Below are 69,054 nucleotides of genomic sequence, written 5' to 3'. Positions count from 1 at the left end.
GTTGCAGGTTCAAGACCAGCCTGGGCTACAAAGCGAGCTCAAGGCCAACCTGAACTGCATAGTGAGACCCTGTCTCAAAAAGACCAAAAAAAAAAAAAAAAAAGATTTCTTCTCTGGCCAGATAGAAAAGGCCTCTCAGGGCCGGGGATACAGCTGAGCACACAGCACCTGCCTGACAAGCACAAGGTCCTGAGTTCAATTCCCATACCAAAAAAGAAAAAAAACACTTGTGGAGTCCCTGGTCTCAAGGAAAGAGGCAGGGTGATGCTGAGCAATAACTTAGGAGTCTGGACTCTGCGGCTGGAAGCCGGAGGGTCTCGGCCTCTGCCCCGCCCCCCTTCCTCTTCCTGCAGGAGTTCAGTTCAGCGTCGACCTGCCCAGCAAGAAGGTCTGCATCGACTCTGAGCACAGCGTGGACACCCTGCTGGCGACCCTGAATAAGACGGGCAAGACCGTTTCCTACGTGGGCCCCAAGTAGCCCCTGGGGACGGGCTGACGCTTACGGCGGGGTGAGGCTCCCACCTCCCAGCGGGGACGCGGGGGGGTCTCTCATCTGAGAGGTGGGGCGCCCGAGCTGTTCCCAGTTTTAGGGTATTTGTGTGGGTTTCACCGGTTGAGCATCCCAAGTGGGAAAAGCCAAAATCAGAACACTCCGAGGTTGTTGCCAAGCGGGGTTCAAACTCAGGACCCCCCTGCCTCAGCCTCAGCGGGGGTTACAGGCCTGTGCCACCGCGCCTGGCTAGAACGTTCTTGTGTGTGTGCGGGTCACATGCTCACAATTTTTCCTATCTGAAGCATTTTGGAATTCAGATCTTCAGTACAGGGATACTTACCCTAACGCCAGGCCTTTAGGTCTTGAGTGGGGTGAGGGATCACCCCGGTTTATTTCAGCCTACTGTCCACCTTCTTCGGAGTGGTCTAAAATACCGTATTATGGCCTAATGGAAGGCGGAAGTTCAGGGGATCCTCACAGCCCCCCGGAGTCCCCTTCGGGACAGGGCCTGCGTTTAGATGCCTGACCCCGAGGGGAAGGCCTTGCTCTGGTGAAGGGCCCGCCCTTCCCCTCCCCGCAGCGGCGCCGCCTGCACCCCGTGCGCGGACCAGCGAGTGGTGCACTCTAACCCTCCGCTCCGCCCGGGCCGCGGTCGCGCTCTGAGCCAGGCCCTGCCCGGACCGGTGCGAAAAGCACAGCCCCTCCGGCCCTTCCCGGGAAGCAGGCGGGAAGTAGCGCGGGCGGCCTCTCTGCGGGGAGGCAGGGCAGACCTCGCCCCGGTGCTGGGTGCCTGGTGCCCGCCGGGCTTAGCCGGAGGCGCCGGGCTGGGGCGCCGCGCACGCTTGTGCCCCCCCCCCTTATGATCGTCCTCCCCGAGGTGCGGCTCCGCCCCCCAAGGTCGCGAGCGCGGGAGGGCAGCAGTGGCGGAGCGGGCAGAGGCGGGGCGGGAGGGGCCTTTGTCCCCCCCGAAGGTGGGCGCCGTGCCGCGCGCCCCTGGTGACCGCGCGCGGAGCTGGGGTGTCGGATGCCGTTTTCCGGATTGCGGTCCTGGTACGCGGCCCGGGCAGGCGCCGTGGACTGCGAACTCCTGCCTGGGCGTGCGTGCCCTTTCTTGCGTCCTGAGGGCAGCACCCAGGGCCTCGCGAGTGCTCCCGCTCGGAGCTCGGCTCCGGCCTTGCCGTTTTACTACAAGGTAGGGTCTTGCGGCTGGGCCGGCGGCGCGCGCCTGGAACCCAGCTGCTCGGGCGGCCTAGGCAGGTTTGAGCCCAGCCCGGCCGACTCCGAGAGACCTTGTCCCGAAATCACAGAGGGCTTCGGGTGGAGCTGGGGGTGAAGGCCGTGCGTGCAGCCCCGAGTACCGCTAAGAGTAGAAAGCCTCGCTGCCTTGCGCCGCTGGCCGTGAAGCTGGGATCGCGGTCCGCACCCCCAGCCGCGGCTGCGGGAACCGTGTTTAACAAGACAGTACCTGCTGTTTGTAAAGCATGTGTGCTTGATGTGTTGCTTTCTCATCTTTTTAAAAAGTTAAGTCGACACGTGACGTCCTTTACCATTTAAAGTGCCCGGGAGTGGCGTGGGGCGCGTCCCAGTGCCGGCTATCCAGCTTCATCCCTTTCTCATCCTGGAAAAACACCCCCTGGCCACCGCCTCCCCCTGCCCCCTGCAACCCCTAATCTGCCTTCTGCCACTCGGGATTTGTCTAGTCTGGTATTTTATGTAAAAGGAATTATGCCACGTGTGACTTTTGTGTGTCTGACTTCTTTCACTCAGCTTTCACCAAGATTCACCCTATTTGTATTTGTATATTTTTTTTCTTTTTGTCTTTTTGAGACAGGTTCTCGCTATGCACTTTAGGCTGGCCTTGAGCTCACTTTGCAGCCCAGGCTGGTCTCGAACTTGCAGTGGTCCTCCTGCCTCAGCCTCCCGAGTGCTGGGATTACAGGTGTGCCGCCACGCGCAGCGGTATAACATCTGTTTTAAGAGGCTCCCTGCTGGTGGATTTGGAGCCAGGTTTGGGAACCGCAGAGTCAGAGAGCTTACTGGTCATGAAATCACATTGATGATGGGCTGGCTGTCGAGAGATTATTTGCTCATGATTCTGCTACACCTTTGCGTCTTAAACTGAAACAGCGCGGCGGGGGAGGGGCGGTGGGCCCGCGCATGCGGCAGCACCCGGAGCGCCCCCCGAATCGGCCTCTGCAAGGCTTTGCTTAGCGAGGAGGCTGGGCTCTGACCCCGCCCCCGAAGCCTCGTGTGTTGCCCTGCAATGCTGCCGTGTGCACAGCAGGGGGCGCGCCGGTCCCATGTAACTTCTCTTTGTCTCCCCCAGCTGGCTTCCACACAGACCTGGGACCCGGCCTGCCGCTCGGCGCTGGAGCCTGCCTCTTCCCAGCGTCCCTGCAATGACGTCGAGCTGCCTTTGTTGGAGAAGTTGTCCTTGCGTGGCCCGGCGCTGCCTGCCCCCTGATGCTGCGCCTCTTACATCGGAGCTTCCCACTCGGGGCAGGCGGCCTGCAGATTAGGTCTTGGCCGTATGATCCCCCTGGGCAGCACTTTCCCTCATTAAAAGCCAAGCTGTTGGGCCCGATCAGTGCCATCCTTGCCTTTCTTGGACTCCATAGTTTGAAAACCTAGTTCACCAACTGAATGGCGCGTAAAAGCTATCAATGTGAAAGCAGTTGGTATAATGGCAAGAGGCGTAGAGAGGCTGCCGGCTGCAGCACCTCGCAGATGAGCCCTTTACCCTCTCCCTGGCCACAGGCGTAAGGTGGGAAAGCAGCTGCAGCGGCCGATCGACATGGGGATTCAATTAGGTGGTTATATAAGACTGGCCCTCAGGAGGCTGAGGCAGGAGGATGGAGGCCAGCCAGGGCTACATAATGAGTTCAAGGCCAGCCTGAAATACACAGTGGGACCCTTCCTCCAAAAACCAAAACAAAATTGGAAAACTACTTTTGCATATTTAATTAATTGAGTACCTATGAAAATGGTGATTAGAATTCTAGTCAATCAAAGGATTAGTGCCTTACAAAGCTATTTTTTGTGTCGATACAATTTGACTTTTAGTTCGTATAGCTTATTTGGGGGAGGAGGGTTTTGAGACTGGCTGGCCTGAAACTCAGAGCAGTTGCACGTGTACACCACTGCTCTCAATAAACTGTCACCTTACATACACTTCGAAAAATTACTGAGAATCTTGGAGAGGTCCTGGTTCTGTGGGTTATACCATATTAGATATAACAGCAAGTTTTTGTTTCAGGGTTTTTTGTTTTTTGGGGTTTTTTTTTTTTTTTTTTTTTTTTTTGGTCTTTTTGAGACAGGGTCTTGCCATTCAGTTCAGGCTGGCCTTGAGCTCACTTTGTAGCCCAGGCTGGTCTCGAATTTGCAGTGATCCTCCTGCCTCAGCCTCCCGAGTGCTGGGATCACAGGCGTGCACCACCGCGCCCCACTAAGAATTTGTTAAAGCTCTGACAATCCGATCCGAACGGAGCACACGGCCTCACACCACCGGGACCGGAGGCCAGCTCACCGCGGTCCTGCAGACCTGGGGGCCTCGCTGCAGTTCTTGGGCGGGGGAGCCCTAGGGCATCGCTTCTGCCTGGGACACTCACTGCTGTCACCGCAGGGCGCCGGGCCCGGGGTCTCGTCCCGGAGCTGTCTCCCCCGGCAGCTGCTCGGTCCCGGCCGCTGGAGGAAGCGGCGCTCCGGACCCCGAGGCTCCTTCACGTGTGTGCCATGGGCCTGGCTGCCTGGCGCCCTGGGCCCCTCCGGGCGGCGCTCCCCGCCCTGCCCCGCTCCGCTCCGCGCTTCCAGGCCACGTTGGGCGGATGCCTTCCCCTCCGCCCACAGCCGCTGCGCGGGCCCCAGCTGCCTCGGCGTTGGCTGCGGCTCGCAACCGGCGCGTGCGCGGCTCCTTCCCGGCGTCAGCGCACGGGCACACGCGCGGGGCAGGCGCGCCTGGACGCCAGGGAGAGCCGTGTGCGAGTGGCGCGTCTGTCCTGTATCAGCTCGCCCATCGCGGACGCTGGGGGTCGGGACAGCCCTGGCTGCGCAGCCCGAAGGTGACCCCAGCAGCTGCCCGGAACCGCGGGAGCCTGTGCCGGAGTCCCTCCACCCGCAAGTGCGCTGGACGCCGGACCCAGAGCCTTCTCCCCGAGCTATTCCCCAGCCATTCGTGTGTGTGTGTGTGTGTGTGTGTGTGTGTGTGTGTGTGTGTGTGTGTGTGTGTATTTGGGGGTTTTTGAGACAGGGTCTTGCAATGTAGTTTTGGACTGATCTTGAACTCTGTATACGTCCTCCTGCCTCAGCCTCCTGAGTGCTGGGATTGCAGGTATGCCCCACCATACCTGTTTTTGTGTTTTTTTTTGTTTTTGTTTTTTTTTTTATTTTCCGGTACCAGGAATCGAACTCACGACCTTGCGCTTGCCAGGCAGGCGCTGTGCCGCTGAGGTAAATCCCCAGCCCCCTGGTTTGGTTTTTTAAGCAGCATTTTTGAGGTATAATTTCCTTCAAAACACTACATGTATTTAGAGTGCATAATTTAAGATACAAAGAGTACTCAACACATATACACTGGTGAAACCAGCACCGCAATTAAGATACAGTAATGACCTGTTGATCACCTCCAAATGTTCTCTTGTGCCAGACCGCAGCGGTGTGCAAGTGAAACCCCAGCTGTGAAGAGGCCAGCCTGGGGAACTTGGTAAGCCCTTGTCCCAGAAAATAAAACAGGCTGGAGATGTAGCTCAGTGGTAAAGCGCCCGCTAGTGTGCCTGCGGCCCTGGACCGTACCCCACCGCTCACACAGCCGAGAAAGAGAGAGAGACAGGGAGAAAAGTTTCCTAGAGCTCCCTGGCAGTCTTCCCTCTTCTCTCCAGCCCAGCTAACCACTGATCCCCTTTTCTGTAGCTGTAGCCTCAGTATGTGCTCACGTTTTGCCTAGCTTTTTTTTTTTTTCTTTTTTTGCCACACTGGCGATTGGACACAGGGCCCGGGTATGCTACACCCACAGCTCCAGCATAAATATTTTGAGATTCATCCATGTTGTTGTAGACACCAGTAGTTCATTTTATTTTTTTCCCTGAGCGCTAAGTATTTCATGGTGTGGCTGTACCAGCAAGTGCTGGTCACTCCTTACTGGCTGGACATTTGAGTTGTTCCCAGGTTTGGGGTTTTTTTTGGTCTTTTTGAGACAGGGTCTCACTATGCAGTTCAGGCTGGCCTTGAACTCACTTATATAGTCCAGGCTGGCCTTGAACTCACAGTAATCCTCCTGCCTCAGCCTCTTGAGTGCTGGGATTACAGGCAGGCGCCACTACAGCTGTGTTTTTTTGTTTTGTATTGTTTAATTGGTTGGTTTGGTTTGATTTTTTTTGTGTGTGTCTTTTTGAGACAAGGTCTCACCATGCTGTTCAGGCTGGTCCTGAGCTCACTTTGTAGCCCAGTCTGGTCTCGAACTTGCAACGATCCTCCTGCCTTAGCCTTCTGAGTGCTGGGATTACAGGTGTGCGCCACCACGCCTGGCTAGTTTGATTTTTTGAGACAGGGTCTTGCTGTGTAGTTCAGGCTGGACTTGGACTCACTATGCAGCCCAGGCTGGCCTCGAACTCACATGGACCCTCCTGCCTCAGCCTCCTGAGTACTGGCATTACAGGCGTGCACCATCATGCCTGGCCGTTTAAACTGCTGCCTGGTACTCGTGAGTTCCTCAGAGTCCTGAGAGCCTCAGAGCCTCAGGGCACAGGGAGAGTAGGCCACACTCTCCCAACCCAGTATGTTCAAACCCACAGCAAAGCCGCCTCGCTCGGTGTTAAACTCTGAACCCCTTCACACTGGACGCAGATTCCTCCCCGACTCGGGGTGACTGTCGCTGTGGAAGAGTTGCTGTTTCTTTGGCAAAACTCAGTTTCCACATCTGCAACATGGGGGCCATAACAGTACCTACTGTGACGATCATGAGCCTTAAACAAGGTCACCATGTGTCTAACACTTGCAGTGACAATCCCAGCTTTTTGTCTGAGCAGAAATTCCACAATTATACCCTGGGAAGTCTGAGCGACCTCAGGGCTAGATCTTTGCAACTCCAGGAGCCAATAAAGAGTCAAAAACGGAAGCTGGAGGGAAGCACCAGGCCGGCCCATCCCTCGCTCTCCTATAATCAGTGCCGGCCTCTTTCAACCCCCTCCGCGATTTCCTGGGAGTGTCCGTCAGAGCCACGTTTAGATTTCCATGTCTTTAGGGCCTGCGGTTTCTTAGTGGATAAAGATGAGTTCCCTCGTCCACTGCCCGGGAGGGGCAGGTCTGCAGCCCCGGCTCATCTCCTGAGGAAACCAGACCCAGAGCCTGCGGCAGGAGGACGCCTTCCACTGGATGCCCGGGTGCCTGTCCTTTTGGAACCCGAGACCCGCAGCTTTTTTTAGGGATATAGCTAGGATGCAGAGGCTTGAAGCAGGCTGTACCTGAGGACACAGTGTCAAGCCGGGCATGGTGGTGCAAGCCTGTAGTCCCAGTACAGCGATACCTCGGTTCATGAACTTAATTTGTTCCACGGTTCTGGAAAAGGTGGCCACGTTCGTGTTCTGTGGGAAAGCGGGCCTCGGTCCTGCTCGTCACCCGATGCCGAGTTCACAGAAGCAGCTCATTGCCAAACACTTCTGTGAGTGAGCCACGTCGCTCACAAACAAAACTGCTTGTCAGCCGAGGTACCACTGTACTTGGACAGGCTGAGGCAGGAAGATTCCAAGTCTGTGCCCAGTCTGGGCAACCTAGGGACTCAGCAAGACCCTGTGTTGATTTTTAAAAGGTAAGGGGGCACCAGGCAGGCGTGGTGGTGCACACTTGTAATCCCAGCACTCGGGGAGGCTGAGGCAGGAGGATCGTTGCGCTTTTGAGACCAGCCTGAACTGCACAGTGAGACCCTGTCTCAAAAAGACAATAAATAAATAAATAAATAAATAAATAAATAATAAATAAATAAATAAATAAATAAAGGCGGTGGGGGCCGGCGGTGTAGCTCAGTACACTGCTCATGCGTCGTCCCTGGCCTTGCGTGTGCCTGCAGCTACCTCTAGGGACACTGGTCTAGTCCTTTCCCGCCAGAGCCGTCAGCAGCAGCAGTCCTTCCTTCCCCGCGCCCTTCTCTGGCCCAGCAGGAACGCCCCAAGTGACAGAGCTCTGGGCTAGCAGCACCTGCTCGCTGGCCTCTTTTGGATGCCCTGTCTCGGAGGCGGGAGCACACGCGCGGCGCTGGGCCCCTCTGATCCCAAACCGGCTCCCGGGGTCCCAGCTAGCAGCGAGAGCGCCGGCCGTCGCGCGGAGGCGGGGCCTGGCTGGCGTCCTCAGTCCTCCTGACCCGGAATATGGCTCCCAGATGGCATCTGGCCCCCAGGTGGCGACAGAAAGCACCCAGCGTGACAGGTCCTGGCGGGGGCTGGCTCCTGGCTGCTGCTCGGAGCCCGGATCCCACCGCTGCGGAAGAGGACCCGGCTTGGAACAGCCCCGGGCGCGGTCGTGTGGGGACGTGGCTCCTTCTCATTTGAACGGAAGCTACGGCTCCCTGTCTGCTCCCAGTAATTAGAGGCTGGAGAAGCCGGAAGGGGCAAGGGGGAGAGGCTGGGCGCGAGGTCTGGCCGGCAGCTTGGGGTCTAGAAGCTCCGGGTTCCCCTCCCGTGCTGAGAGCTTCCCAGCACCGGCTCCGGCCGCTGCAGGGACGGCAGCTGTCTCAGAGGTGCGAGGCTGTTAAACAGGACAGCGCCCATCTTACCAGTTTGTCCGTCTCTGCCCTCTTCCTGTCCCGGCATCCAATCCCAAGGACCACGTTGCGTGTTTAGCACTACCGTGGAGTAAGCCCAGGGCCTTCAGCGGAGCTACCTCCCCAGCCCTTTTTCATTTTTGACAGAGGGTCTAGTTAAACTGTTCAGTTCTTCATATGGGAATCTGATTTTTGTTTGTTTTTCTTCCGGCACCGGGAATCGAACTCAGGACCTTGCACTTGCCAGGCAGGCGCTGTGCCGTTGAGCTAAATCCCCAGCCCCTTGGGAATCCGATTTATGGTCTTCCTGCCTCAGCCTCCCAGGGATTACAGGCATGCATCACCACGCCCAGCTCCATGGCGCCTTTAGTCTAGCCGTTTAGAGTACTGGGGATTGAACACCGGCCTCCTCCGCTTCCCTCCCCTTCCTCTCCTTCCTTCCCTTTCCTCTTCTCTTTCCTTGAGACAGCTCTCCCTAAGTCCCTAAGTTGCCTCCCGCCTCGGCCTCCCAAAGTGCTGGGCTCATCGGCATGGGCTTCCGAATCTCCTTGGATCTGAGAGTTTCTGTCACTCCTCCCCTCTGTGGTGGTAGTGAGCAACCCGGCCGGCTGTTTCATCCCTTATCCCCTCGCTGGGTGTGGCCGTGTTCTCATGTCGAGCCTGGAGCTGGGGGGAGAGTGCCCAGAGTCAGGGTGTCCTGGCTACAGCGCCTTCGGGGGCTTGCTGTGCGTGTGTGCGACACTAGGCTGGGGCTCTGCTCCGTCTTCGGAGCATGCGCTTTCTTTTTTTCTTTTTTCTTTTTTTTGTGTGTGTTTTTGATACAGTATCACTATGCAGCTTAGGCTGGTCTTGAGCTCACTTTGTAGCCCAAGCAGGCCTCAAACTCGAAGCAATCCTCCTGCCTCAGCCTCCCAAGTGCTAGGATTATAAGCATGCGCCACCACGCGCGGCTATACTTGCTTATTAATATTATCTATTTTTTATTGGTTTTTTTTCAGGTACCAGGAATCGAACTCACAACCTTGCGCTTGCCAGGCAGGCACTGTGCCACTGAGCTAAATCCCCAGCCCCTATTAATATTATCTAAAGTTAGTAATCAGGGCCGAGGATGTAGTTCAGCAGGCTGAGGCTCCTGCCTGACAAGTGGGAGGTCCTGAGTTTGACTCTGGGTTCTAAATTAGTAATCATCTATGTATTTTTTCAAGAGAAAGTGTTGGAACGAGGATATAGCTCAGCAGCACAAGTGCCTGCCTGGCAAGTGCAAGGTCCTGAGTTCGATTCCGGATACCCCCAAAAAAAAGAGAAAGCGGTGAAGCTGGGCGTGGTGACGCACAACTGTAATCCCAGCACTCGGGAGGCTGAGGCAGGAGGATCATTGCAAGTTCAAGGCCAGCTCTACAAAGTGAGCTCAAGGCCAGCCTGAACTGCACAGCGAGACCCTGTCTTAAAAAGACCAAAAAAAAAAAAAAAAAAAAAAGAGAGAGAGAGAGAAAGCATTGATTTCTCTCAAGTAAGGGTGACCACGCATCCCTTTAGCACCCAGAACCCTATGTCCCCACAAGCTCTCAGTTCTAGGCAAAGCAGGGTGTTTGGTCACCGTGTTTAAATACCAAGTACATGTCAGGCAAGTTTGAACAGAGGGTGGTAAATCTGAGCAATGCGAGTAGTGATCTTGTTGTTTCCCTTAGAGGGGAATTGTGCACCAAACACTGTCCATAGAAAATAAGGATTTTTCCAGAACATTGGCTTTTAGATGACCGAATAGTATTCCATTGTGTGACTTACCCTTAGGGTCCTACTGATGGACATTTAGTTTCTTTCCAATGTTTTTCCATAGTAAATAGGCCATAAATGTTCTTATTTGTCTGTTCTATAAACGGATAAATTCTGCACTAATAATTTGTTTGGAAAGTAAGGTTTCCTGCTAAAAACAAAACCCAGAGCCATGGAAGACTTTCATCCAGGGCCTTCTGTGAGTCTCTCTCCCTCAGGTGACCGCCGGGGCTTCGGGCAGGTTTAAATGGGTGGGCAGCCAAGGCATAGGAAGGATGCCCGCAGGGGAGAGGAGAGGCTCCCTGAGCTTGCAGGGGAGAGAAGGCTCGGCCGGGGCTGCGGTTCCCAGCGCCCAGGCCCCGCTCGGAGGGGGTTGTTTATCAAGCAGTGGGAGCCGAGCTGGCCAGACTTGGAGGGGCGCAGGGCTGAGAGACTGGGCCCATTCAGCCGTGTTCTGAAAGGCGCAGGGGAAGGAAGGGAGGAAAAACAAGTCCAGACGCACGCTGGGTGGCTGCTGGCCAGCCGGCCCCTTAGCACGGGGAGTCCGGTGCCAGCCTGCAGGGCCACCGCTCCGCCTGGGCCCTCCCTGGACTGGGAGGTTTGGGTCCATGTGCAATTGCTTTCTGGGGCTCAGAGGAATGGATTTTTACAGAGCTTAGGACAGTTCAGTACTTTTCCAGAGCGATGGTCTCCCCGCGCCAGGAAAGTGGTTTTCCAGCCGTGCCGCGCACCCTGTGGGTTAATGCGTCCTTTGTCTGTGGAAGGAGCTGAAGTCTCACCTGCCAAGCTCCGCTGCTGCTAGCAAAACACAAGGTCCCGAAGTCCAGAACATTTGGGAAATGAAGCAAATTGTTTACGGGGGGATTCTGAGCCTTGCGTATGCGACGCTATACTTGAGACTTCTCCAGAAAAGAGGTAAAACGTGCACCACTTCCCTTTGGTGCTTGGAAGACCCTTTCCCCTACAGAATGTAACATTTTCGAGACTGTCGTTCCACTCTGACCCATAGGGTGAGGCCGAGGATGGAGGCCTGTCCTTCACTTCTGGGGCTGCGGGACAGAGAGGGCTGCGGAGTCCGGCCAAGGACGGGTGTTGGGCGCTGCCACACGCTACACCGAAGCCCGGTCTGTGTTGAGTCCACATCTTGCTGCTGCATCCCTGCCTGTTAGATGCAAAGGCTTCTGGGAAGGGCACGGCCAAGGACCTGGCAGCCTCTTTCTCTCGAGAGAACCGTGTGGGCAGAGCTGGGTGAGACACTGAGAGGCCCTCACGCCCCGAACCGGAGGAGGCGTTCACAAGCCCTTCCCCTCTGGGACTCCCTGGAAGAGGCTGCTTCCCACGGCTGGGGAATAAACTTCTCTCCCCTGAAAGAAGCTGGGGATGAAATGTTACAGCGCCAGAGAGGCGCTCAGGTCCAGTCGTCTGCTTTGTCACAAATTTGCTAACTGATCTTAGAATGTTATTTTTTTTTTTGTCTTTTTGAGACAGGGTCTCGCTATGCAGTTCAGATTGGCCTTGAGCTCACTTTGTAGCCCAGGCTGGCCTCAAACTCGCAACGATCCTCCTGCCTCAGCCTCCCAAGCGCTGGGACTACCGGTATGTGCTACCACACCCAGCTTAGAATGTTCTTTCCCAGGTATATATACATACAGCGGAACATCCACCAGGCAGTGGTGCTTGCCTGTGCTTTTAGCACTCTGTGAGGCTGAGGCAGGAGGGCTGCAAATTCGAGCCCAGTCTGGGCACCTTGGTTATTTAAAGAGACTTTGTCTGAAAATGAAAGAAAAAGACGCCAGGTATGTAGCTCAGTGCAAAGGCTCTGGGTTCCATCCCCAGTACCACACTCACACACACACACTCACACAGTCATACTCACACACACACACACACACACACACACACATGTTGTACATAGCATAAGGAAATATATGCAACTTTTATTTATCAATTTGAAAAGTCCCTTCACATCTCTGAGCTTCATTCTCTTCCTCCGTGGTACAAGGGCTCAGACTGCTCTTCTGCCGGCATTTTGGCCACAAGACGCTCCTGCCGAACAGCCTTCAGCGGTGCCCCGTACACAACAGAGGAGTGGTCTTCGCCCGGACGCTTTGAGTGAGTGTCGTAGCCTGCTAACACTGAAGCGTTCGCTGCACAAGCCAGGCGGAGGCTGTCAGAGCTGCTCTGGGAGGAAGCAGGGAGCTGTGACTGAGGGGGGCAAGCAAAAGTTTGTTTTTGTGCCAGGAATCAAACTCAGGACCTTGCGCTTGCTAAGCAGGCGCTGTGCCGCTGAGCTGTCTCCCCGACCTTTCTTCGTCGTTTTGAACTCACTATGCAGTTCAGGCTGTCCTTGAACTCACTGTGTAGCCCAGGCTGTCCTTGAACTCAAAATGATCCTCCTGCCTCAGCCTCCTGAATGCTGGGATTTCAGGCGTGTGCCACCACCCCCCGGCTTCAGAATTCTGTTTCTTGACCTGAGTAGCGTTTTTCTTAGTTATTCACAGTCACATTTCGAATCCATCGTAGTCAGTCACTGAAAACACCGATGTGTCAGCTCGATGGGGTGGCACAAAGCAGAAAACCCTAAATAAGATAGACGTTGGCCACCCGTCCGGGACCCTCCTGTCTCTCAGGAGCTATTCCGATTCCCCATTCTTCTCCCCAGAAAATTTTCCAACTCTTAACCTCTATCGCTCCTTAGAATTCATTCTTTGACTTGGGAGGATAGGAACTGGCGAGCTGACTCCTAGCGTCTCCCCTGCAGCATCTGATAAGAGAAGCTGCCCTTATGGATTGGTCGGTCTACAGCTTCCCGGCTTTGCCTCTCCCGGCCCTGCAGTGCCTCGTGGCTTCCGCAGTGTCGGGCTGAGGGGGCCCCCGTGCCTTGGCCCCTCGATTGCATTTCTCTGACTCTGACTCCATGCTCCTCTGGACTTGGTTCTGTTGTCCTCTGAGTTCTCTCCTTTTTTTTTTTTTTTTGTACCAGGAATCGAACTCATGACTTTGCGCTTGTCAGGCAGGTGCTGTGCCGCTGAGCTAAATCTCCAGCCCCTCCTCTGAGTTCTCTTGAGTCACTGTCCCCTGTATTTTCCTTGAGTCCCAGTAACAAGAAGACTGATGGGTGAACATCCTAGGACCAAAGGACCAAGACTATGTATGCTCTGAGCAACTGCGACCTTCATGATCCTGAGATGCCAGCCCGAGATGCCATGAACACTGCAAACTGAGTTACATTTACAAAGGCCTACTTTTTAGGGTCTCAGTGTGTGGCCCAGGCTGGCCTCAAACTCAAGGAGATCCTCCTGCCTCTGCCTCCTGAGTGCTGGGATTAGGGCCTGCCACCATGAAATAAGAAAGGGCGTGACAAAGATGACCGGGAAAACAAGTGGGACAGTCAGTTACAAGACCTCAGGACAGAGCCAAATAATACCCAGGACCCTGTACGTGGAACTTCTCACGTGCTCCTACAAGATGTGGATGGCGCTGGGCATGCGGTGCATGCCTGTAATCCCAGCACTTGGGAGGCTGAGGCAAGAGAATCATTGTGCGCTCGAGGCCAGCCTGGGCTGCAAAGTGAGCTCAAGGCCAGCCTGAACTGCATAGCGAGACCCTGTCTCAAAAAGACAAAAAAAAAAAAAATGTGGACGGCATACAAGGGCACAGATGCCATGAGGGCCCACTATCATGACTCCCCATGGTGGCCCACTCTGTGTCTTCTAGGCCAGGGTCCACTTTTACTTTTGCTTTTATCCTTTTCTCTTGTGTAGCCCAGGTTGGCCTTGGACTTGCAGCAATCCTGCGTCAGCCTCCTGAGTGCTGGGATTACAGGCTTATGCCACCACGCCTGACTTGCAGAGCTGGTTCTTCCCTAACCCCTTCACCTCTCATTTTTCAAATAAACTTTTGACACCGTTAAAAAAAATAGAAGTTTTTGTCTCTTTTAATGGAGGTATAGCCACACATGATGGCACAGGCCTTTCTTTAATCCTGGCACTCAGGAGGCTGAGGCAGGAGGATCCTTGAGAATTCGAGACAAGCCTGGGCTACAAAATGAGCTCAAGGCCAGTCTGAACTTTACAGCAAGTCCCTGTCTCAAAAAGACAAAAAAAAAAAGACAAAAAAAAAAAAAAAAAAGAACAAGAATGGAGGTTTGCCAGCCTGGGTATTCTGCTAATAAGTCAGTAACGGCCGCAGGAGCCAAGGCCTCCTCCTTCACTATCTCACACACACACACACACACACACACACACACACACACCCCTCCATGGGCCTTCGGATTCAAAGTCCAGGAGGGCTGCTGATTTCACCATTGTGTCTGTGTCAGAGCTGGTGGGGAGCGCAGAAGAGGCTTTAAGGGGAGCCTGGAATCACCAGCACAGCCCTTCCTTACACTGGGGCACCAGGTCTAATCCTCCGGCCTCCGCTGTAGGAGAGGCTGGGTAGTGAGTCCTCCTGACACAGTGTGGCCCCGGGCCGAGCCGCGACGGTCTCCGCAAGCCAGGCGCGAGGGAAGGCTGAGCTCGGACTCTCGGTGCGACCTGCCACAGCGGGCCTGGGTCTCCTCTAGGCTCGGTGGGCGACCCGCTGGGAGTCTGTATTGTTTTACAGTCGCGGTTTAAAACAGCTCCAGGATCACAGAACAGACCAGCGTGAACAGCTGTGTGTGGGCAGCTCCCCCGGGGGGCGCTGAAGCAGACACTGCCTGGGGCGACTCCGCCTGCGCCCGCCGGGCCTGCCAGGCACCGTGGGCTTCCCTGGGGGCCCTGGCAGCGCCTTCTTGTTACCTTCAGGGCTGAGAACCTGCACATGGTGTGGATCACCGCCACCCCTGCCAAGGGGCGTGAAAAGCCGTCTTCGGTACCCCGCTGTCTGCTGTCGCTGTCGCTCTCGCCCCTCCCGGGCGGGGAGTCCCTGCGTGGTGTCACTTACCTGTTTCCAAGCAGTGACGGCCCTTTAAGGGAGTGGCCCAGACTGGATCGAGATTCAGAAACTGTGACAGAGAAGAGTGTCCCCCGGGGCCAGGCCTTTCAGTTTTCAGAGACGACAGCACAGATCCAGCTTGATCTGACCAGCGGCTTATTCAGGGCTGAGCCTGGTGCTGACTTGTTTTTTTGCCTCTTTGTTGTTGCTTTGGGTTTTTGTTTTGTTTTGTTTTTTGAGACAGGACCTTACCGTGTGGTAATCCAGGCTGGCCTCAAACTTGCAGTGGCTCTCGGGTCATGAGGCAGGTCTTGCTGTGTATTCCAGGCTGGCCCCAAACTCACCATGCCTTCGTTCCTGAGTGCTGGGATGACAGATGGGCACCACTATGCCCACAGTTCATTGATGATTTTATAACGTGTAAAATGTTGAGAATCATATAGTAGAAAACAACTACTTTTTTTTTGGTGGTGCTAGGGATCAAACTCAGGGTCTCAGACGTTCTGAATATGTGTTCTACCACCAGGATACACCCCCAACCCATACATATATTTTACATATGTAAACGTGTTCATTTATTCATTTACTTTTTTTTCTGTTTCTTTTTTGGTACCAGAATTCAAACTCAAGACCTTGCACTTGCCAGACAGGTGCTGCGCCACTGAGCTGTATCCCGGCCCCATTCATTTACTTTTGAGACAAGGTCTCCTTATCTAGCTCAGGCTGACTTCAAACTCCCTATGTAGTATAGGCTGGCCTGGAACTCACGGTGATCCTCCTGCCTCAGCCTGCCAGTTTCAGGATTAAAGGTATGCCACTGTGCCCAGTTTATTTTATTTTATTTTTTTTTTGTTTGTTTTTTGGTTTTTCTCCGGTACCAGGAACCGAACTCACGACCTTGCGCCTGCCAGGCAGGCGCTTTTGCCGCTGAGCTAAATCCCCAGCCCCTGTGCCCAGTTTAAAAAAAATTAAAACAAAACATTTTCCACGATGTATAAAATTAATTAGATTGACAAAGCACTACTTTTACCTACTTTCCTTTTTAAATTTTAATGTTTAGTGGCTATGTAATAATTGTATATAATCATAGGGTACCGTGGGATGTGTCAGCATGTGCACACAACCTGCGCCTGCACCTGCACCTAACTATCCTAATCAAATTAGAATAGTTAGCATTTCCATTTCCGGTTACAGCACAGGTCTGTTCTGCCCACCACAGACTCCCGCTGCCCAGCACTGAGACCTGAGACGAGGGCCTCCACATGGCCACTGAGCTCCTTAGGGAAACTCAGGCCCAAATCCACTTCTGCTGGGAAAGGGTTTGGGGCTGGATATTCATAGGATAAAGGCCCAGGGCACCTCAGGCATGGGGAAGGTGACTGTAGGTAGGGAGCTGGTGCTCTGCCTGTGTCATCCAACTTCCCCACTCCTTGTGCTATAGGCAGCTAAGTTAGATAAAATATTATAGGCAGTCAGACAGGGCCAGGCCCTCGAAGGAGCCAGAGATGAATGAGATACTTTGCAACTGTGGGAGAGACAGACACCTCCGCTACGGGCCAGACCTCAAGACAAAAGATAAAACAAATGCACCCACAAACTCCCTAAGGTTAAACATCAGGGCTTGATATTCTAAATAGGCCTCCATCACCTTGAGAAAGCCAGGGAGAGTCACTAACCCGACCTCCCCCAGGGAAAGCCCCTGTTCTGGTTCGTGCCCGAGTGCTGTGACTCGATTCTTCATTTGATCCCGATTTAATCAATATTGCCTGAGCGATTGTGCTCGTAATCTTACTGGTTGACTGCAGTTTTGTCCCCCCTCATGCCCTCCTTGTGATTTCCCATTTTTCCCACCTTGGGCCCGCCTCACCTAGTGGTTTTGCTCCATAAAAATCCCTAGGAAAGGCAGGGTCTTTGGCAACCCACTCAAGACCCCTTCTGTCTCTCAGGCAGAAGTTTTCTTTCCCCAATAAATATATTGTGCCCTTAACTCCGTTGTTCCTAAAATTCATTTGTGAATTTTAGAGAACACAAACTCGTACTGGACATCTAGCAGGCTGGGAGTTTCTTTCCCCTGTATCAGTTGCAGTGTGTGTGTTCCAAAACCAGTGGCCTCAGCATGATCTGAGGGTCGCGGTTTTGGCCTCCTGATGCCTGTGTATCACCCATCAGACCGTGCAAACCCAAGTGAAGAGTCAGCGCTTCCAACAAAAGTAGCCCTCAAGTCACTGGAGGGTGACCGAGGCAACAGCGATCATCATTACCCACATGTCAGAGGTGTCACCGACAGCAAAGCGAGTGGGAGGTGGGTGACAGGTGGCTGAGCTGCATGACCTCCAAAATTTGGGGTTTTTAAAGTCAACTACAAGCCGGGCGTGGTGGCACACTCCTGTGATCCCAGCGCTCGGGAGGCTGAGGCAGGAGGATCATTGCAAGTTCAAGGCCAGCCTTGGCTACAAAATGAGTTCAAGACCAGCCTGAACTGCAGAGTGAGACCCTGTCTCAAAAGGACAATAAATAAATAAATAAATAAAGTCAACTACGTGCAAGGGGAGCCACCGGGATTATTTAGGCTTTCCCTGAGTTCCACTGCTTTTCCGTTCTTTCCACGGGCTCTTCAAGTTCCTCTCTTCCGGTTATTCACACCCCGAGGTGTGGTCCTTGGGCCCTCTGGCCGCCTTGCTGTGTCTGCGCTGCTGGGGTACGCTCCTCTATGGCTTCCTTACGCAGCTCTCCACTTCTTCCACTCCCCTCCCCGGCTGTGTTTGCTTGCTTGTATACAGGGCTTTTCTTCCAGCGGCATTTGCCACGGGGCTGCGTTATTGAGGCGTTTGAAGCTATGGTCTTCCTCTGCGGTGCCAGCCACAGGCTGGGGCGTCTGGGGCTCACTTTGTTGTTGGGCACTTTGCATTGAGGGCGGAATTCAGAACAGGGCTGCCCCAGAGGCTTCTACTCACCCCCTTGGGTTAAAGGGGTGACTTCACCCAATCTGAACATCTGCCTGAACCCCGGAGGCACCTGAGAGTGCCTGATTATAAAGAGGGGGACATACCTTGTCTAAAACCCAGCAAGAGCGTATTTGTTAACCAGGAAAGACCAGCGTGGGTCAGGGCCCTTGGGGAGGCCAACCAGCTCTGCGGGCGGCAAGCCCTGGTTGTGAGGAGATGCGTGGTGGAGGCTGAGGTTAGACTTGCCCAGTCTCGGAGGTGGGAAACTACTGAGTGCGGAGTGGCAAAGGATTTCACATTGTTGGAGAGGTTTTAGTGAGTGCCTTCCTAGGACTGGGATAAAACTATTCTGGACAGGCGCCTGGCCTGGAGGACGGAGCAGGTTATAAAACAGGCAGATAAGGAAGGCCTGGGGCGCGTGTTAAAGGAGAGAAGGGCTGGTGTGTCTGCCAGGGGAGTTTGGGAAAGTCTTCCAGAATACAATGGGAAGCCAGTAGTGGTGGCGCATGCCTGTAATCCCAGCACTCAGGAGGCTGAGGCAGAAGTATCATTGGGAGTTCAAGACCAGCCTAGGCTACAAGGTGAACTCAAGGCCAGCCTGAACTACATAGCAAGACGCTGTCTCAAAAAGACAAAAAAAAAAAAAGAATACGATGAGGGGTGGGCATGGTGGCACATGCCTGTAATCCTAGTGCTGGGGAGCCTGAGGCTGAGGATCATGGTGAGTGTGAGGCCAGCCCTGGCTACACAGGGAGTTCAAGGCCAGTCTGAACCACATAGGGAATCCCTGTCTCAAACAAACAAACGATACAATACAATACAATGCAATGGGTCAGATCCTCCCCAGTGTCTGGTGTGGGTTTATGGCCATTAGTATTCCGAAAAACACTTATAAGCAAGAATTTGGTTGGTTTCTTGTGAGTTCCAGGCAGAGCTGCTGGGGCCATTCCCCCTGGGGAACGACTCTGAGCCTCAAGCTGAGTGACTGAGGGAGCTGTGTGTGCAGTGCTCCGGGAGAGAACCAGCGGGCCAAGCGGGCCCTGATGCCCGCTTCTGGGCCTGGTAAACCGGACTGAGACCATAAGGGGGATGCAAGAACGTTCCTGGGGCTTTTTTATGTGTTAGGCATCGTGCCAGCCATTGTACGGGAATTCTTACTCCTAAATTTTCTCACTGCTATCGGGATAGGTCAAACTAAAATAGCGGTTAAAACAGGTTGTTCTTTGAACTGGTACCTTCTCATGGGATGAGTTAAAAGTGTCACTGGATTTTTAAAAATTACATAAAAGTTATTTATTATTCAAACTTTTTTTGTTTCCTTGTTTTTTGAGACAGGGTCTTGCTCTGTAATGCAGGCTGTCCTTGAACTCACTATGTAGCCCAGGCTGGCCGCCAGCTCTGGGTGATCCTCCTGCCTCAGTCTCCGAAGTTCTGGGATTACAGGTGTGCACCATCACACCTGGCTAGAACTTATTTTTAAAGTGATAGGAAATGAGGGGCCGGGGATGTAGGTCAGCGGCACAGCGGCACCTGGCAAGCGCAAGATCATGAGCTCGATTCCTGGTGCCGAAAAAAAAAAGATAGGAAATGAGAAAGTTTTACTGTAGTGAGATCAGGAAGAAGTGGCAGTGGTGCGTTCTGCCCTTCCTCAGGGTCCTCCGGCTCTCCTTGGGGACCAGCACCTGAGTTTTCTGCCGGCCGACCCCTCCTGCTCAGCACCTGAAGGTGGATCAAATGATTCCACCCAAGGTCCAGCCCAGCGCTCAGAGCACAGCATTCTCATTCCCGGGAGACAACAGCTGCCTCTCAGGTGTTCTGACGTGCAGGTGGTCCAGGAGGAAAGGTTTAGACATCTGAGCAAGAAAACAGCCTGGGGAAGCAGCTCCATCTGCTCTTCAGAATGTACCACTAAGCCAGGATCTGTTTTTCAGAATACCTAGCATTCTCCTGGAAATGGTAAATTACAGCAAGACTACAAGCTCTGTGGACCCGGGGGACCACGTCCAGCTACATTGCAGCACCCCAGCTCTTGGGAGGCTGAGGCAGGAGGGTCACAAGTTTGAGTACAATCTGGGCAACTTTGTGAGTTAGTGAGACTCTGTCTAAAAATAAAAAAAGGCTAGGAATGTAGCTCAGTGCAAAGGCCCTAGATTCAACCCCCAGTATTTAAAAAAGAAAAAAGGTATTTTATACATTATAGCTGAATAACTATATTGATCTGTACTGACCCATGGCTTGCGAAAACTGAAGGTATCCTAGAGATCTTTTAGTCCTTCATTTTATAGAAGAGGAAACCAAGGCAGGAGGCTTCCAGTGTGGCCACACCTGAGTGAAAATTAGATTCTTGGTCTTCTGTCCCGTAGTTCTTGGTTGTTTTGTTGTTTTGGTTTTTTTTTTTGTCTTGTGGAGACAGGGTCTCACTATGTAGTTCAGGCTGGACTTGAGCTCACTTTGTAGCCCAAGCTGGCCTTGAACTTGCAACAATCCTCCTGCCTCAGCCTCCCGAGTGTTGGGATTCCAAGTGTGTGCCACCACGCCTGGCTTCCAAATTTATTTATTTATTTATTTATTTATTTATTTATTTATTTATTTATGTGTGTGTGTGTGTGTGTGTGTGTGTGTGTGTTTTCTGGTACCAGGAATCGAACTCATGACCTTGCACTTGCCAGGCAGGCGCTGTGCCGCTGAGCTAAATCCCCAGCCCCAAGCTTCAAAATTTTAAAAATATAAAAATATAACAGGCTGGGGATGTAGCTCGGTGTGAAGGCCCCTGGGTTTAGTGCTCAGCATCAATCAATAAATATTTGAACAAGGCGAAAGATTCCATAGGCGAGAAGGTGGTATGGGGCGTCGGGTGAGTGTGGGCTGGGAGGTCCTGCTCTAAGACCCCCACCCTTGCAGTTTGGCTATCGGCCTCCCCTCTTCCCAGTCCTCCCTGGCTGCCTTTCCAGGAACTTCTGCAGCTTTAGGGCAATGTGAGGGCAATGACACTTCTAACTGGAAAGCTCAGGGAGGCCTGGGGAGGCTTGAGAGCCCCTGAAATGGACCTGTGCTCTCGGCGCCCTCCCCAGCCTGCTCCTCTGCCGCCTTCCTGGCAAACACAGGGCCGCCTTCTTGCTCTTTGTCCTCCTGAGCAGCTGGAGGAGGCTGGACGCGGCCCTCTGTGGGCTCGAGGTTCTGGGCTGGAAACTGGAGATGGACCTTAAGGGATGGGAGGAGGCGCCAGGCCGGGATTCTGCCCAAGCCAGCCTCGGCCAGCCGGAGAGGCTAAGACACCCCGAGAAACGAGGGGAGTGAGGAGAAGAACCGTGTAATTCGGGGTGGGTGGAGTCAACAGGTTCTTTTTTATTTTTTTGTATCTTGAGACTCGGTCTTGCTAAGTCCCTAAATTGCCCCCAGCCAGGGAAGAACCTCCAATCCTTGTGGCCTGAGACTTCCAGAATGCTGGGGTTGGGCTGGGGATTTAGCTCAGCACACAGTGCCTGCCTAGCAAATGCAAGGTTGTGAGTTCGATTCCCGGTACCGGAGAAAAACCAAAAAAAACAAAAACAAAAACAGAGTGCTGGGGTTACAGGTCTGTGCCATGGCACCCACCCTGCTGGGACCGGCGAGGTCTAGCTGGCGGCAGCTGTCCTGCTTTCCCTTTGGCTTCCATCTCTAGATATAACCCAGTCACTCCAGTGACACGTGTCCTTGGGACACTGCCGGTAGAGTGAGGAGGACAGACACGTAAACAGCCATCGCGGGGCTGTGGTCTGGACAGAACCCAGACCCAGGGCTCAGAGAAGCTTTCTGAAGGAGTGAGGTCGGAGTCGGGAACTGAACTTTGGGAAGTGCGAGTGGCTTAAGTCCACAGGGGACTTTTCCCAGGCAGAGTTCCCGGCGCCACTGCACACGGGTCTTTATTAGAATGCCTTGGGGTGGGTGTGCGCAAGGGGCACTGAGAGGGAAGGCCGGAGGGATATGTAGCGATGTGCGAGTCACCCAGAGGAGCTTGAGCCCTGTCTGGGCAGGAAGTGTTCGGGCAGGGCACTCGACAGACAATCCGCCTACCTCGAGCTGTTCCCTTGTCCTGGAGGGGGTGACTTTCAAAAGCGCTGTCACGAGTCTCTCCTCGCTGTCATTCCTTGGACCCTAGCCATTCTGAGCTTCCCCCCTGGACCCCCAGCATGCCATGAGCCTGGGCCACCGTGCGTCACATTTAACAGCTTTATTGAGATATAAATTTCATATCTACTGTTATGGGCTGAATTACGTCCCCACAAAACATGTTACAGCACTAACCTTCAGTATGTCCAGATGTGATCTTTGCGGGACACTTTTTTTGTTGTTTTTTTTTCTTAGTCTTTTTGAGACAGGGCCTTGCTGTGCAGTTCAGGCTGGCCTTTCGCTCACTCTGTTGCCCAGACTGGCTTTGAACTCTTAGTGATCCTCCTACCTCCGCCACGCCCGGCTTTAAAAATTTTTTTTGTTTTATTTTGTTTTGTTTGAGACAGCATCTCAGTATGTAATTCAGGCTGCTCTTAAACTCACTGTGTAATCCAGGCTGGTCTTGAACTTACAGTGATCCTCCTGCCTCAGCCTCCCAAGTGCTGCAATTACAGATATGCAACACCATGCCCGGCATGGGAAAAGCAAAATTTAAAAACCCATAATATAGTCCTTAGAAAATATAGCAGTGTGTGACCTTGCTAGAAGGTAAAAATTCAAGTCAAATTCCAACATGTCTTTGGGCGCACTTTTAACAAAAATAATTGCAACATTATTTCTTAAACGTTTAAATCTTGGCCTATTAGGGATGATTGTTTTTCACTGTTCGGGATTGAACCAGGGCCTGTGCTTACTAAGCAAGTGCTCTACCACTGAGCTACATCCCCCACGCAGCATGGTTCTTTTTTAATTGTGGTGAAATAAACATAACAGAATCCACATGGTGCGTTCTTGGTAAGAGAGCAGTCGTCATCCCTGCGAGATAATGCAGGCGGCGTGTGAAGCGCTACAGTGACTACCCAGACAAGGTCTCCTGCCCGCTTCTGCCTCTTCTGTTCTAGAGAAGCCAGCCTGTAGACAAAAGCACAAGACGTTCTTATCTTGTGCTATGAAATTCATGAAGACAGTCCCCAGGGAGGCCCCCTGATGCGAGGGAATGGGGGTGGATCAGGAACCCCTCGGAGATCGGATGCACAGGGAGTAAGCTTGTTTGGAAGATCCCGGCCCAAGAATGGCGCATGCGCAGGTCCCTAAGCTAGGAGAACCCAGGTGGGTTTGCAGCCGGCTGGGGCGGGCAGAGTGCGGGCAAGGCAGACCGTGCTTTGAGCTGAAGCCTGGTGGGCTGGAGATAGGTCTCAGGGGCTTGGAGGGCCACGACCTTGAATGTGGATTTTACTGTGAATTCTGAATTCTGAGTAGGAAACTCACCTCTGGGTGAACCAGTTTCTTCGGGGTGGCTCTGTCTCCTTCACCCTGCGTCTCTGAAGGCGCCCGCCGTGAGGCCCGCAGAACTAGGTTGCAGGAGGAACACAAGACCTCACCCTGGCTGTAGCTCCTCCTGCCTCATCCTCCCTACATTTGCTCTCCCTGCCTCCCTCCCGCACAGCTGACTTTGGAGCCTTGCGCCAGGGCCGAGCTCTGCAGTGAGGAGACCTGGTGGGGCAGGGTCTGTCCCTGCCTGCCTTCGGGGGCCTCCACGGAGGGGAGGGAGGGCAGTTCCTGTGCTTCAGCTCGGCTGGCTCTGTCCCTTCCACCAGAAGCGAGCTTTCTCTGCTTTTGCGGCGGGGATTAACGGAAGTGTGTGCCTCTAGTGGTCTGTTTCTCTCATTCTCGGTTCCTTTTCTCTGATTCCCTTTTTTTTTGGTTTTTGTTTTTTTCTGAGACAGGGTCTTGCTGTGTAGTGCAGGCTGGCCTTGAACTCACGGTGATCCGCCTGCCTCAGCCTCCAGAGTGCTGGGATTACACACACGCCTGGCTTGATGCACTATTTTAAAAATTTAAAATAACACAAGATGACCTGCTCATAAGAACTTCAATACAGAAGTACGAAGGAGAGAACATGAAGGTCTCTGTCATGTCTGTCTTCCATGGCTCTTTGTCCCTGTCTGGGACACTAGCATTATTTAAGATTTTTCTGTGGGCCCAAGTCTCTGCTGGCAGCCCTCCTGTATATGTGTGACTAGGTCACTATCTTTTTTTTTTTTCTTTTGAAATAGGGTCTCGCTATATAGTCCAGGACAGCCTTGAACTCACTATGTAGTCCACACTGGTCTTGAACTTGGGGTGATCCACCCATCTCAACCTCCCAAGTGCTGCCATTGTCACTGTACCCAGTTAGGTACCTATTTTTGTCTTTCTCTTCTCTCTATCTCTGTTTCATTCTAATTCTCATTCTAATTCTACCTCTTATCAAAGTATAGTTTCTTGATAGCTAAAAACATGACTTCCATACAAATAAAATATAAGCCATGTCCATTAATAAGCAAGATGATACATCCGATGCAAGGGAAGGTCTAAGAGAGTCTATGTAGAGGGCACGGAAAGAATGCTGAGGAGAGGCTAACAGGTCACGCACAATACTGGTGCAGTCCTACAAAGCCGCAAAGCCGCGACCTCTGGAGTTCTTTTGTGTCCCCGGGCAGAAATCTAGGCGTTAACCTGTAACTTCAGAATCAGGGTCCTAATCAATAGCAAACAGCAAGCTGGGCAGAGCTAATCCCCGATGATCTTTGGACGGGCTTGAAGACCCTGCTCCAGTCCCGCATCCACGAACGAGGGATGTGGAGCCAGCCTCTTGTCTTTCCGTAACTTTTCGTTTCGTTTTTTTGTTTTTCTTCCGGTACCAGGAATCGAACTCACGACCTTGCGCTTGCCAGGCAGGCACTGTGCCGCTGAGCTAAATCCCCGGCCCTTTTGGGTAACTTTTCTACGCGTCTTTGCTGTGCCTGTCTCTTCCTCTCTCGCGCCTTTCGCAGCTGTCTCCCCGTCTTGATGAGCAGAGGCCCTTCAGCCGCCTTTCCCTAGCGCTTGGCTGGGGTGGTCCCAGAGCTCGGGGCAAGGACACAGCCGGGTCTGACCCCCTGCCCACGCCTTGCAGAGCTGGAAGGAAATCAAATGGAAATTCCGAGTGCTCGGAGGAGAGGAGAGGAGAGGAGCGGAGCGGCGGGCGGGCGTGGGGACGTGGCAGGGAGAGGGAGGGCCGGGAGGGCCTGGGCCGGGGCAGGCTCCTGGCTTCAGCTGCCTGGGGCGGAGATGATTTCACACCACAAAAATGTCTGAATCAGGAGAATAAGCGACTCCCTCCCCTCGGGCTGGGCTGGGAAGCCGGCCGCTCAGTGGGGGAGGGGAGGAGCTAGAGACCTCGCTGGGTAAGTTTATGGGTGACAGGGTAGGATCTGTCACGGCCCCCTGGGGGTCTCAGAAAGAAGGACTCCTCCCACTTTGCAAGTGAAAGGGCAGAGTGCAGCCCTGGAGAGGGAGAGTGACAGACAGACAGACAGACAGACAGACAAAGGGGACAGGAAGAACCTCCTCAGGCGCTGCCAGCCAGTGCGAGCTCTGCATGAAGAATCCTGGGGAAGAAAAAGGACAGGAGAGTAAGAGAGAAGCAGAGAAGCAAACCTGAGTCTCAAGACGGAGGCCTTTGTGGGACATGGCTGAGCCATTTTAAAGCTTTTTTTGTTTTTTGGAGTCAAGTTCTTGATCTGTAGCCCAGGCTGGCCTTGAACTCACTATGTAACCCAAACTGGCCTCAAACTGGCAGTAACCCTCCTGCCTCTGCCTCTCAAGCATTTTATTAACTGTAGAATCCTTGTTTATAATTAAACTAGCCAGATAGCTACCTCTAGGGGCACAAGCGGAAGGGGGAGTCTGAGCGTATCATCTTGGTCCTCGTCACCCGCAGTTTAGAAACTATGACCTAATGGTACCCTCATGTTACACATGAGCAGCGATGGCCCAGGGAGGGTGAGGATCTGCCCACATCCTTTACTGTCTGCATGAGGAGCAAGGCCTTTTGCCTTCTTGTCCAGTGCTTTTTGGGTGTGTGTGTGTGGGGGGGGTTACTCACTATATAGACTTGAGCCCACAGCAATCCTCCTGCCTGGCTTCCAATGCTCGTTTTTAAGAAGTTTGGAAAGACAGAAGGAAGAAGAGAAGAGCTGGGCATGGTGACGCACATCTGTAATTCCAGCACTTGGGAGGCTGAGGCAGGAGGATCACTGTGAGTTCAAAGTCAGCCTGAACTACATAGTGAGAGCCTGTTTTAGAGCGAGGGAGAGAGCAAGAGTGAGAGCAAGAGAGAGAGAGAGAGAGAGAGAGAGAGAGAGAGAGAGAGAGAGAGAAGAAACAAAAGGAAACAAAAGACTGAGTCACTTTAAAGTTTTCAAACTCAAGAGGTTAGATGGTTTTTCTCCGGAGGAATGTGAAAGGGGATATTTTGTTCTCTTTAAAAAAGAAAACTCCAAATAAATAAATAAGAAAACTCTCCTCTCCCTGGAACTACCTAGGCCGTGTGCATGCACATAACAGTGTCACCTGGAGCTTAAGCAGCTGCCTGCTGTTATCAAAGACAAAGGCAAATTGGGAGTTCAGAAGTCCAGGAATGCGTTTCGCATAGCCAGCCAAAAACACTTTAGGTCCAAACACAAAGCAAAAGCAGTTCCCATTAATCCTGAAAAGATTAGGGTTAATGTGAATAATAAGAGTAAATGATGCTTTTGTAAACATTCAGAAGGAGCTTGCACCCTTCCCCAAAAGGCTCACCTGGAACCTCTGCAGAAAGAGCTGATTAATCAGCAGCATCACGAAAACGAGCCAGGTCACGTGGACGGAGCTGCAAGATTAATGGCTTCGTTGTAAAACAGCGGAGATGTAGCAAATTCCCCCAAAACTCAAAAAGTATTTTATACGAAAAAGGAGGAGGAGGAGGACATGGAGAACGAGGAGGAGAAGGGGAATCCAGGCCTAAACTGGTAGCCCAACAGAATTCTCCTGCAGATGGGTTTTGTTTGGAGCAGAGACCCTCTGGCGTGGGGCCAAGAGCCTCTGCTTTTCAGCTTGCCGGAGGCTGTCCTTCTGCCGCTGTATCTGCACAGAGGGGCTGCTCGCCTGTCCTGTCTGTCTGCGCCCAAAGAAGCTGCATCTGCCCCCGCATCCTCCATCTCTCCTCTGGGGAGGTGCCCGGCTGGGAGACAGAGCCCCTTCCTCCCGCTTCCTTGGGGAAGGAAGGACCACAGGCTGCCTGCCCTGAGTGACCAGACTTCAGGTTTGGGGAGCGGGGTCAGATGTCTTCTTCCAAGCTCCTTGTTCTTTTTTTCTTTCGTTTTTTGTGGTACTGGGGATTAAACTCAGGGCCTGGTGCATGCTAGGCCAGCACCTACCACGGAGCTACATCCGCAGCCCCCAAGCTCTTGCCCCTGGGAACCCTCGCCCCGTCCACTGTGGCCAGGATAGTTTGGGACAGTCCGTGTCTTTGGACAGATCACTCCTTCTTTCTAAGGCTCATTTTTTGAATGAAAAGCCAGTGACCTCAAAATACATTAGTGCATTTCAAAGATTTTTAAGGCGCAAAATCATTTTTAGACATAAAATCTTAGGCAAAAGTTCCATATGTTAAACAGATCACTGGGTGAAGCAGGATGGGGAGCCGGGAGCAGGACCTGTCCCCTTGTCCCCTTAGCCCCTTGAGGTTGCAGCTGCTCAGCAGCCACTCCCAGGGGGGTCGTGGAGGCTCAGGGCTCAGGACGGGCGCAGGAGCCAGCAGTGGGGAGAGGGACACGGGGACAGTGCCGGATCCACGTCAGCAGAGGACAGGGAGGCCAGCTGTGCCTCAGGACGCAGGGAGGAAAGGGGATGTGGCCGGAGTGGGCATAGGGGCTGAGATGCCTTGCCCTGATCTTCCTCCTCCACATCTGTCTCTGGCCCTGAGAGCATGGAGGGATGGATGCGTCTCCAGGCTGCCCTGAGGGTCGGCTGAGTCACAGCTTGGCTGCCACGTCCCTTGCTGGCAGGTCCTCACTATTCCTGGCTTCCCAGCTGCTGGAACAGAAGAGAGGCTTGGTTTGCAGGCCACGTCAGGAAACATGTAAGGGCTGCCACGTTGTCAGGGCTGGGCTCTCGGGCCTTCCTCCTTCCTTTGGAAAAGATTTCCAGGCCTGTGGGGTTTCAGAAGAAAATTGGTGCCTGCGTGTGAGTGTTCCCTGGACTCTCACCAACAGCTGCAATTATTACAGACCTGGGGCTTGGGGAGACAGAACCAATCCACTGCCGAGCCCTTTGCCCTGCCCAGGGCAGCGGGGAGGCAGCGGAGGCCAGAGGGAGCCCTGCACCGGCAGTCATGGGTACTGGGCCTGGAAACAGGCTGTGAAACTGATAATACAAACCTTTAAAAAAAAAAAATTCTTAACCTTTAGAGAATGTTTGTCCACATCATCTATTGATGGGTTTTTTGGTTTTCTTTTTCTTTTCTTTTTTTTTTTTTTTTTGGTCTTTTTGAGACAGGGTCTTGTTGTGCAGTTCAGGCTGGCCTTGAGCTTACTTTGTAGCTCAGGCTGGTCTCGAACTCACAATGATCCTCCTGCCTCAGCCTCCAGAGTGCTGGGATTACTAGTGTGCACCACCATGTCCCGCCTGCTGACAGTACTTTCTTAGTATGATTTAATAGAAAGAACTGTTAATAGGCCAAAGAATTAGCCTGAGTCAAGTCTCAAGGCCACTGTTTACTGGCTGGGGGGCCCGGAGACAGGTCACTCCGCCTTCCTGAACCTCAGTTTTCTCTTGCAAACAAGGGCATAGGATCGAACAAATGTTTCCCAAAGTGTTGGTCCACAGATCACAATGCTGTGGGACAGCACCCCCCCAGGGACATGGGACCCCCCCCCCCAGGGACATGGAACACAACTTTGAGGAATATGTTCAGAAACTCAGGAGAAACAGGGCTCTGGGGTCTCTCTCTCTCTGCAGAGCCTCTCAAAGCTGTGGACATTAATGGGCCTCCTTCCAGGAGGAAGGCGGTAAATGCCTTCTTTCTCTAACTCATTTTTGTACCCAGCTTCTCCTTTCCAGATGATGTTACAGAATTAATATTTCATGGGACGCATATCGAATTAGAAGACCTAATCATGAGACAAACATTTTTGGAGTGCTTGAGGCACATAAAAGTAGGACAAATGCATTGCACATATTACCTCATTTAACCCTCACCAAAATGTCAGATCCTTGTAACTTCACACTGAGGAAACCAAGGCTGGAGGTTAAATAGCATACCCCAAGTTTTCTCAAGTTAAATAACTTGTCCCAGGCTTCGAGTTCAGAGATCTGACCCCAAAGATAGGCTGCTTAACCTTTACTTTATATTTCTTTTCTTCTTCTTTTGGTCTCACTCTGTAGTCCAGGCTGGCCTCAAACTCAAGATCCTCCTGCCTCAGCCTCCTGAGTGCCGGGATTACAGGCGTGCACCACCACATCTGACTTCTACTTCTTGACTCTCTAAGACCCACGTTCACTTGAGTCTTTACACTGACTTTGAACCAAGAAGGGCCATGTGTGATAATCATGCTCCCTTCGTGGATAAGGAACCCAGGTGGGGACAGGAAAGGTGAACTGCCTGGCTCTAACCAGGACTGTGGGACACAGGTCCTACTCAGGGCAGAGTCCAGATCGGAGCTCCACGGACACTTCTCCTTGGCTTGTACCAGCGGGAGAAGGTGCAGCGGACACCTCGCTCACCTCCCGTGCCCTCAGTGGAGGGCTCTGTGAGGCGGAGGTGGGCCCGCAAACTCTCCGAGGAGCCCTGAGTGGAGGCAGCTGGTGTCGCTTGGTCTTGGACCAACTGTTAGAACTTTGGACGTCTAGCTGCAGCCCCGCCACGGGCAGCTGTGTGACCTTGGGTAAGTCCTCCTGCTGCCCCGGCCCAGGCCACGCCTGAGGTTTCTGTTTCACACACTAAATAAATTGTGCCACTCAGCGAGATGAGGGGGATAAACGTCCTTTGTACGCTGCAAAGAGGGCGAAAATCTCCAGCTGCTCAGTGGGAGTGTGGCAAGTACGGAGGGAGCCCGAGGTCGGATTTCACCCTCCTTGCCCCGGTCAGCGGCCACTCTGCCCGGGGACCAAGGGCGCGCCGACAATGGGATCTTTGTGCCCTCCAGCCAATGGGAGGGCCTGCCGGGGAAGGATACAGTAACGAGGCACCGGCTGAGCCAGACCCGCTGTGCCCGGTGCTTCCTAACTTGGCAGCCCCGACTCCGCGCCAGACGCACAAAGGTGCATTTAAGCATTCGGACACACAATCCTCCGCCCGGCCTCTGGAGGCCTTGGAGCAGACAGAGGGGGCCGCAGCCCTGGATCACTGGGCTCTGGAAACCTCCCCTTCCCAGGCATCCAAGGACAGTGTGGGATCAGATAGAGGCCTTGAGAGAACAGGAGGGAGGCCATCCGCTTGTGGCGTGGATGGGTCTGGGACAAACGGGAGAGGGAGCAACCTGAGCGAGGACACAGGAAGCAGAGGTGTCTGGAGTTGAGGACCCTGTGTGGACTCCTGGCTTACCACTAGGAGACCCCGGAGAAGCTGTTTAGTTTCTGCTCTTTCATTCTTCATTTTAAAATAAGAATGATCAGCCAGGTGTGGTGGCACAAGCCTATAATCCCAGGACTAGGGAGGCTGAGGCAGGAGGACTGCCAAGAGTTTGAGGCCAGCCTGGGCTACACAGTGTTCAAAGCAAGTCTGAACTACATAGTGAGACACTGCTTCTAAAAAAATAATAAATTAAATTAGAGTGATCATGGTATCGGCTGGGTGTGGTGGCGCATGCCTGTAATCCCAGCACTCGGGAGGCTGAGGCAGGAGGATTGTTGCGAGTTTGAGGCCAGCCTGGGCTACAAAGTGAGCTCAAGGCCAGCCTGAACTGCATAGCAAGAACTTGTCTCAAAATTACCAAAAAAAAAAAAAAAAAAAAAAAAAAGATCATGGTACCTATCTATGGTGGACAAATAACATCCTTTCTTGGGGCCGGGGGGCGGAGATATAGGGGGGCCGGGGATACTGCAAAGTGGCACAAGTGCCTGCCTGGCAAGTACAAGGTCCTGAGTTCAATTCCTGGTACCAAAGGAATAAAAAATCCCTTCTCAAGATATCCATGTCCTATTGTCCAGAACCTATAATTATGCTTCCCTACATGGCCGAGAGGACTTTGTAGATTAAGCTGAAGGTTTTGAGTTGATCATCCTAGATTATCCAGATGGGTCCAATGTGATCTCAAAAATCCTTACGAAATGTAGGCAGAGAGTCAAAGCCAGAAAAAAAGATATGAACACAGACACGGGTTGGGATGATATGCTTAGAAGGTGGAAAGGGGGCCACACACCAAGGAATGCAGGTGGTCCCTAGAGACTGCAAAAGGCAAGAAAAAACAAAAACCAAGAACTAGCCAGGCACAATGGCACATGCCTGTAATCCCAGCACCTTGGGAAGCTGAGGCTGGAGAATTGCAAGTTTGGGCCCAGTGTGTGTAACCTGTCTCAAAATAAAAAATAAAAAAAGGCCGTGCAGGAAGCAGAGGCAGGAAGACCACTGATGCCAGCATGGGCTACATCGTGAGTTTAAGACCAGCCTGAACTACATAGCAAGACCCTGTCTCAAAAATCAAAAAAACAAATAAATAAATGAATGGTTGGGAACGTAGCTCAGTGCAAGGCCCTATTCAGTCCTTAGTACCCACCCCCTAAACCAAACCAAAACAAACAAACAGACAAAAAAACAAAAAACCAAGAAAACAAATCTCCCTCAAGCTTCCAGAAGGAATATAGCCATCTGAGGCCTTGATTTTACGGCTTCTGACTTTCAAAACTGTAAGACAACATATGTATCTGTGGTAATTGATTACAATAATAACAGGAAGCCAGTGTACCACCTACATGTTGTGTTGAAGATTATAGAAGTTTACACGCAGAGAGATTTTCCCAGCATCTCCGCCTTGAAGTTGGATATTATTGTCTCTTTTCTTAGTTTAGTCATAACTGCTCCAATGGGATCTGGTCCTTTTCAAATCTTTAAATTTTCACATGTGAAATCATTAGTATTATTACTATTACTATTATTGTTTTTTGTTTGTTTGTTTTTCGGTACCTGGAATCCAACTCACAACCTTGCCCTTGCCAAGCAGGCACTGTGCCGCTGAGCTAAATCCCCAGCCCCTGTTACTATTATTGTTATTACTATTATCAGAAAGGTGGCTCAGAAGCTCCAGCCCGGAAAGCAGAACCACTGAGATCTTGCACGTTTCCCGTGCATGGCCGTAGGGGCTATTTCTTGGCTTTCTGCTCGGCTGCTTTCCTCCCTGGTCAACCAAATCTACAAAGCCTCCATCCATTTCCAGAGTCCAGACTGCACATTCCTGTCCGGGTCTTGCTGTCCCTACACAGGGACCCTGGTTGTCTGCCTGGTCCTGGCCCCAGTCCAGCTCCCAAAGCTGCGACCTCAGGCGGCCCAGGCAGCAGGGGCCGGAGTCACTGAGCAGAAAGACAAGAGGTTCTTAGAGGGCTTGAGGACCCACCTCGGAGCTGGGGCCCAGGAGACCCGGCTTGGAGCCCCGGTTCTGCCGAGTGAGTGAGGCCTCAGTTTCCCATATCTGCACTCTAGGTTCTTTTTTTTTTTTTTTTTTTTTGGTTTTTCTCCGGTACCGGGATGCACTCTAGGTTCTAAACCCTCCCTGAGCTCTTCACAGTACCTGCTCTTACACTCACTGAGGTGGCAGAGGAGGGAATATTCAGTGTGACTAAAGGAGGGGAGGAAGGACAGGAGGAAGGGGGAATCTCCATCCTGAGGTTTTCCATTTTTATTTTTTGGCAGTGCTGCCGATGGAATCCTGGGCCTCGCGAGTGGCAGGTGGACTCTCTGCCCCGGAGCTCCAGGGGCTGGGGGTGTAGCTGGTGCCTCTGCCTCCACTTGTGGAATGGAGACAGCAGGAAGACAGAGTCTTTGCTCTTAACGCTGTGTCCCGGGCCTGATGCGAGGCGCACACGGGTGGGCAGAACGGCGGATGAGGCGGCTGATGCTTGGGAGGCGTGGGAGCCGGGCTGTCCCCCTGCACGCACCAGCTTCCCCATGGCAGGGTCCCGGTGGGGCACCCCTGTGCCCTCAGCCTGTGGTAGGGTGCTGGTCCAGGTACTGCCCGGAAGAGGCAGCTAGGGTGGCTGGAAGGGGTCTTGGGCAGGCAGCAGGGACCCCAAGGGACTGACTCCTCGTTTTGTGAGGTGAGAAGATCTATCTCATGTTGGATCAGCAACACGCCTCACTAAGGAGAGGCTGCTGAGTGGCTGTGTGGGGCAGCCGTGGGGTGCTGAAGGTGACCACTCCCCCTATGCATGGTTCCAGAACTCGGCAAGCCGGAGAAGGGAGCCCTTCAAGCTGCTAGGAGCCGTAGGTGTTAACAGCCTGTGCCCAGGATCTGCTATGATACGGTTCATCGGGACCTGCGGTCGCTAGGCTTGGGTTTATTTATTTCTATTAGCTAGTAGAATTAGACATCAAATGATACCAGGGTAGGAGGATTTATCCTGATGACCTTTCCATGCTGGTTTTAATGTAAGTATAACTATACAAGCAGAGAATCCAGGAAAGCATGGCCAGAGAAGGAACTAAAAATTAGATTTTACATGAACGTGCCGCCTCGACCTGGAAGCAAACAAACCAACAGCAACAGCAATCACAAAGCAACCCTGAGCATAGATACACCCAAACAACTCCCTGCAGTCGGCTGTGCAGGGTGAGAACCGCAGCCTAAAACATTTTGTGTACAATGAGAAAGCTCTTGATCAAAGTATGCGTACATTGTCGAGGGGGAAAGAGATGTCATGGTCTGAGGTTCACAAACGGCAGAGCTAGAGGAGAATTTAAGAGAAGGTAGAATATAGTGATGAAGCACTCAAGCTCTTGTACCTGGGCTTTTTTGTTTTTTGTTTTTACTGGTGGATATTGAACCCAGAGCTTCCCACATGCTAGGCAAGTGATCTACCCTGAACTATAGCCCCAAGGCTTTGTATTATTTTCATTTCTGAGACAAGGTCTCAGTGAATTGCTCAGGCCGGCCTTGAACTTGCAATTGTGAGTCACTCTTCACAGTGGCTGGGATCACGGGCAGAGACAAGTACCACGCCCCGCACAAAACTAGATTTTTATTTTTTTATTTTGGTACCGGGAATCGAACTCAGGACCTTGTGCTTGCCAGGCAGACACTTGTGCCCCTGAGCTATATCTAAAACTGGATTTTTTAAAACAATTAATTTTAGTAGTATATGTTGATAGTATATAGTGATTAGTTTGTTGGGAAGTTGCTAGATGTACACAACTCATTCAAACTTGGGTTTGGACCCCTGACTTGCCGTGTGTTTGGGCAAATTAGCGATCTGAACTTTATTTTCCACATGTACAAAACAGGGGACAGAATCATCTCTGCTTCCTCAGGGTTAGTCAGGAGCTCTGTGCCAAGACCTTAGCTCAGTGCTCCATGTAAAGCGTGTGTTACCAAACGCTGGCTGTCGGTGGTACTGTTCGGCTGTCCAGTTGGTTTTACTGATGGAAATCAGACAGGGGCAGCGATGGGTGCAGAGTCACTCAATGACTCGAAGTGGGGCGGGGGACAGCACCCAGGTCTCCGACACCTGGCCCAGGAGGCTTCTCTCCCTTCCTGTAAGGCCTGGGTGGTGGAAGGAGGACCAGCCTTAGTCCCACGCTCCTCAGTCTGGGGCAGAGTCAGCCTTGCCACAGGGTCTCCCGCTCCCCAGCATACTCCTGTCTTACACACAAAAGCTTCCAAGTTTCTTCTCCAAGGAATTCTGGTTCAGGTGGCCCCTCAGGGGCCTGGGAATGGCTCCCCAAAGGCACCTCTGCCCCAGAGCTTCATGCAGCTCCATCCAGCTTCCCAACTCCTGAACCAAACGCCACCCTGGCCAAGGACTGAGAATTTTCCCTTTGGCTCATCCTCATCAGAATTACATCATGTTAGTTTGTGAAGACAAACACAAACTTCAGCTCATTTTAGTCCGCACAATACCTGGGAGCCATAGCACCCAATCCTACACAAACACCCATCTATCCAAACGGCAAAACGGGTATCCAGGAAGCCCACAAGCACCAGGATCCATCCCCCGAGAGCTCTGGGTCCAAGGCCAAGAAAAGGACTTGTGGGTAGGTTTGAGGGTCTCTCGCAGCCTGGCGCTGGGCATTATTCCAGACTGGAATTCTACGAAGAGAAAATCCTTCTTTTATCTGATGAGTAGTCTGAAGTCCATCTATTTATTGAAAAAAGAGAAGTGGCTGGTGGTCCACAGTGCCAGCCACTGTTCAGCACAACCAGAGCGTGGCAGCGAGGAAGCCGTGTGGGGCTTCTGTCGAGTGGGGGAGACAGGTGGCTTCTGATGGTGACAGTACCAGAAGGAAACGAGGCAGCGGAAGGGGATGAGCCCTGCCGGAGAGAGAGGCAGGGAGGTGCTCAAGGGGGTGGTCAAGTGGTTCCTTCTGAGGAGGTGACATTAGAACAGAGCCCTGAAGGACAACAGGAAAGTCAGAAGGCAAAGTGTCTCTGGCAGAGGTAAGGGCCAGTGCAGAGCCCTGGGGCGGGAAATCTTCGGAGTGGCTGAGGCGTTCAGAGGAAGCTGGTGCGTGGGAGCAGAGTGGGGGAGCGAGGATGGCAAGACAGGCAAGGCACAGTGTGCAGCAGCCTATCATGAGGACGTTCTCCTCCTCTCTTCTTGCGTCATTCACACCCCATCTACGCTCAAGGTCCGCCTCTTTTTCTGAAGTTTTGGTTTTTTGTGACGGGGGGGTCTTGCTATGTAGTTCAGGCTGGCCTTGAACTTGCTATGTAACCTCAAATTTGTAGCAGTCCTCCTGCCTCAGCTTCCTCAGTGCTGGGATTACAAGCGTGCTCCACCAGCCCGGCAAGGTCTACCTCTTCTAAGACACCTCCCCCAGGTGGAGCCCCGGGGAGAAGGCTTCAAGTCTGTATCTTCCTCATGCATGTGGTTGTATGCCTAAGGCCGGTCCTATCAGCAAGATTCAAAGTTCCTTGAAGACAAGAACCCAGAATTAATCCTTGTACGTCCCAAAGGGACAGGCAGGCAGAAGATAGTAGACCAAGACCTGCTGCACTGAAGAGCTCATGTTCTGTAATAATAAACCAGGCTGGGCGTGACAGCACACACTTGTAATGCCAGCTCTTTGGTGGCAGAGGAAGGAGAATCTCAAGTTCGAGACCAGCTTGGGCTCCATAGTGAGTTCAAGACTGGCCTGGATCATACAGTGAGAGCTTGTCTCAAAAACAAAACAAGGGCCAGGGAGATAGCTCAGCGGCACAGTGCCTGCCTGGCAAGTGCAAGGTCCTGGATTCAACTCCCGGTACCAAAAACAAAACAAATAAAAACAAGAATGAACCTAACTCAAATGTAGAATTGGCTTCTTTAGTATCACAGTTGGTGAGTCATCTTAGGCAAGCTACTGACCCTCGGTGAACGAAAATGGCTTAATAATCAAACTTATGTCAAGGGCTTGCTATGAAGATTAGAGTCTCCGTGAACCTCGGGCAACATTGTTGCTATGATTATCGGTCACCTTATCTGGAAGTTTAATCCCTCTGTGCCTAACTGGAGTTCGAGCAGACGTTTTAGGACCCTCTCCCACATGGCCGAGGACGATGTCACTAGCGGCAGCTGGTTTTGTCTGTGCAAAGTCCCAGGGTTGCGTCTGTCACACACACACCCTGCATCGCTGCAGCCGGCTCAGCATTGCCCAGTGTTAGGGAGGGCTCTGTGAAGGGTTCCTGGGGAGCCCTGGGGGAACCCGTGCCTGCTCCAGGGCCCTTGAACGAGGAGAAGGCCTGCTGGTGATTCCTGTGGGCCTTCCAGCCCTGGTGAGTCTGCTCAGGCAGCAGGCCAGGCAGGCGGCCTTGGGGTGTCTGGTCAGGACAGCCCACCGCAGGGAGAGGAAGAAAGAAGAGACAGAGATAGCCTTGGCTCTGAGGAGAGGAGGAGGCAGGCCAGGGGAAGGAGGAGACAGGGGAGGAGGAGGAGGAGGGACTGCGGCCGAGGGGGAGACAGACCCAGCCCAGAGCTCTGAGTGGCTTCCTGCTGCCTGTGTCTAAGCCCCTCCACATTCCTGCGCACCGCCAGACCGCCCGGACGCGCTCTGCCGCTGCCTGCCTCTGAGGTAGGTGCCACGGCCGCCTGGCCGGTCCCTTCCGGAGCTGCCTCAGCCCCGACAGCTGACCTCGTCTCCGGAGAGGCAGGGGAGCTCTGCTGGGGATGCTCACCTCCATCCGCTCGGGTTCCCTGGCTTAAATTACGGATGCGGTCCCTGACCGGTCCGCCTGTCTGTCGCCTGTTGCTTTTTAGGAGGCGGACTCACAGTGGAACCCCTTTTAGGTCTGCAGGAAATAATCTCACTGTGTCTTTGGGGAATCTCTCTCTCTCTCTCCCCCCCATCTCCTCTTTGCCCCCTATGGGACTGTGGCAGTCTCCTCCTTTCCTGGGAAGCTGATCCTGTCACAGTTGCAGCAGGGACTGGCCCCTGGCTGGCAGCCAGAGGCGTCGTGTGCCCTGTTCCGGGAGGACAGACCTTCCAGACTTGGTTCTGAGTCAGGGGCACTGTTTTCTAAAAAGAGACTTTGCATAAATGATGAGCTCTGAAAGGCAAAGGTGAGGCTTTCCCCTCATCCCCCTCATGCCTTCCTGCTTCTCCACCCTGGCGCCGGGCAGCCTGAAGTGGCACTAGGCTCCCGGGCTTGGGTAGTGCACCCCCCGCCTCCCCAGTCATCCCAGGAACCCGCCAGCCTTTACCGAGTCTGGGTCTGAGCAACCCCCACACCAGACTCTTCTGACCGAGCACAGGCTGGGCGTGGGGTGCACTGGAAGCGGGTGGGGAAGGTAAGACAGAGCTCGGGCCCTTCCACACCCGGTTTTGAGACATGCAGACTCCGCACAGGGTTAGGTCCAGCCCGTCTGGGGTTAGGTTGGGGTTCACCCTCTCCATGCACCCCCTTCCCTGGCCCTTCTCACCCTGCTAGTTGTGGACTGGACTTCTGTGTCCTGAAGGACACTCAGGGAAAGGGGTGTTGGGGTGAGTCTCCCCAAAAGGGACCAGGGAACCGAGGGGCGTGCATTTTCTTCCGGAAGGGCACTTCTTTGCCTCGGAGGCAACACTTTGAGCAGTAATTCTCCAGGGTTACATTCCTGCACCCCTCAGCGCTGGTGCTACAGCGCGGAGCAGGCCTTAGGTGGGAGGGCAGGCTGTCTGAGGAGCGATCTTAGCTGAGCGGCTCCCTGGATTGGGGTTCCCCATCTGTAAAGTAAGAGGATTGGCCTTGGGGTACCTGGGGTCCTCTCAGGCTGTTTCAAGGAAGGTCTCTTAACTAAGTCCACAAACAGCCTTTCAGTGGGCTTTAAGGTGTCTACAGGTTCCTTCAAACGGTGTGCATAGTGAAGGGAGAGACAGGCAGGAGAGGTGTTCGCTGCTTTCAGGCTTAAGATAGTTCCAGAGGGATCCCTCTCCCCCAGAACGACCAGAGGGCACGCTGCGGGGGTCAGAGCGGGGGAAGGGAGACAAATCTGTATCTGCAGGATGAAAAATGTCAGATGGGAGTGGCTGGGGAGAGAGGTAACCAGCGGCCGTCAGCTGCCACATCGACAAAGCCCAGCGCGGGGGAGGGGGTGAAGGAGGCCTCGGAGAAGGGATCAGCTTCGAAAGTTTCTCCAAGTCCCGCCCACTAGGGCTCTTCCCAGCCGTGACTCACTGTGCCAGGAATGCGCGTTGCCACGGTAACCTCTTTCTCAGGGTCCCTGCCTGCTGACAGGGAGGGGACACGGAGAACAGTGAGAAAGTCAGGCACAACCTGAAGGTCCCCCATGCGTCCTCAAATACAACCACAGGGACGCATTCTAGGCCCTGTCTTTCTGATCCCCGAACTCCCCAAGGAAGCCCAGGACTGTGATCAGCTCCCCAAAGTGGGAGTTGGAAGATGTCAGCTTTTGTTCTGATTGCGAGGAATGTGCCGTCTGACCTTGAACTAATCGCTCTCCTTTCTGAGCTCCAGTTTTGAGGTCTGCTGAAGAGCAGACAAGGTGGCCCCTCAAGACAGGGAATGGAAGGCCTCGGATGATGTACTGCAAACAGCTTTATAAACCCTAGTGCCTCTTTCTGAGGTGATGGGTTTTAGAACTAATAGATTTACCGTGTCCAAAGACCTGGTGAAATCATTTTTTTTTTCCCCTCTGCTAGCTACATCATTGTGCATGTGCGTGTGCGTGTGTGTATGTGTGTGTGTGTTGTATGAAACTTCCCATTATTAAAAGCATGGACAAGCATGTTTCTTAAACATTGTATCATTTGAGTTCTTTTTTTTTTTTGAGACAGGGTCTCACTATGTAGTTCAGGCTGGCCTCGAACTCACTATGTAGCCCAGGCTGGCCCTGAACTCAAGGCGATCCTCCGTCCTCAGCCTCTGGAGTGCTGGGATGACAGGCAGGCATCACCAGGCCTGGGTTAAATTCATTTTGATTTGGGGAGTTCCTTGTGTATTTTTCCCCTTAGAACTTCGGCTGCAGGTATGAAAGGAGCGGGTTTGAACTCAGGTGGGTGACCTGGGGAGAGACGCTACCCTTCTCTGGGCTGTTTCCCATCTGTTAAATGCAAGATCTAAGCTCGTGGTCTCCAGAGACCCTTCCAGCCCCACGGGCCTGTGACCCTACACCCTGGCAGCGGCTTTCCTTGGAAGGACTGGCCTCTACCTCTTGTCAGCAACCATTTTCTCCTGTCAGTGGCAAAAAGGAAACAAGCCAGGAGGGGCCTGGCTCGTTCACCACGCCACAATCTATATTCAGACGCCTCAGCCTGCAGCAGAGCTGCGGCTTGCTCTTCACCGCAGCAACTTTCTTCCAAAAGCAAGTTATAAATAGGAAAGACGACGGAGGGCAGGAGAGCATTTGGCTCTGCGGTCCGTTGGGTGGATCTGTGAGGATGCAGGGACACACGGGGGCAGCCACAAGCCCAGGGACGCAGGGGAGAAGCCTCGATGTCCCCATGCGGGAGCCACCGGCTGAGCTAAAAATAAAGGCGTCCAAACGCGAGCAGACACCAATCGCACCCTGTCCCCAGACGCACAGACACATTCTCCACGCACATCTTCGCGTGGATGAAAACTTTAACCCTCGTTTCTCACAGGCCCACGCGGACAGACGCTGAGTCAGGGTGCAGGGACCATACACAGGCACCATCGCGTGTGCAAACACACGCACGGAGTACCGATCACAACACAGACACAGCCGTGTAACATGCACAGACCACCCGATACCCTTGTATTTCACACAGAGAAACGGAAACTCAGGAAGGGAAAAGGACTCACTGGAAGTCACCCAGCAAGCTGGGGACTGAGCCACGCCGTCCAGATGTGTGTCTACCCCCCCCCCCCCGCCTTGGCTGGAGAAGGCTCACACACCGTGGTCCAGGGGCACAGGCCCTGTGGATAAGTAAGCAGCAGCTCATCCGCTCCCCTTTGCAGGCCTCAGGGTCTGTCCCAGCCCACAGGCGTGTGATGAGCCCCCAACGCCCAGCAAACGTGGCTGATAAGTGGCTGCTCGTTTGGCCACTGGCCTCCTCCCTGACACCCGTCTCACAAGGAGAGAAGGGAAGGCGTGCCCTGAGCTCCCGGCCAACCCTGGGCATTAACGAAGCTACCTCTTCCTCCAACACTGAACCGGGGTCCTTCCCTCCCTCCCACCCTCACCTGGGAAGCCAGGACCAGCAAGTAGTGACCTGACGGAATCATTTAGGAAAACAGCCTCCTCCTTCGACTGGGGATGTCCTCCTCGGCACAGCAGCTCTGCCCTCACCAGTCAAGCCACAGACCTCGATGTCGCTGAGAAAACAGGAATAGGAGAGACAGCAGCTCTCTCCAGAGCTGGGTCTGTTCAGAAACTTGGTATTAATATTCACCCCTCTTACTTAGAAATCTATCCGGGCCACTGTGTGTCAGGTATAGCGTTAGGATCTAGACTTATCAGAAGACAAAAAGAAAGCAAGGCCAACACTTAGAGACCTCTGGACATCTGGAAGCTTGGTTCAGACACCAGCCTGTTGTATGACCTGGAGTGAGCTGTTTTCCCTCCTGAGCCTCAAGTTAATTATCTCCAAAATAACAGACATGGCAAAGATCTTTCCTGTAGCCTGGCAGTGCCAATTCATTGGGAGTAGGCAGAGGAGCTGTGTGGGGGATTCTGATGCCAGTCCAGACTTTGGGGGTGAAGGTCATGTGACAGACCGCTGTCCGCCACATGCCCAACACAGGGAAGCGGCATATGTGCCTCGTGCTTGTCGTCTTTGGGATCTCTTAGGGGTTGTCCCAAGGGACAGCCTGGACTCTGTTATTTCTTTTCCTCCATTTGTGGTCACCCTAGGGGGCGCCAAGGAGGACGCCCGCAGCTCCACCCAGCACTGAGTTAGCCAGAGCCACAGTGAAACGTGGCATTTTAGGCGAATTTATGGCATCTCAGCGGGGCTGATTCCAGCCTCAAACTCAGGAGCTGCCTCGGAGTTGGCCCCAGAACCTCGCCCATCCTAGGCTTTCGTGTCCATGTAGCCTGCCTTAGTGCCCTCCCTCCCAACAGAAATACAGTATTAGAAGAGAAACCAGGGAGTCAAGGCAGCTTCTGCCTGAGTTGACTCAGTAAGTCTGAGTTAGTCTGCAATCCCAGCACACAGAAGAAGGCTGAGGCAGGAGGATCGTGCGTTCAAGAACAGCCGAGGCGACATAGTGAGTTGCCCTTAGGGACCTTAGGGACTACCTTCCAACTGCGCCTAGGAGAAGCTCAAGGGTCCCTCAGGCTCCAAGTGCGTAGACCCCCAGAGCCCCAACTCCACTCCTGTGCTACCTTTTTTTTTTTTTTTTTTTTGGTGTGTTTGTTTGTTTTGACACAGGGCCTCACTATGCAGTTCAGACTGGCCTTGGACTCACTGTGCAGCCCAGGCTGGCCTTGAACTCGCAGTGATCCTCCTACCTCAGCTTCCTAAGTGTTGGGATCACCGGCATGCGCCACCTGTCCCCCCAGTTTTACCTACTTTTGCTTTTTAATTTCAAGCTTATTCACTGAGCCATTACATTCCCATGTTTAAACAAATGCAGATTGCTGCTGTCTGAAATAGTGGGCTTCGTATAGGACTTCACGGAGAGAGAGGATCCTCTGCTTCACATGACTGAAGGATGAAGCAGGCTCCCCATTGTAAGGCCGCCCAGGAGCTGAGGTCCAGAGAGCAGGAGTTCACACAGTGCCTGGGAGCAGTCTTGACTGGCTCCCAGGACAGGGGCTCAGGACTTCACAGCACGAGGCCACTTCCAAGGGTCTGCGTCTGATCCTGGAGCACGAGCAGGAATTTCATTGTCGTCACCTGAGCCCCACTGGCCAGACCTGACCTCCGTGAAACCCCCTGCCCCCTCCCTTTGCTCTCCCTGGCTCCTGCCCGGCCTGGCACATGGCCTCCTGCAGGCTTGTTTTCCTCCCTTTGGGACTGTTTACCACAGTGTGTGATTTTTGGAACCTTGTTTCTAAGCCAAACAGTGGGAGGGAGATGCTTGACTTGCGTCAGCGCCTTACTGAGGGGCCAGCCTCGGGCCTGGCTGTCATCACCGCACCCTGGGGAGGCCGGCTGGCTGGCAGGACTGGCATGCAGGGCCAACAGGGGCAATATCACCTTTGTTCCACCCCAACACCCCCACCCCCTGGGCCACAGGGGAAAAGCTGAGATTTTTATACTGGATTCTTTTTTTTTTTTTGTACCAGGAATCAAACTCGAGGCCTTGCGCTTGCCAGACAGGTGCTGTGCCACTGAGCTGTATCCCTGGCCCCGCACTGGATTCTTAAAGGGGTTGGGCGCTCTGTGATACTTGGGTTCTAAGATGTTCTTCTTTTTTTTTTTTGGTCTTTTTGAGACAGGGTCTCACTATGCAGTTCAGGCTGGCCTCAAGCTCACTTTGTAACCCAGGCTGGTCTCAAACTCGCCTTGATCCTCCTGCCTCAGCCTCCCAAGTGCTGGGATTACAGGCGTGCGCCACCACGCCCGGCTAAAATGTTCTTTTAAACAGTATTGCTTACCTCTTCACTTGTATTCTCTCCTGTCAATCACCCATGAGCCTTTCGAGGTGGGTATGTTGTTCTTTCCATTTTACAGATGGAGGAGCCGATTGAGGCCCACAGAGGCAAAGCTGATTTCTGAAGGTCACACAAAGTGGCAGAGACAGGATTTGAACCCATATGTTCTGGCTCCTGGGTGCATGAGCTTCCCTCTGTGCTATGCTGTCTTTATAACCATGTAGGGCTATTTGGGTTTCAATGAATTAAAATGAAATGGTTAGAAATGCCATGGTTGTGGCAACATGTCCAGGGTTCAGTACCCACGTGTAGCCAGTAGCCGCCATACTGGACAAAGTAGACGTAGAATATTTTCCTCATCGCTGAAAGTTCCTTCGGACTGCATTGCTCCCTAAACGCTTTCCACTCAGATTAGATTCAACGGTTGCAGCTCAGATTCTGCACTTCACTTCTGAGGGTCTACAATGCTGAGTCACACGGTCTCGAATTCTGTGATTCTGAGGACCCCCCAGCCCCACCCCGTTCTGACATTTAGCCACTTTTCAGTGTCCAGGGAAAGCCCAAAGGAGGCCCTTTGTGCTGTGAGGACCTGGCTGTACTTTTCCACCCCGAGTCCTTCCAAAGGGTGAGAAGTGACCTCGGCCTCGGGTCCCGCTGGCAGCCAAGGACGGGTTTTCAGCCGCCTCCAAGCAAATAGAGGCCAAAGGAAAGCACTGGGTGTACGGAAGGGAGGCGGTTGGGGGTGCAGGCGTCTGTCTGCAGTGACCACTGAGCCAAAGGAAACACCCCCACCCGGGCATTTCCCTCCAGCACCTGGGACCAGTTCAGGCCAGCTGGGCTCCATTCAGGTGACCGCCTGGGAGGGCGGCGCAGATGCCAAGGGAAACCGGCACGCTGAGGTGGAGAACAGGCCGGAGATGGAGGGCGGCCACCCGGGTCCTCGCCCCAGCGCCGCCGTTCTCACACGGGGGTGCTGGCTGTCAGTCAGCGCGTTCCTTCCTCTCTAGGCTCCGCCTTCTCGTCTGTGCCGCCGGACCTCAGCAGGGCGCTGAATTTTGAAACCACTCTGGGAAGGACAAATGTATGCACTGCCATACAATGCGAGGCGCCAAGGAGGGAGTCTTCATTTGACGCTGGTGTACACGGAGGGGGCTGAGAGGGTCCCTGGACACGCGGGGTCTAGGTGTGGCGGCAGAAGACCACAGCAGGCCAGTCCAAGTGCTGGCTTTTGACCCTGGGCCCTGACTCGTCGGTGTACCCGGCGGCTGTGCAGGGCGGTCCCAGCCTCTTCAGCCAGTGGTGTTTGTAGAACATCAGAGAGGTATCTCTGGCTGCGCAGGAGTATAGGAGCACAGCCGGGGCTGTCCAGGGCGGCCCAGCGCCTTCCTTCCCGCTCCCCCAGCGTCTGAGGGGAAGGGCTCTGAATCCGTGAGGTCGCTCTGCGCACTGGTGGAAGCTAAACTATGGAAAGCAGCTCCTCCCCGAGGACACTGCGTTCTGTTCCCGAGTCTCTGGCTGCCTCTGTCCCTCTCCCACCCACACTTCTCAGCATGGTCCCTGCTTGGCTCATGACAGCCCTGTGAGGGGGAGGCTGGGGGAGTGCTGGGTGCCTCATGGCTGAGGCCAAGGGCCTCGCCTCAGCCTCACACTCATAGGAAGGTGGGACTCGGACCCCTGTAATCCTGCCCGCCTCCCCATGCTGGTACGAGGGTCCGAGGGGACGGTATGCACTTGAGAGTCTTTAGAAACTGCCAAACACTGCAATTTAGAACCAGAGGTGGGGTGGCGGAGAGTGCTGCACAGCAGGAGGACAGGACAGCCAGAGCGGCCGGCTAAGCCTTTCCTGGCCATGGAGCGCAGTGGCGTCCCCTGCTCAGCTGAGGGACGCGGACTCGGGAATGTTGGTCTGTCTGGCTCCATAGCCGGAAGCTCATTCCAGTTCCAGTTCTACCTAGGCTCTTCCTCCACTGACACGACGTCTCTGTCACTGTATCCTAGACTGGGGGACTTTCCGCCGCTACCTGCCAGTTTCTCTTAGATGGTTCACCTTCAAACAGCCTCGGACAAGCCCTTCATTGATGGATCCTCTTGGGTTCCGCTGGTTCAAAGCCATATGCAGGTGTTGTTTTGCGTGTGTCTTCTAAACGGGGAAGCAGGAGGGAGATTTTTCCACCTGAGCCTGGAGACAAGAGGACCACTGTGTGAGGAGGAGAACATCCCAGAGACTGCCTGGGCTCCTCTGGGACTTGAGGCCATCGTGAAGCAAGGCCAGGCTCCCACCTCAGTTCCTTTAAATTCCTGTTGGTTTTAGTTCATTCATGCCCCATGGAGTAGGGGCTGAGGTCTTGTGTTTCTGCTAACCCAGTTAAGCACCATTATTGCAGCCTGCTCCTGCGGCCCAAATCCAAAGGGGGGGACACCAGAAGAAAGGACATGTGCCAACATCAGCATGTCCCTGTGACATTTTTGGTTTTGGGTGCTAGGAATTGAAGCTAGGGTCCTGAGCATGCTAAGCACGTGGTCTGCTACTGTGCCACACCCCAGCCTTGCCTACAATATTGTGAGAGCATTTTAAGGACCCAGTCAGCCACCCCTAATGTCACCAAGTCTGACCTCTCAATTGACAGACGTGGGAACCAGTGTATATATAGTTCTTATTCGCCTAAGCAGTAATGAGGTAAACAAGAGCCCCTGGCATTGAATCCCAGCCCAGTGCTGTATTCCTTGATGCCAGGGTCCCTTCTCTGCTGTGCTTGACCACTTGAGAAGTCTTGGAAGGAACAAGGGATGATGAGCCTGGTGCGGAAGTTTGGGGGATAGAAGAGACAAGCCGTGGTGCCTGCTGTCCTTGATAAAAAGCAGGGCAGAGGAGCAGGCTTGTTCAGGTGGCTGAAGAAAGGGCGACAGGACAGACCAGGAGTTTGAGAAGCGTGTTTGGATCCATCTAAGGAAGAACTTTCTAAAGCCACTTGGATGCAAGCAGAAGTCCAGTTAACATAGGAAGTCAGATGCGCCCACCACAGGCCCTCCAGTAGCGACAGCATTTTAGTATTGAGTCAGCAGAGGAGATTCTCTCCCAAGATCCCTTACGGTCATGAGTACTAGAGTCTAGAGTTTGATATCTAAGGTCTTAGCAGTGACCAGGACAGGTGGGGGAGCTTTCTAGATTTCAGCGAATCACAGACGATTTACTTCTGCCTGTGCAGAGGGGGTGAGCAGAAAGGGAGGGGAGGAAGAGAAGGAGGAATGTTAGGGAGTAAGGAAAAGTCATCTCTGAACCTGAGGGATTGAAGGGCCCTTAATTAAGAATTGCCCAATTTGATTAATTAGCCCATTGCTTTCGTTGAATCATTTTTTAAAAACCTAAATATATGTATTTAGAGAGAAGACTTAAGCCAGGACTGGTGGCACATTGTCTTACTTAGGGAGGCTGGGGCAGGAGGATTGCAAGTTTGAGCCCAATCTGGGCAATTTAGCGACTTTTTTTTTCTTGTACCGGGAATTGAACTCACGACCTCATGCTTACTAGGCAGGCATTGTGCCACTGAGCTGTAGCCCCAGCCCCAATTTACCGACTTCATGAAACCCTGCCTCAAAATTTCAAAAGGGGTCAGGGGCTGCGGGGGTAGTTCAGTGAGAATCTTAGGTTCAGTCCCCACTAAAAAAAAAAAAAAAAAATTCCAAAAAATGACAACAAAAAAGGACTTTTATATTGTTGCCATAAATGGAAAACTCTGTGTACCTTGTCATAAATAGAAGGAAACTGTGAAAAATAAACACAAGGAAAACAAAAGGTCTTCATTCAGTTGCAGCTGGACAAGGTTTCCTGCAGCCGCGCTGAGCCAGACGGCTGCACTCTCCGTTAGGAAGGAGGACAGATGAGTGTCTGAGGTTTAAACTCGTCCTAGCACTGGACGGAGACTTTCTCCTTATATGGTCAGGGCTGAATGAATACTGAATAGGAACGACCTCCTGCCCTCTTTCCCCGTGGTTGAATAAGTGCCATCGAAAATCACCTTGTAAGGCCAGGCGTGGTGGCGCAGGCCTATAATCCCAGCACTTGGGAGGCTGAGGCAGGAGGATCATTGTGAGTTTGAGACCAGCCTGGGCTACAAAGTGAGCTCAAGGCCAGCCTGAACTACATAGTGAGATCCTGTCCAAAAAGACAAAAAAAAAAAAAAAAAAAAAAAAAAGAAGAAGAAGAAGAAAATCACCTTGTAAGGCTCAGGGGCTCAGCGGGAACTGTACAAGGAAGCCTCCCTCACCGTCTCAATCTCCTCCCCGCAGGATTCCCAGCACCATGAGGGCCTGGATCTTCTTCCTTCTCTGCCTGGCTGGGAGGGCCTTGGCGGTCCCCGTAAGTACCTGAGGGTCCGTCTTCTTGGTCTTATCTTCTTGTTAGCTCCAGGGCTTCTGAACCTGCTGGCTCTGAGTCCTGAGAGGCACAGGGACTTCCCCGTCTCAAATTAGTTATCATTTTAAAAACAATTAATCAGTTTTCTTAAGCCAATAAAAAGCACGAGAAAGTGCAGTAAGGTCCACTGGGTAGAAGTTCCAGAGAAAATGTAAAGATGAACTTGGTAGCAGTCGGACCTTCCAGCGGGGGACTAGGCAGTGGCCTCTTTGTGTCAGGAGGAAATCAAGCAGCCGGGGATGGGGGTGCTGGTGGGAAAGGCCTTAGCAGAGAAGCGAGTCCCACAGAGAGGAGGTTTAGACTCAGAATCAGTGACATGGTTTCATTTGCAAGCAACAGACCCCACCCTGACTACTTGGGCGGCAGAGCAGAGATGGAGGCGTAGGTTTTGACGGCAAAGGCCTTGGGGAAAACTGGAGAAAGGCCGCTCCAGCTCAGAGACGCTGTCATCTAAGTGAATCAGCTCCAGCAGTTTTCATATTTGAGGGAATTTGGAAGAAGATTTAAAAAAAATTAAGGACAGCTAGACTGGCTGAGCGCAGATCCTTGGCTGGGGAGGATGGGACAGATACCCCAACTGGCAGACAGACTAAGGAGAGTCACTCCCAGCGGGCAGCTTCCAGCGGGACAGGAGGGGCTAGCTAAGGCCAGTCTGGAGCCGTCCCCAGGTGCAGAAGAGGGTTTCTCTCAACCTGGGATTCCCTCCTCCTCTCTCCACTAGGAGGTGGATGGCAGACTCAGGCTGTCTTCCTCAGACTGGCAGATTTTGTTTTTGTTTTTGATTTTCTTCTGGTACCAGGAATCGAACTCAGGACCTTGCGCTTGCCAGGCAGGTGCTTTGCTGCTGAGCTAAATCTCCAGCCCCAGACTGGCAGATTTTGACCAAAGATTTGGCAAGGTTGGCATTACTTCTAGAGGCAGCCCCAGCCAACCAGGGACCTCAAAGTTCTATGCTATCTCACCTCTTCTTACTCTAAGCTGAAACGGCAGGAAGGAATTGCCTAAGAGTGATGATAATCATATCACACAGTAGGGAGGATTCGACATCGGTGAAAATTCACACCGTCTGCCCCCTCTGGCTGTCAGGTTCCCTATCTGTACCACCAGGTCAGTTGATCTGAAGCAGCAGTTTTCAGACTTTGTAGGCGTTCAAAGCAGCAGGAATGCTTTGCAAGCTAACCCTCAGATAGACCGCAGGTGCAGGCATCGATTATGACATCAAAGACCTCAGAGAGAACTAGAAAAGCGTAGCTCCAGGGGTCTCTCCGTTGAAATGGCAGAAAGGAATTGCCTGATAGTAATGATAATAATATCACAGGAGGGAGGCAACAGCTGGTGGACAGTCTCTAAGACGCTGCTCTCTGAATGGATCTGTGTAACGGTTTTCACACCTTGAGAGTGCACGCCTATGTAAAATACAGAATACATATCAACTATATAAAAGGGGAGCCGCTCCGGGTTCCGGGGCTTCTCCTTGGCCAGTCTCGCAGCGCGGGGTCCCAGCTCAGGGCCATTTCAGAGGAGAAGCTGGCCTGGCCCTGAGCTCTCTGCGCCCCGCTCTCTCTTGCCAGCAGCAGCAGGAAGCCCTGCCCGATGAAACAGAGGTGGTGGAGGAAACCGTGGCCGAGGTGGCAGAGGTACGTGGTGTGGGCAGTGGAGCCCCAGCCCCAGCCGCTCTCTGCCCGTCCCTCCCCTGGGCAGTCCAGACTGGTCTCCAGGGTCTCCGTGCTCGGGGGGTGTGTGCCACTCAGCACCGTGTCCGTCCTGGGTGCCCCGCATCGCAACACACTGCTGAATGTGTGTCAGGCCTCCCACAGGAGCCTGCAGTTTTCAAACACATTGGCTTTCATTTCTTCTTTCAAGATCACCCCAGTCTGTCCTTGTATAAAACAGATGAAAGGGGAGCTGCTCAGGTTGCTCAGCAGGGGTAGAGGGCTTCGAATCTTATTTTATTTTTTATCTTTGCAGTACTAGGGATTGAGCCCAGGCAGGGCCTTTGCACTGAGCTGCCCTTTTCAAATGTGTTCTTATTTTGAAATAGGGTCTTGCTAAGTTGCCTGGACTGGGCTCCAACCTGCAGTTCTCCTGCCTCAACTCCTCAGCGTGCTGTAATTACAGGCGCGTACTGTGCCTGGCTTTGGCGTCCCTTCTTGCTGTAACCTTTGGTGGCCTCCAAGGCATCTCCACAGAGTTCTAGGACACTATGAAACACATAATATAAGATTAGTGCTAATTTTTTTTTTTTGTCTTTTTGAGACGGGGTCTCACTATGCAGTTCAGGCTGGCCTTGAACTCACTGTCTGGACTCGCAGCAGACTTCTTGCCTCAGCCTCTGAGTGCTGGGATTACAGGCTTGTGCCACCATAAATTAATTTATGGCCTAATTGTTTTCTTTTCTTTTTTTTTTTTACTGGCCATTGAACTCACAACCTTGTACTTGTCAGGCAGGCGCTGTTCCACTGACCTACATCCCAGGCCCTAGTACTAAATTAACTTAATAGATTGATAAAGTAATCCTAACTATAAATTCTCGACGTTGGCTTTTGCGCTATGACCCTGCCCTCAGCTACATTTCCGTGTTGTCCCTCACTGTTCCTTGGGAGTTCCTGAACTTTCAGGAAAACCCCCTCTACTTGGGTCTCCTCTGTGGGTCTGGGAAGGGGTGGAGAGCATTCGACTCATTCTTTTTCTTCTATTTCAGGTGCCCGTGGGGGCCAACCCTGTCCAGGTAGAAGTTGGAGAATTTGAAGATGGTGCTGAGGAAACCGTAGAAGATGTGGCAGCTGAAAGTAGGTCCCTCCCCTGTGACCTGGCGCCTCCAGTCCGCTCCTGGCTGCTGGACGTGGGGCCTGACAGAGGCCTATGTGAGGCTCCTGCCTGAGGAAGTGCAGGGTGGGGTCCTCAGCAGCTGTGGGGAGAGACTGCTTTGGCTGGGGGTTGGGAACGCTCTCTAGCATGCAGTGCCCCGGAATCTGGAAAGATCTATTTATAGCCAGTGCATCCATGCTAGGAAGGCCTGGGAAGGAAGTTCTCCAGCTGGCCATGTCCTTCTCCCCCCGCGGTTCTTTGCCCTGATTCCACAGTTGGGTTTCACATTCCCACTGGGGCCACTGGTCACGTCTGGTCAGTGAGCTTTCCCATGGCCTCCGTCACAGTGTCCCGTAGAAGCATTTCTGAGGATAGAGGTCAGGAGCTTTCACACTCACTGGCTTATCTGATCAGTGCTCAGCCAAGGAAACAAGGCTGTGGGGAAATCAAACCTGACATAATTCATAATGCTACCCGCGGAGCTGGTGCCAGAGGTGGGGATGACCCAGGGGCTCAGGCTTGAACAGCTGGCCTGAGGCATCCGTACCCGAGGATTTGAGATCACGGACTTTGCAAGTGAGCCAACCAAGCTCTGAACCCAGGCTCCTCCGGGACAGCATGCGCAGCTCCTTTGTGCGCCAGTCTCCCCGGTTCTAGCGGGAGACAGTGAGAGGGAGATGCTCGCCTCGGGCCTCGCGGGAGGGTTAGGAGACAAAGCCCTCGAGGGCTTGGCCCAGTGCCTGCAGAGCGGGTGGCCAGTAAAGGACAGTTCAAATGCCCAGAGTTAGGCCTCAGGAGGAAATGGCTAGATCAAGCCCTGGTCCTGAGGGGTCTGGACCCCTCGTGGGTGGGGGCGGAGGGGAGGTCTCATGCGTGTCTGGACTGAACTTGGCACAAGGGTTTTTTGTTGGAGGACAGTCAAATTCCTCTCCTGCTCCATGCCCACTTCATCCGGTGTTTACCAGGCACGGCTGGAACCTATTGTCCAGTGTGGGCCCCCGGCTCCTCTGCCCTTTCCCTTAGGGACACTTAAGTCTGTTTTGTTGGACTTGGGGCTCCTTGCAGCCATGACAACAGCCAACTTTCTTTTTTGTGTGTTTTTTTTTTTTTTCTGGTACCGGGAATCGAACTCATGACCTTATGCTTGCCAACCAGGTGCTGTGCTGCTGAGCTAAATCCTCAGCCCTGACAGCCAACTTTCTAAGCCCTCAGGTCCTGAGTTCTGTTCCCGGTACCAAAAGCAAAGCAACGAAATCCTCTAAGCCATTCTAGAAAGTCTGTCTGGAATCCAGAACACCTCCCTAAATGACCCAGCTGAGAGCGGGAGCTCAGTCACTGGGGCAGCCATCTGGATTGTATCTGATGTTTCTGGGTCGCAGATTGAGCATCTCGCTCTGCAAAAGTGCCTGGCCCTGACCTTGGATTAAACTCTCATCTCTACGCTGAGCCCACTGCTCCCCTAAATGCTGAGTGCTAGGCTGGGTGGGGGAGCAGGGAGGATGCCCACACCCCAGAGTGGGGCAACAGCCAAGGACCATCTCCACAGAGCTGTGTGGACCAGCTCGGGTGGATGTGCTAGCACGGGCGTCCCAACCCTGGGCTCTGTGTCCCAACAGACCCCTGCCAGAACCACCACTGCAAACACGGCAAGGTGTGCGAGCTGGATGAGAACAACAGCCCCATGTGCGTGTGCCAGGACCCCACCACCTGCCCTGCCCCCGTCGGCGAGTTCGAGAAGGTAAGGGCGAAGGCGGGGGTGGCGAACCTATGCCGTGCGTCTGCGGCACGCACGCAGAGCCCTCTGTTGGCACTTGAGCCAAGTGTATGCGTTGTTTTTTTGTAAACCTCCGCATTCAGGTTTAATTGCAGTGCTGGCGCTCTGCGATAAATCAGTGGGTTTGGGGTTGCAGTTTGGACACTCAGTCTCTGAAAGCTTCGCCATCACGGGCTGAGGGACGGGGTCCTTAGGAATACAGTGTGTCCGCCCAGAAGACTGTGGGTTTGGTGGCTCTAGAGGGCACCTCCGGGCTCAGATGCCCCCTTGCCAGATCCAGGCACAGCAGAAAGGTGGAGCTGAGTCGGGTGAGGCTCTGCCCGACTCTGCGTGTCTCCAGCAACCAATGAAAATGTAATTGGCACCGTCAGGCTCCAGGCTCTGCACTGGACTCGGACTCCTGGGTCCCTGGAATCCCAAGGTGTACGCCACACTCTGCATGTTCTCATCGGAGACCCTGTTCTCTGTAGCTTAGCAGGGTATCGCGCCCAACAAGGTGGCTTCTGGGGTCAGATTAAAGGTTCCCTTCAAATCTCCTCTCCATCACTTGTGAGCGGTTGCTGAGTCTTTTCAAGCCTTAGTTTTCTCATGTCTAAGGAGGGGATAAAAATTGTCCTTAGCTGCTAAGGCTGTTGTAGGGATTTGTCAAATATTGCCTGCTACCTAATAAGTACCAATAAGTGCTACTTGGGGTTTTTTTTGGCAGGGTGGGGGTACCGGGAATTGAACTCAGGACCTTGCCTTTGTCAGGCATGTGCTTGTGCTGCTGAGCTATATCCCCAGCCCTATTTTGGCTTTTTGAGACAGGGTCTCAGTACACAGTTCAGGCTGGCCTTGAGCTCACTTTGTAGCCCAGGCTGGTCTCGAACTTGCAATGATCCTCCTGTCTCAGCCTCCCGAGTGCTGGGATTACAGGTGTGCATCACCATGCCTGGCTGCATCATTTACTGTGAAGTCTTCCTTCCCCCTAACTCCCGTCTCTGTATCCCATGGTCACCAATGCTCAGCAGTTTTCCCTCCGCAGTGATACGTGAGCATCACTAAAAAAATATGTGCTGAGACGCCCAGGACTCAGCTTGCAGCTGCGCTCAGAGCTAAGTTCTGTAACCATGGATGTCAGCCAGATCATAAGGGAGAAAGACGCAGGCAGAGACTGAGAAACCTGCTTGCTCGCTCCTTCCCTGGAGAGGGAGGTCACACAGAGCTCACTTTTACCTCAGCTGTAAACATGCAGCCACCTGTGAGTGACGCCTCTGCCCCGAAAAGCCCACAGGAGACTGAGCACCCGGAGTTTTCCCTGGGGACTGGTGACGTGGGCACCCTGGGCCCCGTGGGTTCCAAGATCCCAGCCTCTCAGAAGGAAAGCAGGTGGTCATGTGGCCGTGCCTACAGCCTGGGCGCCCGAGACACCCTGCCCAGCCAGGAGAGCTCTGTCGCAGCGCAGGGCCCAGCCCTCCAGCTCCCAGACACCAGCGAGGGCCAGCCCGGCCAGCGGGCTTCCCACGGACAGCAGCCCCAGGCCGGCTGCCCTCCCTTCTTTGTTCTCCTTGCCTTTTCCCTGTCCCCACCTTTAACTCACCCTTCAAACGCCCCCACTTCTCCTTCCTCCGCTCGGTTGTACCTCTGTTCTGAGAGCGTCAGTGGCTGTCAGAGTGAGTTCTTGTCTCCGCCACACCACAGACTGACTGTGTGACTGCGGGGACATCGCAGCCCTTGCTCAGCCCTCGGTGTCCCCGTCTCTGAGTGGCCAGGGATGCGGGTACCAGCAGAAGGCCCTGGGACTGAGGGAGGGGCGCCCTGTGCTCGGCCCACAGGTGTGCAGCAATGACAACAAGACCTTCGACTCTTCCTGCCACTTCTTTGCCACCAAGTGCACCCTGGAGGGCACCAAGAAGGGCCACAAACTCCACCTGGACTACATCGGGCCTTGCAAATGTGAGTCTGGCCTCTGGCCTCTCCAGCCCCTCGGCACAGGGGCAGGGCTCCAAACTGGCGCTGATGCTGGCTCTGTCATCCGCGGCTGTGTGATCTTGGGCCAAGCTCTTCCCCTCTCTGAGCCTCAGGGTTCCCTTTTATAAAATGGGGTGATTGTCTGTGAGTAGGTTCTTCTCATCTCTGAGCCGAGGACACAGGAAAGGATGAAGCAACCGTGAAAGCACGAGGTCGAGGAGGATTTCTGGAACTTCCCGCTAGCGTCGCTTTTCTAATGATGAAGAAGTTCTTTTTTTAATCTCAAAGTTCCCAGACTGTTCCTGCTTCAACACTGTAAATACTGTCCTACCTCGGTCTGCCAACTACTTTAACATATTTCAATTTGAACACTTTATTTTTATTTACTTATTTTTGGTACTGGGAATCGAAATCATGACCTTGAGCTTGCCAGGCAGGCGCTGTGCCGCTGAGCTATATTCCCGGCCTCTTGAATGCTTTAAAATAGGAGTGTGCGGTCTGCTTCTTTTGGGCTGTTTTGCACTGTTGCCGTCTCCTTGGCCCTTTTACTCCATCACTTCCTGTCCGCCTCCATAAGACATATGACAGCCACACTCGCCCAGGAACCTAGGGGCCGCTGTTGGGAGAAAGGACCCCAGGGCGTGGCGTGGCTCGGTGTCAGTGATCCCAGCTGCGGGCTCCGCTGGCCCAGGTACCTTGTCAGCATCCTCCCTGTCATTTACGACCCTTGAGACCCCACCTGCCCGTCTAAGACGACACCCACGTCGTATCTCGGGGAGATTTGGACAGCAAGGGGCACAGAGGAGAGCCACTCACCTGCCTCGGGCGCGCAGGCTACAGACGCGGGGGAGGGGGAGGAAACAAGGCTGGGTTCAGCCTTACCCTCCTCATTAGGGGGCGCAGTGTCCCTTCCCAGCACTGACCTCCACTAAGCACAATATGAGAGCGGACTTGGATGAGCCTTCCAGGTGTGACATTCTGGGATTCTAAATTCCAAGGGCCGGGTCGCAGTCCTCATCTCCAAGGACGTCCTGGCGGTTAACAATTCGTGATTCCTCTGTTTCCGGCTGGGCCTGAGGATGGGTGTTACTCTCCTGGCACTGGACCTCACCAAGGTCTCTGCAAGGACCACAACCACAGCTGTCACCCGGAAGGTGCAGGGCCGCTGGGGTGAACCATGTCCCCAGCACACTGGGCCTTGGAGGCAGCAGCCCTGGCCTCGCGCCTCCCCGCCTCCGCAGCACTCTTCTCCTGGTCCCTTTGCTCGTTGTCCTGGGCAGACTGTCTCAGAGTGCGCATGGGCGGCACTCTGCCAAGGGCACCGATGGGTGTGGCCAGGGGCAGGGACAGCCGGGGCCTGGGCTGATCACCGTTGTGTTCTGGACCCTAGACATCCCCCCCTGCCTGGACTCCGAGCTGACCGAATTCCCCCTGCGCATGCGGGACTGGCTGAAGAACGTCCTGGTGACCCTGTATGAAAGGGACGAGGACAACAACCTGCTGACCGAAAAGCAGAAGCTGAAAGTAAGAGGGTCCTTTCCAGGCAGGTGCAGGGCTGAGTGAGACCCAACCCCTCCCCACCTAGCTGGGCCCCCCCAGAAGCTAGCGCCCACCGTGCTCTTCCTCCGGAGCTCGTTCGTCCTGGCTGCCGGGACACGCTGCTCCTCACGTGCTCAGAGGCTCCAGGGTGCCGTAAATCTCACACCCTGCCCACTTCTACCGTGAGGAGACCTGCTCACATTGTGCAGCCCAGCGACAGACACAGGGGCACAACCAGCCCTCTTCCTTTCTGCTTCTGAGTCTGCGGATCTCGCACTGTAACGGGCGTACCAAACATCCCCCAGTGCTGACAAAACGCAGGTTCCTCGGCCTCGCTTTAGTCCTAGTGAAGCAGGGGCTCTGAAGCCAGGCCCGGGAAGCTGCGTTTCACACACTGCCCAGGCGATTTCCACGTGGGTAGCTCCGGCGGGCACCCTGGGCCTCCGCTCTGGGGAATAAATCATGGGTTCCTGGCCATGCCGCTCCCCCACTGTAAGCTTTGCCTGAGCTTTCCAGAGGTGGGAGGGGCCCGGCCAGCCAGGCCAGTCTCCCCTGAGCCCTCGGGCACCGGCGCCTCTGCCCCCCAGGTGAAGAAGATCCACGAGAACGAGAAGCGCTTGGAGGCCGGAGACCACACCGTGGAGCTGCTGGCCCGGGACTTCGAGAAGAATTACAACATGTACATCTTCCCTGTGCACTGGCAGTTCGGCCAGCTGGACCAGCACCCCATTGATGGGTAAGACCCCAGGCCCCCGGGCTGGGCCTGGGGCAGACAGTCAGTGGTCGGGGCTGGGAGGCTCCCGGATGCAGCCAGAAAGCCTCCTGGCAGCGGCTGCGCCCACGCTGAGCGCAGAGTGTGCCTGGGGCAGAAGGAGCAGGCGTCCCGGGGAAGGAAGCAGGCAGGGAGGAGGAGCACGGAGACCCTCTCGGCCAAAGGCGGAAGTCAGCGGAGCTGAAACTACCGCCTGAGGTCTGCAAGCACTGGGGCTTTTACACATTAGCTTTTACACATTACACATCAGCAAGGCCCAGACTCCAGGGGCTGCTGGGGCTTGGGTGGGGCAGCCTGCACTCTCAGGTCCTTCAGCAGAAAGTGTGTGCGCAGCGTGGCGTCCGGGCATCTAAGCCCCACCCTGAGGCTCCGTCCCAAGGAGCCAGCTAGCCCCGGTGTTCCTAAGGAGTTCGGAGTTGGTCCTGCCTGCGTTGCAAGGCCCTGGCTGAGGGCTCTTGCGCTGGTCTGATGATCAGGAGTGCTGGACAACGGCCTTGAGGGGTGGGCAGGCAGCGGGGTGGGGAACACACGCGTAGCGCTCTCGATGAGGTGCCCCGCAGCATTCTAGCCAGGGACCTTAACTGTACCGAGCTCACACGGTGCGTTCTGCTGGTGCTACCGTCCGGCCTGCTCTTGAGCCCCTGCTCAGCTCCACATGAAGCCGAGTGGGCTGCTGGGCTCCTCTGGGCCTGGGAAGCTCTCGGCCTCTCTTCTCCCAGGCCATGGCTGTGGCCGGGATCCAAGTGAGCCACTCACTCTGGCTGACAAGGGGGGTCACGGGGGAACATCTGGAACTCAGGCCGAGCAACTGGACCCCACAGGGCCACAGGGGCGTGCAGGGAGCTTCCAGAGGGGGCTGTGGGGACTTGCATCTGGAAATGTGCCCCAACCTCCTGCTTCCCTTGTCTCGGAGCTGGAGGTGGCCTTGCTTGTGTCCCTGCACCTTCCCGGGTCTCAGTTTCCCCACTAGTACAGTGGCGGGAGTGTTCCTTCCAGTTCAAACGTTGTGCAGCTCCTCCCACGAGCTGGGTGGGGTTGGGAGGTCTGGAATTTAGAAGGAAAGCTGGAGTCACAGTGTTCCCTAGAGTCCCTTGGGGGAAAAGTGTCACACATCTGCGCCAGAGAGGGGAAGTCCCAGGATCCAAGATCTGGACACCTTTCCTTCCACGCCATGAGGCGGACTCACTGGCCGTCTGCTCGTGTGTGTGTGTGTGTGTGTGTGTGTGTGTGTGTGTGTGTGTGTGTGTGTGTCTGCGTCCGCATGTATGCTCACTGCCGCCTGCCTCTTCCCCGCAGGTATCTGTCCCACACCGAGCTGGCTCCCCTGCGTGCCCCCCTCATCCCCATGGAGCACTGCACCACCCGCTTTTTTGAGACCTGTGACCTGGACAATGACAAGTACATCGCCCTGGAGGAGTGGGCCGGTTGCTTCGGCATCAAGGAGCGTGAGTGTCTGAGGGCAGCAGCCATGGGCGGTGGGCACTGTCCTGCTGTCTGTGTGCCTGTCCCCTTGTGGGCCCTGTCTGTCTCCAGTCTGCTCTCCCTGTCTGGTTGGGCCTTCTTCTCTTGGGCATCTTCTGGATACTTTCCTGTCCCTCTGAAGGACTCTTTCCTTTTCCGGCCTTAAGCAGTAGCCCTGGCCCTGGCCAGCACCGTGCGGGGAACCGGCAGGCCCAGGGAGAGGAAGCAGGAAGTGTGACTGGGCCGCACATCTTAGAGACGGGGCAAGCAGAGTCAGGGAGGCCACCTGGCTGGTCACTGGCGTCCTGCTCCTGCGGGCGGGAGGGACCCTGGTGACGCCTCGGGAAGCACGTTGGCGTGGACACAGCGCCCCATTTTCAATTCTGTCTCTTCTTGCTTTGCAGAGGATATTGACAAGGATCTTGTGATCTAAATCCTCCTCCCGTGCAACCGGATTCTCTCTCTTTGACCTGCCCCTTCCTGTTCCCCCCAAAGTTTAAAATGTTTGGATGGTTTGTTGTTCCGCCTGGGGATAAGGTGCTAACATAGATTTATATGAATACATTAACGGTGCTAAACATGGAAAGCGTAGCCCAAGTCATGACACTCTTACTCGTAACTCGACCCCGGAGGCCTTTGGCTCGCGCATTAACGGTCCTGTCACTTTTCTCTTGCCGTTCGTCACTCTGCCCGGCGTCTGCCTGGCTGTGGTGACGATTCACCCACTCTTGTCTGCCTCACACACTGCATCTTCAGACTTTTTCTGCTACTCTGCTTGAGGCTGGTATTCACCGAATCAGACTTCGAGTTCATTTTAGTTCACAGGGTTTGGGGTCTTCCCCGGGTGGCTGCAGGGGGACAAAGGGAAGTAACAGACACATGTTGGAAAGAGTGTTTTGGGGACTGGAGGACCAGTGGTGGGAGAGATCCCCGTGGAACCCGCCAGGCAGACCCGGAGAGAGCAAGACTGTTTGCCCGGTCTTGGCCGCCGAGAGAGAGAGATGCTGGGGCTTGTTCTGAAGACGCACAGACCCTCACGTATGCCCAGCTCCTGGCCATTTCCTCCCGCGCTCTTCTGAGCAATTTCTTTGCACATCAGGGTGTTTGTTCAAACTTTTGGGAGCCGTGGCCCATGGTCTCTGCGGGGTAGATGAACATGTCCTACAGGGTTTCCTCCTTTCTGACTTCTTTCAGAGATTTCAGCCTTCTTCTCAGGGGCTCCATGGGCCGGGAGGATGTTTCAGGCACAAAAGCCAAAATCCAGAGTGAGACGTAGGAAGTTGTAACAAAGAGAAAGTAGAGTTGGTGAACTGGTTGTATTTTTTTTTTTTTTCATATCTGGAAGGCTGTCATACGTGTTCTAGCATATTCCACCTTTTCTTCCCCTCCTTTCATCTCCTATTAATAAGAGAAACTTCAAAGTAATTGGGATGGTCAGATCTCACAGGCTGAGAACTTGTTCACCTCCAAGCATTCATGAAAAAGCTGCTTCTTATTAATCATGCAAGCTCTCTCCATGATGTGAAGAGTTTGACAAATCTTTCAAAATAAAAAGTAATGACTTAGAAACTGCCTTCTTGGGTGATTTTGCGTATGTCTTAGTTTTAGCCACTTTATTACCCCAGCACATACATACACACATGGGTGTATCTGACTGCAAAAATACAAGCAGTGCTCCGCCTTTATACATAGACCTGCACACACAGTGTAGCACGCAGAGTGTAAGCATCCTAATACCTGTCTGCTCTATATCAGGTTCCATGCCAGGCACTGGGGACACACTTGTGGCAAAACAAAGCCTTTTCATTTGGAGTGTATACTGCAGGGAATAAGATATTAAATAATGGTGCAATTAAATATAAATTGCAAGATGCCATAGGTGCAACAGAGAAAGAGGGTAAGAGATCATGAGTGTGTACAGGAGCATTCTATTATTATTATTTTTTTTTTTTTTTTGAGACAGAGTCTCGCTATGCAGTTCAGGCTGGTCTTGAGCTCACTTTGTAGCCCAGGCTGGTCTCGAACTCACAAAGATCCTCCTGCTTCCATTCTGGTATTATTATTCTAGCATTACTGTATTACTTACAGTATTGGTCAGTCATTGGAGGGAGTTTAATGTTAGGTGTACTGGATACACTGTATATTCGGTATGATCCTAGCATTATTCTAGCATCCCACAGTCCTCTGCGGCAGCCACCCTCTGTGTGTGACTGTTTGGATTTAAAGTTCAGCTTTTCAATCATACTGGCCACATCTCAAGTGCTTGATAGCTGAGCACGACTGGTGGGACAAGGCAGATCTAGAACATTTCTGTCATCACAGAATTGCTCTTCTAGCTCATTGGAAGTCTGCATCACTTTATTAAAAAGTTCTTATTAGTACTTGTGTGCAGTACATGGCTTCACTCATTATGGGGAATTGGTACATGTACATGACACATTTTAATTATTTTTTCATCTCCTCATCCCTTCTTCCCACTCCCTCCATCTCTTGGTCCCCTTCCAAAGCTTGTTTGTCACACTAGCATGACACTGCAGGGCCAAAAATAGGCTTAGGTGCAGGGAGCCACATAGCAGGGTAGTTACACGTTAAGCAGGGTAGTTAGATGTTAAGCTGAGAAGTTGTTTTCCCCCATCTTACACTTGCGATTACTAAAATAATACAATCACTAAGAATAAAAGAAGAGAGCAACAGCGGGCTTCCGGTGTTCTTTCGTACATAAAGGGAGGGAGAGGAGGCGGGATTGGCCAGTTAGGTCCTGAGGTGATCCCAGCGTGATCCCAGCCTTGTCGTCTCCATGGATCCTGAGAGAGAGAGAGTGATGGGGTGAGTGTCGGCGCTGTCAGGTTCACTTACTCCACCTTTCTGAGGCCCCTGCGGTGTTCGGCGTTACCAGCCCGTGGTCTCAGGAGGAAGACGGGTAGAGCCTTGCTTCCCCGGGGCCTGCATTCTGCCTTGGCAGACAGCACATGTACCATCTGTTCATTCTCTCAGCAGCACTTCAGATAGTAACGCTGTTACAGGGGTGATATCAGAACCTCCACATAGGAGATAGGGGAAATATTACAGCTCCCGACCTGTTAGGTGTCTGATACGCTGAGTTCACACTCTCTAAAAATCAAAATGAATTCTAGGAATGATGGAGGGTAAGAGTAGAAAGATACTTACTAAGAGGGAAAGATACAGCTCCTGACAGGCAGGACGGGGCCTGAATGTGTTGCCTGGGGATCCCACTCTATTTTATAGAGCAAAACCCCCGTGGGTACAGTGTGGGTTGTAGACATTATCAACCAATAAGATTACAGGTATAGCTGCTGAGGTAATAGTGATCCAATGGGGAAGGAAGCCATGTAACAAGGGTGCACGGAGAGAGCAAAGACTTTCGGGAAATGGTGGGTCCAGAGGTCTTGGTCACCCACTGGGGTGCCTGATGTCTATCTAGGCTTCATTAAGCCTGGCGTTTGTCTTTCGAGGGAGTACATAGGCCTGGTCGTCTCCTCTTTATCTTGAGGCCTGGTCTCCAACAGCTGTGTCTCCTGCCGCAGTTGCGATGTGTCTCACCTTTGTCCTGGCTCTCTTGAGGGCCCAGTCCTGTCAATATCTCTGCCTGGCCTAGCCATCTGTAACAACGTGACACAAAGCAGGGAGCGATCACGGGAAGGACACATCATGACCGGCGCCGCCGCAGGTAGGGTGGGAGGTGCGCACTTGGCCCTCCGGCTGAAGAATGGGGGATGCAGTCCTGAGTGCCGGTCAGCCTGGGGCAGTCCTGCCAGCCACATTGGCTCTGTCCCCTGCTTACTGAAGCGCAGTGAGGTTGGGTGACCGGGTGTTACAATGAGGCAGTGAGGAAAGGGTGCTGCCACCTAAAACTTTGACCCCCGTGTCTCCTGTCTGTGGCAGAGTTGACCAGGACTTCAGGACCCAGGATCCCTACAGGAGTGTTGTGTTTCCATATTCTTCATCTGTCCTTCCCTCCCTTTAACGCTAACCACTCACACACACACAGACACACACACACACCCTTAACAGTCAAAGAAATTGTATCATTGTCTTAACTGGAAGATCAGCTTCATTTACCATAAATAGACATATACCTTGAAGATGGGTACAATAGAAATATACCCACAACGAAAAGAACAACGCTATGCGGGCACGGGTGTGCCCCATGCTCTGTTTCTTGCTAAGGGAAACCATCTGGGAGACATTCCCCTTCATAATCAGATAGTCTGGAGGAGAGTTGAATTACAGTGTATTCAATATTAACTCAAGCCAAATGAGTCACTCTCCTGAAGTCACCTCCCGGGCCAGTAGAGGCCACCCCTCGTCCCTCGCTTCTGGTAAATCCTCTTCATCTAAAGCTCCTCTGGCCTCACTACCATCTGGGGAGGAGCAGTCGGCCGGTCTTTGAGGAAAGTGGAGGGGCCCAGGTCAAAGGACCTGGAACCCAGATGCCTCGCTCCCTCCCATTCCTGCCGCTGCAATGACTCGGCACGCTGAGCTCGTTTCTCTACCTGAAAATCCTGGTAACTACGGTCCCTGCCTAAGAGGCGGTTCGCCTATCGTCCACACCCACCTCTCCCACCTGGATGTGAAGGGCTCCCTCTTTCCCAGCTGGACCCTCCACTCCCGGCCCTCTCTCAGTCACGTTTACCCCTTGAAGGCTGTGTTTCCTTTGTGAAACAACACACAGTCTCAGCTCTTAGGCTGCTTGGGGCAGGCTGGTGTCTGCCTTGGTTTTGGCAGAGAACTTCAAGGGTTAAACACATCCAACTGGAAATGGGGGGAAAAGAGTACTCTAAGGAGGCACAGGGGCCTGGCCGGGGCAAGGTGGGGGATCTAGTGTACAGGCCAGCTGTCTGAGCCTGGGCCAAAGCCCTGCCCTCCCAGGGATCATTCGGTTCCCTCTGCTAAATGATGGGGATGAGCTGGGTGTGGTGGCACACACCTGTAATCCCAGCACTCAGGAGGTTGAGGCAGGAGGATCGTTGAAGTTCGAGGCCAGCCTGGGCTACACAGTGAGTTCAAGATCAGCCTGAACTGCATAGTGAGACCCTGTCTCAAAAAGACGAAAAAACAAAACTACATCCCTAAATGACGGGGAAAGGCAACTGGCTGAGATGGTGCTGTCCGCAGAGACTCTCAGATCTCCTTCGCTCCCTTCCTGAATAGCTGGGCTTCCAGCCTGGTTTCCAGATGGCCCCCCAGAGCCAGTGGGACCAGCCCAGGAAGCGCAGAGGAGGGTCAGGGCGCCCTCTGGTGGCTGGAGAGAAAGGCTCCCTGAGCTATCAGATCAACATCGTAGCCACCAAGCCATAGGTGCCCACGCAAATCATCAAATGCAGGCCCCTCATTTGCCAGATGGGGATACTGAGGTTCAGAGAAGCAGAAAATATTCCTTCTAGTAGGATTGTCAGATAAAACTTAAAGCTCCTGGTGAAGTTTGAATTTCAAAGAAGCAGCACAAAATTTAAAATACATCTGTCCTAGGCAATGTTTAGGACCTATTTCTACTAAAAAAAATTATGTGTTGTGCATCTGAACTTCACATTTAACAGAATGTTTTATCTCTTTCTTTGGATCTAGCAACATTACCCCAAGTTCACCACTGACTGAAGGTCAGAGCTCAGACTGCAACCCAGACCAGGGTCAGGCTTCCCCATCTGACGTGCCCAGTATCTTGCACTTATAGTTTTGCCCGGAACTCAGCAGCTCCATAGGAAATGCTGGTTACAGTCATTCTAGGGGAGAGAGAGTGGAAGGACATCTGAATCTGACCTTGATGGTCCGCAGGAATATTTCAGACAGGAGGGAGATGAGTTCTCCACCACCACCCCAGCACAACGCCTGCTCCCATGGAAAGCCCATGTGCAAGGTTTTAACAGTAGCACTTCCCTGCATCCTGCTGCAGCCTGATTTACTAGGTCAGGGAGGGGCCTGGGCATCTGCATTTCTACACATTCTCAGGTGATTCTGATGCACAGGAAGGACTGGAACCCCTGCTGGGAGTGGTGGTGCATGCCTGTAATCCCAGCCCTTGGGAGGCTGAGGCAGGAGGATGGTTGTGAGTTCGAGGCCAGCCTGGGCTACAAAGTGAGCTCAAGGCCGGCCAGGATGGCATAGCGAGACCCGGTCTCAAAAAAAGGCAAAAAAGAAAAGGGACCCCTGGGTTAGCTGTAAGGAAGAACAGAGAAAGCTGCCTGGATAGAAGAGCTTTCAACCAGCACCATCCGTAACTGTTAATCTTCACTCTGTGTAAGAATCATGGTGGGGGAGACATAATTTTTTGCAACATAGCTTGCTTATTATTGTGCTATACAAAAGTTTGAAACATGCAGCATGTTATATATTTTAACAATTCATAAATGAAGTTAAATGAAATAGCTGCATTTCATATCTTTGCTACTTTAGCAATGTCCTCCATCTGTTACGAGAAGCATCAGACCTCTTTGTTATGTATTTGCCAGGGGACGCGGCCACAAATGCAGACGCATGCCATGCCGAGTGACCCCCACACAAGTGGCACTGGCAGACGGATCTTAGAGGACGAACAACCCTTTGTAATGTTCCAGATGGAGCTAAGTTCAAGCATATCTTGATTTACAGCATCACTGCAAATCAGGATATCTTAAAGCCAAGCAAAACCAAAACAAGCTAAACAAACAAAAACAGGCTCATGTTTGTACAGGGAAGTTAGATGCAAAGCTCAGGTCATTTGTTCACTCAGAAACCGTAGTGGAGGTGAGACAAGTCACTGCACACGACTGTCTCACTCATTGTAGGAACTCCAGCTTCTGCAGAACCTGCCACTGAATGCCAGAAAGGGCCCCCACACCCGCAAACACTTCTTCCTAAAAGTTACCCCGTGGAGAGTGTCCTCGTCGGATGCTTAGGCGCACTACCTGCAGAGACCAGCAGGAGGAACCCTGACCTCAGGAATGGGAACCTCCGGGGCCTCTACACTCCCATCTCAGACACGCCCTGAGCTGTGGGGTCTCGGCACACTGGGGATCACCCGCTCCGCTGTATCACCCCACGCGCCATTCTATGGAGAGACTGAGTTGCAGCTGGGGCAGACCTGTGTGCCCTATATTTATTCTTAGTAGCACAGGTGGAAAATGAATTAAAGACACGGAACCCCTGGAATGTCCTCATCTCCGTGCCCTAGAGCCACTTCCACATCTCCGGTTCTCAGCCGCGGGACGGAGGGAAGGCAGAGCCCTCACACGCCCCAGCCCGGCTGCTGCTGCCGGAGAGAGGGCCGTGAAAGGGGAAGAAGGGAAGCCGGGAGGCTCAGCTCTGGCCCCAGCCGCAGCCCACACTGGAAACCTACACCTTCCCAGCCAAGCAACCTCCAATTTTCTTTTTGTAATGAAAGCAACACACGTGCGGTAAAAGCAACCAAACAAAAAGTTCAAATGGTGAAGAGGGCTGCTAACTGAGGTAAATGAACTGCTAAGATCCCTTGCATGTCTTTCTGGAAGCATATATTACACTAGAATAATAAAATAATACATAAGCATCAGCATCTATCTCTAGGTATATTTATTGTTACACACGGGAGATTACACTACACATTTTAGTTTTACATTTAGAATACAACGTGCTCTCCATCACCTGAGCTGTGTTTGCCTCCTTCCTTCGGGGAGCTCACTGCATAAATGGACCAGTTCAGTGCTGCATCTTCTGTAACCAACGTACCTTGCGTTGCCTCTTGAGGTGTCTTGCACCAATACTGCAAGCCACAGAGAACGGTCCGTGTGCAGCTCTGTGCCCGTGCACTAAGCTTTCTGCAGGGTGAATTCTTGGACGTGGAATTGCTGGGTCAGGAGAATATGCGTGTGTAAATCACAGACGGGTGTTGCTAAAATGTTCTCCCAAACGCATCGACTTCCATTCCCTCCTGGAGTGGAGGAGAAGGCCACCTCCCCTCTTGGTCCGCCACAGGAAGGACTCACCTTTGAGGCCTTGGTCTTTTCATTCCTAAAAGGAAGGGGGTGGGGCAGGATTTTAATCTCCAAGGTGCCCACCTTGAGGAGTGGGAAGGGGCCTCAAACGTAACCCTTTGGAAGTGACGGCCGACCAGAAGGACATAGTCTTGGATGTAGTTAAGGGGTAACACCTGGCCTGCAGCCTCTGGGTTAAATAGCTGATCTCCTCTCCCCTCCCCCCCCCCCTCCTGTTCCCCTTTCTTCCCAGAATAGTGGAAATTTCCTGAGACCAGTTCCAGAAGCACCTGACCCCTGACCTTCCCGCAGGAACTGGCCTGCGCCTTCCCACCTGCCCCGTGCATTCTCCCACCTGATCTAACCACTCCTACCTTCCCACGTAGGGCTCCCATGCGGGTCTCCTGAGATAACATCTTAGCAAGCCCTTGCCAAAAGCATGCCTTTTTCTGCCCCTGGAAGGAATTAGTTTCACTTGTTCTGAAGAAGAGTCTCTGCATGTACTTGTAACCCTTGCCAAGAAACCTGAGAGGCCCTGAATTCCTCAGTGCCTGGATCCAGAATCGCTTAATCTGCCACAGCTCCCTTCCAGGGGCACTGAGATGATGGAGTTACAAACCGCTTAAAGGCTTAGGGAATGTCAGCTTGGAAGGAGGCGAGGGTGAGGGAGCGTCTGCCCGCACTTGGCTGGGCTTCCCAGATGAAAGAGCTTGGGAGAAGGGCGCTGTCACAGAACCTGGTGCAGACCCCTGGGGCCCAGCGGGCCCCTCTGGCTTCCCAGACAGGACATGTGATTGACACTGTTGAGGGCTCCGAGGAGGCTCTCAGCGCCTCAGAATTCCCAGAGCCTGGAGGTACGTGGGGTTTGGGGAGGGCAGTAAGGGCTGCTCCACTTTGCATGACCCCAAGGGCTCTGTTTTCCCATGAATGGAGAGGTAGAAGGGTCTGCAGTAAACCCACAGTGAGCATGTTCATTTTAAAGCATCCTTCAAAGGCTTTTGTAACATTCAAAATCCATAAAGCTTTTCCCCGTCTATCCCCAGGTTCATCACCAACCGCATGTCCTACTACCACCCTGGATAAGTTCCAAACATATTGATGTTATTTTTGATCCCCAAATATGCCCCTCACTGGCCTAGTAGGTCCTGCCTCGGGGCCTGTCTTAGTTACTTTTCTCACTGCTGAGACAAAATACCCAATACCCACAAGTTAAGGGAGGAATGACTTATTTAGCTCACGGTCTGTAGAGGTTCAGTCCATACTCAGCTGGCTCCCAGGCAGAGTGGCATCACAGAGGAGAAACAGTTCATGGTGGGCAGAAGGTAGCAACACAAATAAAAAAGGATGCAAGGGATGACCACAGCTCTTTCTGTCCCTTATATCTAATCCAGGCTACTTAGGGCAGGTAGCACTCACACCTTTAATCCTAGTGCCCTTGAGCCTAGCACTGCACCATGAATCAATCCCAGCATCACATACTCTAAACCCAGCCATCTCTGAGAAAGCCCCACCCATGACTGCAAGAGGCTTTGGGGGGACGTCGGGAATCTATATACAAACTGCATCTATACGTCCCCAAAGTTGGCTCCTTTTTATTATTAATGCTCATTGCAAACTCCACCTGCTCCAAAGGGCGTCTCTACCATGTGGTCTAGAATGGTCACCTTGAACTGGGAAGTAGCTCGGAGGTAGAGCACTTGCCTAGCATGTATGAGGCCCTGGGTTTGATCCCGAGCACTGTAGGTAAATAAAGACAATGTTTTTCTCGCTTTTCTTCAGGCACTGGAGCCCTGGCCTTCTAGCTAGCTGTGTGATTTGAACAAGTTGCCGTCTACAAGCTTTCTCTGTAAAATGGGAGTGAAGACCCTCACCTTGCCTTTCTCCTTGGGCTTTTTCTACTCATTTCTACCTTACGGTTTAAATCCCATCCAAAAGGAACTTGTGGATCCTTTGGAAGATATTATTCTTTTTTCCTAGCACATTATCTCCAAACGTTACCTCATTCTTACTGTTCCCCAGAGCGAGCCCGATGCCTCCAACCCTATAGATGCTCAAAACTATGTGTGGAGCAAATGCTGAACCAAGTCAGGTGGTGATGTCCTGGTGCTAACTGCAAAGTGACTTCCCTCCATGAAAGCCACCCCAGGTAGCAGAGTAGCCGAGTGTGACAGTCAAGGGTCTAGCTTCTTGAGTGTCTGTTCAAAAGTCGAGAACATTTCAGCAGCGACCCCCCTCCCACCTCCCTGCCTCCAAACCCTTACAAATGGCGAGGCCAGAGGTGACGGCTCAGCGCTGCCCTTTTACACAGGAGAACAGAGACTCCTTGCAAAGAAGGTGACACAGCTCACGCATCGCTGAGCTGGGACTGAACTCGTCTCCTCTCTGCGAGGCCGTGCCCTGCGGTGTGTGTTGTAGAGAAGACAAGCAGGTGGGTTTTATCATCCTCTTGTTACACAACAGCTGAGGCACTCCAGCGAGAACAGAAGGTGACACCTTCGATCTGTTCTACAAACCCGTCACCGTGTCTGAAATTTCCAGCCACCGCTCTTTCTTCCGCGTCCGCATTGCATCTCCAGGGGACGCCCATGAAGACAGGAGCACTTTACCCCAATCTCATCTCTTCAGGAAATTTGCTTCTCACACGAGCCAGTCTGAAAACATAGAGCGAGACCCTGCAGGAGGAGAGAAGGAAGGCAGGCGTTTGTCACTGAGGGTGAGCTTGAGGGTCCAGGCTGGGGGCAGGCGTGGGAGGGGAGTGTGGCATCCGTGCCAACCTCTCCAATCTCCTTCCGCCTCAGGCTGGCCTCAAGCCTGAACCACAGAGCACTGTGCAATTGCCAACGAGCAAACGCACACAGCAAACAAAGCGCTGTGTGTGCCGGGGACAGCCAGTCCCACCGGTGGTTTGGGTGCAGTAGAAGCAAAGTGAGGCTCTGGGAACACATGGCATTTAGAAGGCAGAGGGGAGAGGGCCACCTCTACCTCCCCGTGCCGCCCTGCCCACCAAGCCTGTGGTGAGGCCCGTTAGTCACTGGAACACTCTGTGTGAGAGCAGACCAGGGGCTGGACCACACCATCTGAGCCTCAAGGAGGGTCCGGGGAGGACCCCGGGGGTCACCTCGTGTGCTTGGACAGCTGCAAAGGATAGAAAATGAGCACATTCAGCAAGACTCTGAAATCCTAGCTAAGAGCTCAGAGCTGTCCACACCCTGCTCCCTGGAGTCAGGAATAGGAAACACCTACAAGGAACTCAGTGGAACAAATAATGTCACCCGTTGATCTGGACCAGACACCCCCTGATCGTCAGCAAGGTTTGTTCCATTCATCCTCCGGGGCCGCAGGGAGGCGGGTGAGGCTGAGATCAGCCTCCAGAGCTCAGTCTGGGGCTGCTTA

General features: G+C 53.2%; 2 protein-coding genes and 2 long non-coding RNA genes across 6 annotated transcripts in view; 2 read left to right on the top strand and 2 right to left on the bottom strand.

Moving 5' to 3' along the window:
• The window catches only part of Atox1 (antioxidant 1 copper chaperone), a 12,090-nt gene extending 9,013 nt beyond the window's left edge, over nucleotides 1-3,077 (top strand). The window contains exons 3-4 of the mRNA XM_005376170.1: nucleotides 354-509; nucleotides 2,820-3,077. Of these exons, the coding sequence (XP_005376227.1) occupies nucleotides 354-478 (125 nt within the window). The 3' untranslated portion in view covers nucleotides 479-509; nucleotides 2,820-3,077. The remainder of the gene's footprint in view (nucleotides 1-353; nucleotides 510-2,819) is intronic.
• Nucleotides 3,078-11,933: 8,856 nt separating this feature from the next.
• LOC106147387 lies at nucleotides 11,934-14,929 on the bottom strand. The gene is made up of 2 exons (XR_001232268.1): nucleotides 14,795-14,929; nucleotides 11,934-12,218 (listed from the first exon to the last, which is right to left on the bottom strand). It is a non-coding gene; the product is annotated as an uncharacterized LOC106147387 (long non-coding RNA).
• A 7,528-nt stretch (nucleotides 14,930-22,457) lies between these two features.
• LOC102021735 lies at nucleotides 22,458-41,809 on the bottom strand. Its single transcript, XR_001232266.1, has 5 exons — nucleotides 40,639-41,809; nucleotides 37,171-38,198; nucleotides 26,630-26,699; nucleotides 23,294-23,376; nucleotides 22,458-22,936 (listed from the first exon to the last, which is right to left on the bottom strand). It is a non-coding gene; the product is annotated as an uncharacterized LOC102021735 (long non-coding RNA).
• Nucleotides 36,951-59,288, top strand: Sparc (secreted protein, acidic, cysteine-rich (osteonectin)). Of its 3 annotated transcripts, none has more exons than XM_005376165.2 (10): nucleotides 36,951-37,067; nucleotides 47,285-47,354; nucleotides 48,983-49,048; nucleotides 50,113-50,200; nucleotides 51,836-51,957; nucleotides 53,808-53,928; nucleotides 55,334-55,467; nucleotides 56,070-56,218; nucleotides 57,551-57,699; nucleotides 58,120-59,288. In XM_005376165.2, the coding sequence occupies exons 2-10, from the start codon at nucleotides 47,298-47,300 to the stop codon at nucleotides 58,146-58,148; spliced, it is 915 nt and encodes a 304-aa protein (XP_005376222.1). In that variant the 5' UTR covers nucleotides 36,951-37,067; nucleotides 47,285-47,297; the 3' UTR covers nucleotides 58,149-59,288. The 3 variants fall into 3 exon arrangements, with proteins under 3 accessions (XP_005376222.1, XP_005376224.1, XP_005376223.1); XM_005376167.2 differs by having other exon boundaries at nucleotides 36,952-37,067; nucleotides 48,989-49,048; XM_005376166.2 differs by having other exon boundaries at nucleotides 36,952-37,067; nucleotides 48,986-49,048.
• Nucleotides 59,289-69,054: the final 9,766 nt, after the last annotated feature.

Source organism: Chinchilla lanigera, unplaced genomic scaffold, assembly GCF_000276665.1.
Source record: "Chinchilla lanigera isolate Chin_1 unplaced genomic scaffold, ChiLan1.0 scaffold00007, whole genome shotgun sequence".
Taxonomy (NCBI): domain Eukaryota; kingdom Metazoa; phylum Chordata; class Mammalia; order Rodentia; family Chinchillidae; genus Chinchilla; species Chinchilla lanigera.
Note: the sequence above shows the minus strand (reverse complement) of the source record. Positions and strands in the feature narration are given on the sequence as shown.

Excerpts from the sequence above, each read along its gene's own strand:
- Sparc (XM_005376165.2), top strand. The coding sequence starts at position 47,298 with ATGAGGGCCTGGATCTTCTTCCTTCTCTGCCTGGCTGGGAGGGCCTTG. Across the intron at positions 51,958-53,807 it reads CCGTCGGCGAGTTCGAGAAG|GTGTGCAGCAATGACAACAA; the intron begins GTAAGGGCGAAG and ends CTCGGCCCACAG. Across the intron at positions 57,700-58,119 it reads TTGCTTCGGCATCAAGGAGC|AGGATATTGACAAGGATCTT; the intron begins GTGAGTGTCTGA and ends CTTGCTTTGCAG.